Source organism: Cherax quadricarinatus, chromosome 4, assembly GCF_038502225.1.
Source record: "Cherax quadricarinatus isolate ZL_2023a chromosome 4, ASM3850222v1, whole genome shotgun sequence".
Lineage (NCBI taxonomy): Eukaryota > Metazoa > Arthropoda > Malacostraca > Decapoda > Parastacidae > Cherax > Cherax quadricarinatus.
Window position 1 is genome coordinate 6060775 of NC_091295.1, and position 72089 is coordinate 6132863.

Consider the following 72089-nt stretch of genomic DNA (forward strand, 5'->3'; position numbering starts at 1 on the left):
CGTTAGTCACGGTATTGTGACTTTTTTGTTCTTTTAGCATAAGAAAGTGTACATCTTCAAGTTACCCTACCACATCTTCCACTGTCACCAGTATGAAAGTAGACTGAAGATCCCTGCTGGGTAGGCGAAATATTCAACAATAAATTACCCAAGTGTTGTCACCGTGTCTTATTCATTTTGCACTTTGCTGTACGTTATGAATAATTATTATACGCCTTCTATACGCCTTCCCTGCATTATAGGTATTTATTGCACGTCTTCTTTACGTTATGGGTATTTATTGCGAGTCTATATATTATGGGTATTTATTGCACGTCTATATAGTATGGGTGTTTTTTGCACGTCTAAATATTATGGGTATTTATTGCGCATCTCCTTAACAATAATGGCATTAATTGCACCCATAATTTATATTATGGGTATTGTATAAATTGAATAACGATCACTAGAACGGAATTTGCCGCCTCCCTTGTGAGAATTTATTTCTATCTGCAGATTTAAAATCAATTCCTCCAGTGTTTCATGTGTATAGTACGAGATGAATGTGTTACCAGGGCTCCAGGGAGAACCATCTGAGGAATTTAAGGCGTTCCCAGTAACACAGATGTTAGAAATGATGTGAGTATCAAGACTTAAGCTGTATTCTCTAAGACTTTACTTTCACTAGCAGTAACCAGAGCAGTTCATGCAGAGCAATATGTCAGGGGATCATGTGAAGCATAGTAAGATACAAGCATTTCTCAGTAAATTGTTTGAATTTGCTTGCAACAGTTATACATTTTCTTGAAGCGGTCGATGTTTATTTGCTTGCAACAGTTGATTTATATATTTGCTTGCAAAGCTTCGTGTTTATTTGCTTGCAACAGATGTATATTTGTAGAGGCTACAATGTATATTCATCAGAATGTATGCTTCTTAATGTTATTATATATAAAGGTCACAGTAACCTGATTCAGAGGGAAGAAATTCAAGTTAATTTTCTTGAGGTAGTGGGAAGAATGAAAGGGGGTAAGGCAGCAGGGGTTGGTGGGATAGAAATGTTAAAAGCAGGAGGGGATATAGTTTTGGAGGGGTTGTTGCTTTTATTTAATAAATGTATGGAAGACGGTAAGGTACCTAGGGACTGACAAAGAGCATGCATAGTTCCCCTGCATAAAGGCAGAGGGGATAAAAGAGAGTGCAAAAGTTATAGGGGAATAAGTCTGTTGAGTATACCTGGTAAAGTGTATGGTAGAGTTATTATTGAAAGAATTAAGAGTAAGACGAAGAGTAGGACAGTAGATGAACAAGGAGGCTTTAAGAAAGGTAAGGAGTGTGTAGACTAAGTGTTTCCAGTGAATCATATAGGTGAACAGTATTTAGATAAGGGTAAAGAGATTTCTGTGGCATTTATGGATTTGGAAAAGGCGTTTGACAGGGTGGATAGGGTGGCAATGTGGCAGATGTTGCAAATTTATGGAATAGGAGGTAGGTTACTGAAAGCAATGAAGAGTTCTTACGAGGATAGTGGGGCTCAGGATAGAGTATGTAGGAGAGATGGAGATTATTTCCCAGTAAAAGTAGACTTTAGACAAGGATGTGTGATGTCACCATGGTTGTACAATATATTTATAGATGGGATTATAAAAGAAGTGAATGCTCAGGTGTTGGCAAGAGGTGTGGGATTAAAAGATAAAGAATCTAACACAAAGTGAAAGTTGTTACAGTCGCTCTTTGCTGATGACACTGTGCTTTTGAGAGATTCGAAAGAGAAGTTGCAGAGGTTGGTGGATGAGTTTGGTAGAGTATGTAAAAGAAGAAAAGTAAAAGTGAATATAGGAAAGAGTAAGGTGATGAGGATAACAAAAAATACAGGTATCAAAGACTGGATATCAGATTGGAGGGAGAGAGTATGGAGGAGGTGAAAGTATTCAGATATTTAGGAGTGGATGTGTCAGATGGGTCTATGAAAGATGAGGTTAATCATAGAACTGATGAAGGGAAAAAGGTGAGTGGTGCACTTAGGAGTTTGTGGAGACGAAGAACTTTGTCCATTGAAGAAAAGAGGAAAATGTATGAGAGTATAGTTTTACCAACGCTCTTATATGGGTGTGAAGCATGGGTGATGAATGTTGCAGCGAGGAGAAGGCTGGAGGCAGTGGAGATGTCATGTCTGAGGGCAATGTGTGGTGTGAATATAATGCAGAGAATTCGTAGTTTGGAAGTTAGGAGGAGGTGCGGGATTACCAAAACTGTTGTCCAGAGGGCTGAGGAAGGGTTGTTGAGGTGGTTCGGACATGTAGAGACGAGGGAACAAAATAAAATGACTTCTGTAGTGGAGGGAAGGCAGGGTAGAGGTCGGCCTAGGAAAGGTTGGAAGGAGAGGGGTAAAGGAGGTTTTGTGTGCGAGGGGCTTGGACTTCCTGCATGCGTGAGCATGTTAGTTTAGGACTTGATGTGCTGTTGGAGTGTGAGCAAAGTAACATTTATGAAGGGATTCAGGGAAATCGGCAAGCCGGACTTGAGTCCTGGAGATGGGAAGTGCAGTGTTACAGTTTTATAACTGTAGTGTAAGCAAGCCTTTGGCAAGAGAGCGATGGAGTGAACGATAATGAAAGTTATTATTTTTCGGCCCACCTTGATGGCAGACGGCTGATGTGTTAATATAAATAAAAAATATATAGTCCAGCAACCATATTAGTTATTTATTTTTTTTTTTGAGGGGGGGGGGGATTTAGTATGGTAGTGATCGCTGATAGTTCAGTGAAGGTCGTCACTACGGCAGTAGTGAAGGTCGTCACTACGGCAGTAGTGAAGGTCGTCACCACCACCATTAAGGATAAACATAGTCTTCTAAGAACTCAAATTAAATTGTAATTAACGACTGTCAATGAATGAACAGACAGATGGACGGAAGGCTCGAACCATGGTCTCGAGACTGACAGGGGCCACGGTCCCGAGACTGACAGGGGCCACGGTCCCGAGACTGACAGGGGTCACGGTCCCGAGACTGACAGGGGCCACGGTCCCGAGACTGACAGGGGTCACGGTCCCGAGACTGACAGGGGTCACGGTCCCGAGACTGACAGGGGCCACGGTCTCGAGACTGACAGGGGCCACGGTCCCGAGACTGACAGGGGCCACGGTCCCGAGACTGACAGGGGCCACGGTCCCGAGACTGACAGGGGTCACGGTCCCGAGACTGACAGGGGCCACGGTCCCGAGACTGACAGGGGCCACGGTCCCGAGACTGACAGAGGCCACGGTCCCGAGACTGACAGGGGTCACGGTCCCGAGACTGACAGGGGCCACGGTCCCGAGACTGACAGGGGCCACGGTCCCGAGACTGACAGGGGCCACGGTCCCGAGACTGACAGGGGCCACGGTCCCGAGACTGACAGGGGTCACGGTCCCGAGACTGACAGGGGCCACGGTCCCGAGACTGACAGGGGCCACGGTCCCGAGACTGACAGGGGCCACGGTCCCGAGACTGACAGGGGCCACGGTCCCGAGACTGACAGGGGCCACGGTCCCGAGACTGACAGGGGCCACGGTCTCGAGACTGACAGGGGCCACGGTCCCGAGACTGACAGGGGCCACGGTCACGAGACTGACAGGGGTCACGGTCCCGAGACTGACAGGGGCCACGGTCCCGAGACTGACAGGGGCCACGGTCCCGAGACTGACAGGGGCCACGGTCCCGAGACTGACAGGGGCCACGGTCCCGAGACTGACAGGGGCCACGGTCCCGAGACTGACAGGGGCCACGGTCCCGAGACTGACAGGGGCCACGGTCCCGAGACTGACAGGGGCCACGGTCCCGAGACTGACAGGGGACACGGTCCCGAGACTGACAGGGGCCACGGTCCAGAGACTGACAGAGGCCACGGTCCCGAGACTGACAGGGGTCACGGTCCAAAAACTGACAGGGGCCACGGTCCCGAAACTGACAGGGGCCACGGTCCAGAGACTGACAGGGGTCACGGTCCCGAGACTGACAGGGGCCACGGTCCCGAGACTGACAGGGGCCACGGTCCCGAGACTGACAGGGGCCACGGTCCCGAGACTGACAGGGGCCACGGTCCCGAGACTGACAGGGGCCACGGTCCCGAGAGTGACAGGGGTCACGGTCCCGAGACTGACAGGGGCCACGGTCCCGAGAGTGACAGGGGCCACGGTCCCGAGACTGACAGGGGCCACGGTCCCGAGACTGACAGGGGCCACGGTCCCGAGAGTGACAGGGGTCACGGTCCCGAGACTGACAGGGGCCACGGTCCCGAGACTGACAGGGGCCACGGTCCCGAGACTGACAGGGGCCACGGTCCCGAGACTGACAGGGGCCACGGTCCCGAGACTGACAGGGGCCACGGTCCCGAGACTGACAGGGGCCACGGTCCCGAGACTGACAGGGGTCACGGTCCCGAGACTGACAGGGGTCACGGTCCCGAAACTGACAGGGGCCACGGTCCCGAGACTGACAGGGGCCACGGTCCCGAGACTGACAGGGGTCACGGTCTCGAGACTAACAGGGGTCACGGTCCCGAGACTAACAGGGGTCACAGTCCCGAGACTGACAGGGGTCACGGTCCCGAGACTGACAGGGGCCACGATCCCGAGACTAACAGGGGTCACGGTCCCGAGACTGACAGGGGTCACGGTCCCGAGACTCATAGGGGCCACAGTCCCGAGACAGACAGGGGTCACGGTCCCGAGACTGACAGGGGTCACAGTCCCGAGAATGACAGGGGCCACGGTCCCGAGACTGACAGGGGTCAGAGTCCCGAGACTGACAGGGGCCACAGTCTCGAGACTGACAGGGGTCACGGTCCCGAGACTGACAGGGGCCACGATCCCGAGACTAACAGGGGTCACGGTCCCGAGACTGACAGGGGTCACGGTCCCGAGACTCATAGGGGCCACAGTCCCGAGACAGACAGGGGTCACGGTCCCGAGACTGATAGGGGTCACAGTCCCGAGACTGACAGGGGCCACGGTCCCGAGACTGACAGGGGTCAGAGTCCCGAGACTGACAGGGGCCACAGTCTCGAGACTGACAGGGGCCACGGTCCCGAGACTGACAAGGGTTACACTCCCGAGACTGACAGGAGCCACTATCATGAGACTGACAGGGGCCACAGCCCAGAGACTGACAGGGGCTACAGTCTCGAGATTGACAGGGGTCACAGCCCCGAGACTGACAGGGGCCACAGTCTCGAGATTGACAGGGGCCACAGTCACGAGACTGACAGGGGTCGCGGTCCTGAGACTGACGGGTTACGCTCAGGAGACTGACAGGGGTCACGCTCCGGAGGCTGGCTGACAGCGATCACGCTCCGAAGACTGACAGGGGTCACGCTCCGGAGACTGACAGGGGTCACGCTTCGGAGACTGACAGGAGCCACGCTCCGGAGACTGACAGGGGTCACGCTCCGGAGGCTGGCTGACAGCGATCACGCTCCGAAGACTGACAGGGGTCAGGCTCCGGAGACTGACAGGGGTCACGCTCCGGAGACTGACAGGGGCCACGCTCCGGAGACTGACAGGGGTCACGCTCCGGAGACTGACAGGGGTCACGCTCCGGAGACTGACAGGGGTCACGCTCCGGAGACTGACAGAGGTCACGCTCCGGAGACTGACAGGGGTCACGCTCCGGAGACTGACAGGGGTCACGCTCCGGAGACTGACAGGGGTCACGCTCTGGAGACTGACAGGGGTCACGCTCTGGAGACTGACAAGGGTCACGCTCCGGAGACTGACAGGGGTCACGCTCCGGAGGCAGACAGGGGTCATGCTCCGGAGACTGACAGGGGTCACGCTCCGGAGACTGACAGGGGTTACGCTCCGGAGACTGACAGGGGTCACGCTCTGGAGACTGACAGGGGTCACGCTCCGGAGACTGACAGGGGTCACGCTCCGGAGACTGACAGGGGTTACGCTCCGGAGACTGACAGGGGTCACGCTCTGGAGACTGACAGGGGTCACGCTCTGGAGACTGACAAGGGTCACGCTCCGGAGACTGACAGGGGTCACGCTCCGGAGACTGACAGGGGCTACGCTCCGGAGACTGACAGGGGTCACGCTCCGAAGACTGACAGGGGCTACGCTCCGGAGACTGACAGGGGCTACGCTCCTGAGACTGACAGGGGCTACGCTCCGGAGACTGACAGGGGCTACGCTCCGGAGACTGGCAGGGGTCACGCTCCGGAGACTGATTGGGGTCACGCTCCGAAGACTGACAGGGGCTACGCTTCGGAGACTGACAGGGGCTACTCTCCGGAGACTGACAGGGGCTACGCTCCGGAGACTGGCAGGGGTCACGCTCCGGAGACTGACAGCGGCTACGCTCCGGAGACTGACAGGGGCTACGCTCCGGAAACTGACAGGGGTCACGTTCCAGAGACTGACAGGGGCTACGCTCCGGAGACTGACAGGGGCTACGCTCCGGAGACTGACAGGGGCTATACTCCGGAGACTGGCAAGGGTCACGCTCCTGTGACTGACAGGGGCTACGCTCCGGAGACTGACAAGGGCTACGCTCCGGAGACTGACAGGGGCTACGCTCCGGAGACTGACAGGGGCCACGATCCGGAGACTCACAGGGGCTACGCTCCAGAGACTGACAGGGGCTACGCTCCGGAGACTGACAGGAGTCACGCTCCGGAGACTGACAGGGGTCACGCTCCGGAGACTGACAGGGGTCACGCTCCGGAGACTGACAGGGATCACGCTCCGGAGACTGACAGGGGCTACGCTCCAGAGACTGACAGGGGTCACGCTCCGGAGACTGACAGGATCTACGCTCCGGAGACTGACATGGGCTACGCTCCGGAGACTGACAGGGGTCACGCTCCGGAGACTGACAGGGATCACGCTCCGGAGACTGACAGGGGTCGCGCTTCGGAAACTGACAGAGATCACGCTCCGGAGACTGACAGGGATCACGCTCCGGAGACTGACAGGGGTCACGCTCCGGAGACTGACAGGGATCACGCTCCGGAGACTGACAGGGTCACGCTCCGGAGACTGACAGGGGCTACGCTCCGGAGACTGACAGGGGCTACGCTCCGGAGACTGACAGGGGTCACGCTTCGGAGACTGACAGGGGCTACGCTCCGGAGACTGACAGGGGCTACGCTCCGGAGACTGACAGGGGCTATACTCCGGAGACTGACAGGGGTCACGCTCCTGAGACTGGCAGGGGCTTCGCTCTGGAGACTGACAAGTGCTACGCTCCGGAGACTGACAGGGGCTACGCTCCGGAGACTGACAGGGGTCACGATCCGGAGACTGACAGGGGCTACGCTCCGGAGACTGACAGGGGCTACGCTCCGGAGAATGACAGGGGTCACGCTCCGGAGACTGACAGGGGTCACGCTCCGGAGACTGACAGGGGTCACGCTCCGGAGACTGACAGGGATCACGCTCGGGAGACTGACGGGCTATGCTCCAGAGTCTGACAGGGGTCACGCTCCGGAGACTGACAGGATCTACGCTCCGGAGACTGACAGGGGCTACGCTCCGGAGACCGACAAGGGCTACGCTCCGGAGACTGACAGGGGTCACGCTCCGGAGACTGACAGGGGCTACGCTCCGGAGACTGACAGGGGCTATGCTCCATAGACTGACAGGGGCTACGCTCCGGAGACTGACAGGGGTCACGCTCCTGAGACTGACACTGGTCACGCTCCGGAGACTGACAGGGATCACGCTCCGGAGACTGACAGGAGTCACGCTCCGGAGACTGACAGGGATCATGCTCCGGAGACTGACAGGGGTCGCGCTTCGGAAACTGACAGGGATCACGCTCCGGAGACTGACAGGGTCACGTTCTGGAGACTGACAGGGGCTACGCTCCGGAGACTGACCGGGGTCACGCTCCGGAAACTGACAGGTGTCACGCTCCGGAGACTGACAGGGGCTACGCTCCGGAGACTGACCGGGGTTACGCTCCGGAGACTGACAGGGGCCACGCTCCGGAGACTGACAGGGGCTACGCTCCGGAGACTGACAGGGGCTATGCTCCATAGACTGACAGGGGCTACGCTCCGGAGACTGACAGGGGTCACGCTCCTGAGACTGACACTGGTCACGCTCCGGAGACTGACAGGGATCACGCTCCGGAGACTGACAGGAGTCACGCTCCGGAGACTGACAGGGATCATGCTCCGGAGACTGACAGGGGTCGCGCTTCGGAAACTGACAGGGATCACGCTCCGGAGACTGACAGGGTCACGTTCTGGAGACTGACAGGGGCTACGCTCCGGAGACTGACCGGGGTCACGCTCCGGAAACTGACAGGTGTCACGCTCCGGAGACTGACAGGGGCTACGCTCCGGAGACTGACCGGGGTTACGCTCCGGAGACTGACAGGGGCCACGCTCCGGAGACTGACAGGGGCTACGCTCCGGAGACTGACCGGGGTCACGCTCCGGAAACTGACAGGTGTCACGCTCCGGAGACTGACCGGGGTCACGCTCCGGAGACTGACAGTGGTCACGCTCCGGAGACTGGCAGGGGTCAAGCTTCCCGTCTACCTTCATGGAAAGTTTTCTCTGATTGCTGGAAATTTACGAGCAAGATTTTCTTCTTAATTTAAACTTGTGTTACGAATAAGATACATCAGTAACACTTGCGTGTCTTAATGCCGAAACACTTCTCCTGCACATTAGACTTCCTCAGTCGAAAACAGGAAGCAGTAGATTTCTGGAAGTAGTAAAAGAATTGATGTAATCAGTCCATCACCCACAGTAGGAGGGGGTCAGTCCCTCACCCTCAGTGGGATGGGGTCAGTCCCTCACCCTCAGTGGGATGTGGTCAGTCCCTCACCCTCAGTGGGAGGGGGTCAGTCTCTCACCCTAGGTGGGAGGAGATCAATCCCTAACGCTCGGAAGCAGGGGGTCAGTCCCCTCAACATTATGATACATAAGTATCACATTTATACCAAGAAAACTCTCGAGTTTACCGTGAATATAAATCCAGACTACATATACCATGATATAAACTGTAACATGATCTTGCAAGCTGATTATTAACTTAAATTTTTCAAAACAAATAGTTAACTATCAAATGAAATTTAAGATACAAGTTAGAAATATATATAAAACTAGTCGAAATATGAATGGAAATATTCATGCAAAATTATTGGTAGACTTACCGACAATATATTCGGTAAAAGGACACAAGTACAATTAACGTGACATTTTTTTATGGTAACTTTTGACCCTTCAGGAGTTTTGTCATGTTGTAACAAACAATATTTAGACATTTGGAGCTATTTATAGAGTATCTCACTCAAATTTTTACTTATTTAGTGAAAAACTAAGAAATGTGATAACCGACGCACAGATGAACAAACACCATCTGACACTCACAGGGAACTTCAACATGAACCTCCTCCATGACCATGACCCTCAAGTAACTGAAGTCACAGACACTATGGATCTCAGAGAATCTCAGAGACTAACGCCTCATTACTAGACCACATCTAGACAAACACTATATCCCATTAAAATCAGGCATAGTCACAGATAACACCACTGACCACTATCCCACCTTTCACATAACCAACTTATGTAAATTACCTCAGGACACAACTCAGATCACCTTCCGATTGCACGACGATTCATCATTTAATAACTTTGTTACACCAATAAGTAACATCGACTGGCAAAATGAGCTAGCAGTCAATCTTGATATAGATGAATGTGTTAACATTTTCTTTACAAAAAACCCAAGACCTCTGTAACATGCATTACAGATTAAAAACTAAGGAGATCACAGCGCAGAGACTTAACAGCCCTGGCTTACAAACAGCATCCTCTATGGGTCTAATACCTAGTGATCTGGCTAAACGTTACTCGTCAATACTAACCAACCTAATAAGGAAGTAAAAAAATAATGTATTATGAAAACAGATTACATAATATAGAAGGTAATATGAAAAAGACCTGGAAAACCTTATCCGAAATTATAGGATCTAAAAAGATGGCAGAAAACAGAATGATCAACCTAACGAAACCAGAAGAACCTCTCCACCAACCAACTGATACTGCCAGCAAACTTAATGTCTCCTTCTCGACCATAGGAAAAAAAGCTAGCAAGCAGAATCCCAGAGTCAAACATTCAACCAAAAGACTAACTCACTAGCAACTATCCAAATACTCTATTTTTAGCACCAACTAGCTCTACTGAAATCTCGCTCATCACCAATACAGTAAAGAACAAAACTTACCACCACTCGTGTATATGAAAAGCTTCCCGTGAATTGTCGCCAATTATTGCAACTTTCTTTAACAAATCCACTGACTCTTCCACCTTCCCATCCATACTCAAGCCAGCAAGGGTCACCCCGATCCTCAGAGGAGGTGATCCAACTGAACTGAACAACTATAGGCCTATATCGAACTTGCCCCTTCTATCTAAAATCTTTGAAAAATTAATTCACAAACAAGTCTACTGATAAAAGTACTAGTGACGCAATTATACATATCCTAGAACTAATACATAAGGCACTCAGAGATAAAGAACTCACCCTGGGAATTTTCATAGAGCGTTTGACACAGTTGACTACGACCTATTGCACCAAAAGTTAGCACATTACGGGATTAGAGGACATTTTTTCAATTACCTAAAATCTTATCTTAGCAATAGAAACCAGAATGTATACATAAATGGAGCTAATTCCACTACTCAACCTGTTCTTGTTCAGGTCCCACTTTTCTTTCTCATTTACATCAATGATCTACCAAATGCATCTAAACTCCTTAAACCCATATTATTTGCAGATGACACAACTTAAGTCTTCTCTCGCCCAAATCCAACCACACTAACAGACACTGTAAATGCCGAATTACTAAAAATATCTCCTTGGATGATATTACAACCCAGGATTCCAAATGGCCTGTTATCCTGGGTGTAAAGGGAGCAAAATAAACACAGCAGAGAAGTTTTGACTTATATTATCCTTCACCAATTTAGAACAGAAGTATGTACACTATATACACTATGTACAGTGATAGGTATTAGTGCACTCCACGGTAAGCAAGGCAGAATAGAAGCCACTAGAGAGCAAACCGTGCTTCAACCAGCTCTAGAATGGGAATGACAAGGGCAGACAGGAGAGTGGTACCCACATAACCTCTGCGATTGCCAAAACCATCTTCTTATTGACTGGAACCTGGTTACTGGTTGAACGACGGGGCCCCATCGTCAACCCTCAGTCACCTGGTTCGCTGGTTGGGGGAGATAGCCTGTGAATGAGGGTGTGTACATGCGCCGAATAAAGGTTACGTACTCTTTGCATGCCACAGATGACTACCAACAAACTTTCAATATAACAAAACCTACTTCATGCTATTTAGAAACAGCTTCAAATGTACGGCTAAACATAATGATTAATAGTTCACCCATTTGTAGACTCACAGAGTGACCTCAAATTCCAGACACACAGCAAATATCCCAGAAGGTCTCTAAAACAGTAGGCATTCCTTCAAAGATACGGTACTATGTACCCCAGTCAGCTCTTCCTATTCTGTACCACTCTCTCATTTAACTTTACCTCACCTATATTTGTGCATGGGGCTCAACCACGGCAAATCACCTCAAAAGTGGTGGCTGAGCGGTGGCAGACAGCCTATGCTGTCTGCCACCTGAGTTCATATTTCGTGCCATGGTCGTGCTGCCACCTATAGGCCCATACCCAGTTCAGAAACACCACGTTTACACCGCTCTCTCTTAGCATCCAGGTATCGTAGAGTCAACGAAGCCTACTCTTCTCTCCCTTGCTGGCATGGCCCCTTGGGGCCATGGGCACTAACACACTGATATTGCAAATATAGAAAGAAGCCTCCGAAGCCTTATTATTGCTCCCCTGCTGCAACGAACGATGTAATTATCCTCAGAAAACATTGGTGGAAGTGGTGGTCGCAGCGGTTGTGTTGCCCGAGAAGGGAAGGAAAGGAAATAAAGTTGTCTTCACTTCATCACCCCATACAAGAAACATCTGCAAAATCTCAGCATCCAGACACAGGTTTCAGCAGTATCTAGCCGAAATTTGCCATATTTCTTCGAGAAATATGAGTGGCGACCCTGCAACTCCACCCCACAGCATCCCATGCTGTATCAAGTCAAGTGTTCAGCATCACCTGTATGGTTATGTTGTTGTTAAGCTTAGCACAGCTATTTCAGCAAATCAGAGATGAGTTTGTGGTGATTTCTGTGCCCAGTGTGGCAGAAACTGCACTATCTTCCAAGTGTATGTGGGTGAGGAAGGTAGCCACGCGGTCATGGCTCCACCATACCCCACTCACCCACGCTCGCCCATTGTACACCATCACACTACTCTCCACTAGGTACTCACTCCCTCTCTGCTGTTTCTGTGAATTCAGTGTGAATTCTTTGTCAGAGCTGTGTATCCGAGTGCCAGAGGTCACTCAAAGCCACGTGAATCAGAAAGCCAGTGTTATGTGCACACACCAGGTGCACACTCCACCAGTGTTATGTGCGCACACCAGGTGCACACTCCACCAGTGTTATGTGCACAAACCAGGTGCACACTCCACCAGTGTTATGTGCACACACCAGGTGCACACTCCACCAGTGTTATGTGAACACACACCAGGTGCACACTCCACCAGTGTCATGTGCACACACCAGGTGCACACTCCACCAATGTTATGTTCACACACCAGGTGCACACTCCACCAGTGTCATGTGTACACACCAGATGCACACTCCACCAGTGTTATGTGCACACACCAGGTGCACACTTCACCAGTGCTATGTGCACACACCAGGTGCACACTCCACTAGTGTTATGTGCACACACCAGGTGCACACTCCACCAGTGTTATGTGCACAAACCAGGTGCACACTCCACCAGTTTCCTGTGCACACACCAGGTGCACACTCAACCAGTGTTATGTGCACACACCAGGTGCACACTCCACTAGTGTTATGTGCACACACCAGGTGCACACTCCACTAGTGTTATGTGCACGCACCAGATGCACACTCCACCAGTGTCATGTGCAAACACCAGGTGCACACTCCACCAGTGTTATGTGCACACACCAGGTGCACACACCACTAGTGTTATGTGCACACACCAGGTGCACACTCCACCAGTGTTATGTGACCACACACCAGGTGCACACTCCACCAATGTCATGTGCACACTCCAACAGTGTTATGTGCACACACCAGGTGCACACTCCTCCAGTGTCCTGTGCACACACCAGGTGCACACTCAACCAGTGTTATGTGCACACACCAGGTGCACACTCCACTAGTGTTATGTGCACACACCAGGTGCACGCTCCACCAGTGTCATGTGCACACACCAGATGCACACTCCACCAGTGTCATGTGCAAACACCAGATGCACACTCCACCAGTGTTATGTGCACACACCAGGTGCACACTCCACTAGTGTTATGTGCACACACCAGGTGCACACTCCACCAGTGTCATGTGCACACACCAGGTGCACACTCCACTAGTGTTATGTGCACACACCAGGTGCACACTCCACTAGTGTTATGTGCACGCACCAGATGCACACTCCACCAGTGTCATGTGCAAACACCAGGTGCACACTCCACCAGTGTTATGTGCACACACCAGGTGCACACTCCACCAGTGTTATGTGCACACACCAGGTGCACACTCCACCAGTGTTATGTGCACACACCAGGTGCACACTCCACCAGTGTCATGTGCACACACCACCAGTGTTATGTGCACACACCAGGTGCACAATCCACCAGTGTTATGTGCACACACCAGGTGCACACTCAACCAGTGTTATGTGCACACACCAGGTGCACACTCCACTAGTGTTATGTGCACACACCAGGTGCACGCTCCACCAGTGTCATGTGCACACACCAGATGCACACTCCACCAGTGTCATGTGCAAACACCAGATGCACACTCCACCAGTGTTATGTGTACACACCAGGTGCACATTCCACCAGTGTTATGTGCACACACCAGGTGCACACTCCACCAGTGTCATGTGCACACTCCACCAGTGTTATGTGCACACACCAGATGCACACTCCACCAGTGTCATGTGCACACACCAGATGCACACTCCACCAGTGTTATGTGCACACACCAGGTGCACATTCCACCAGTGTTATGTGCACACACCAGGTGCACACTCCACCAGTGTTATGTGCACACACCAGATGCACACTCCACCAGTGTTATGTGCACACACCAGGTGCACATTCCACCAGTGTTATGTGCACACACCAGGTGCACATTCCACCAGTGTTATGTGCACACACCAGGTGCACACTCCACCAGTGTTATGTGCACACACCAGGTGCACATTCCACCAGTGTTATGTGCACACACCAGATGCACACTCCACCAGTGTTATGTGCACACACCAGGTGCACATTCCAGCAGTGTTATGTGCACACACCAGATGCACACTCCACCAGTGTTATGTGCACACACCAGGTGCACATTCCACCAGTGTTATGTGCACACACCAGATGCACACTCCACCAGTGTTATGTGCACACACCAGGTGCACATTCCACCAGTTTTATGTGCACACACCAGATGCACACTCCACCAGTGTTATGTGCACACACCAGGTGCACATTCCACCAGTGTTATGTGCACACACCAGGTGCACATTCCACCAGTGTTATGTGCACACACCAGGTGCACATTCCACCAGTGTTATGTGCACACACCAGGTGAAAGTTAAGACACTTGTGCAACATCTGGTTATCTATATTGTAGACGTTTCGCCATCCAGTGACTTTATCAATACAAATTCTTGGACATAATTAGAAAACAGGTATTGTATACCTGTCTTGCACAACTTGTCAGGCACTGCAACATCATGGTATCTTGATTCAGAGGACATCTACAAGACCTTCTTCACGACTTCTACAACTAGCCCATTTAATTTGGGAAGGACCTACTTCCACTGGGGAATCCCGCCTACCAGTGACTATGCCCTCGTCTGCTACACGTCTCTCTTCACTGGCGCCTATATAAGCGCCAGTCTCCTTACCTGTGCTTCAGAATCTCTACAACCACGGTGTTGTAAACACCACCTCCAAGGCTGAGGGACTGATTACCTCATCTTTTGTATATAGTTCTTCTGTTTTCTAATTATGTCCAAGAATTTGTATTGATAAAGCCACTGGATGGCGAAACGTCTACAATAAAGATATCCAGATGTTGCACAAGTGTCTTAACTCTCATCTTGTCGGTATTGTATACCTGTCTTGCACACACACCAGGTGCACACTCCACTAGTGTTATGTGCACTCACCAGGTGCACACTCCACTAGTATTATGTGGACACACCAGGCGCACACTCCACTAGTGTTATGTGCACACACCAGGTGCACACTCCACTAGTGTTATGTGCACACACCAGGTGCACACTCCACCAGTGTTATGTTCACGCACCAGGTGCACACTCCACTAGTGTTATGTGCACACTCCAGATGCACACTCCACATAGTGATGCGAGCACACACCAGGAGCACACTCGATTAGTGTTGCGTGCATGCACATACCCCAGGTGCACACTCCACTCAGTATTGTGTGCACACTCCAGTAAGTGATGTTTACATACAATAAGTGCACAAACCACTAAAGCTGTGTACACACAACAGGTGCGCACTCAACTACTACTGTGTGCACACACCAGGTGCACATTCCTCTTGTGTGCACACACCACGTGAACACAACTTAGTGTTGTGTGCACACACACCAGGTGCGGACTCCACTTATTATTGTGTGCGTACAATAGGTTCGCGCTTAGTGCTGTGTGTGTGTACGCACCTAGTTGTACTCACCTAGTTGACGTTGCTGAGGTCGAGTCCTAGCTCCAGGCCCCGCCTCTTCACTGGTCGCTACTAGGTCACTCTCCCTGAACCGTGAGCTTTATCATACCTCTGCTTAAAGCTATGTATGGATTCTGACTCCACTACATCGCTTCCCAAACTATTCCACTTCCTGACTACTCTGTGGCTGAAGAAATACTTCCTAACATCCCTGTGATTCATCTGTGTCTTCAACTTCCAACTGTGTCCCCTTGTTGCTGTGTCCAATCTCCGGAACATCCCGTCTTTGTCCACTTGTCAATTCCTCTCAGTATTTTGTATGTCGTTATCATGTCCCCCCTATCTCTCCTGTCCTCCAGTGTCGTCAGGTCGATTTCCCTTAATCTCTCTTCGTAGGACATGCCCCTTAGCTCCGGGACCAGTCTTGTTGCAAACCCTTGCACTTTCTCTTGCTTCCTTACATGCTTGGCTAAATGTGGGTTCCAAACTGGTGCTGCTTACTCCAATATGGGCCCAACGTAAACAGTGTACAGGATCCTGAACGATTCCTTATTAAGATGTCGGAATGCTGTCGGAGGATCTCACCTTCAAGGACCATAACATTGTATCAATCGCATCTGCTAGAAAAATGACAGGATGGATAATGAGAACCTTCAAAACTAGGGAGGCCAAGCCCATGATGACACTCTTCAGGTCACTTGTTCTATCTAGGCTGGAATATTGCTGCACTCTAACAGCACCTTTCAAGGCAGGTGAAATTGCCGACCTAGAAAATGTACAGAGAACTTTCACGGCGCGCATAACGGAGATAAAACACCTCAATTACTGGGAGCGCTTGAGGTTTCTAAACCTGTATTCCCTGGAACGCAGGAGGGAGAGATACATGATTATATACACCTGGAAAATCCTAGAGGGACTAGTACCGAACTTGCACACGAAAATCACTCACTACGAAAGCAAAAGACTTGGCAGACGATGCACCATCCCCCCAATGAAAAGCAGGGGTGTCACTAGCACGTTAAGAGACCATACAATAAGTGTCAGGGGCTCGAGACTGTTCAACTGCCTCCCAGCACACATAAGGGGGATTACCAACAGACCCCTGGCAGTCTTCAAGCTGGCACTGGACAAGCACCTAAAGTCAGTTCCTGATCAGCCGGGCTGTGGCTCGTACGTTGGTTTGCGTGCAGCCAGCAGCAACAGCCTGGTTGATCAGGCGCTGATCCACCAGGAGGCCTAGTCACAGACCGGGCCGCGGGGGCGTTGACCCCCGAAACTCTCTCCAGGTAAACTCCAGGTGAGGTTAGCTAGGCGCCCGTAGCTGGGTTGGTAGCGCACTCAGCTCACACACTGAGTGTCCATGGTTCCATCCCGTTACTGATGGAAGCATTGGTCATTTTTCCTTAAAACAACTGCTGTCCCTGTTCACCTAGCACCTAGTAGGTATCTGGGTGTTAGTCACCTTACGATTGCTGTCCCTTTTTACCTAGCAGGTATCTGGATGTTAGTCACCTTACTCCAGCTGTCTCTGTTCACATAGCACCTAGTAGGTTCTTGGATGTTAGTCATTACACACTTGTTCTCCCTGTTTTTAAAAAGCACTAGAGTAGGTACCCAGGTGGTAGTTATTTCACACCTTCCGTCCCCGTTCACCTAGCAGTAAGGAGGTGCTTGGGTGTTAGTGGACTGGTGTGGGTCACATCCTGGGTGTTAGTGGACTGGTGTGGGTCACATCCTGGGTGTTAGTGGACTGGTGTGGGTCACATCCTGGGTGTTAGTGGACTGGTGTGGGTCACATCCTGGGTGTTAGTGGACTGGTGTGGGTAACATCCTGGGTGTTAGTGGACTGGTGTGGGTCACATCCTGGGTGTTAGTGGACTGGTGTGGGTCACATCCTGGGTGTTAGTGGACTGGTGTGGGTCACATCCTGGGTGTTAGTGGACTGGTGTGGGTAACATCCTGGGTGTTAGTGGACTGGTGTGGGTCACATCCTGGGTGTTAGTGGACTGGTGTGGGTCACATCCTGGGTGTTAGTGGACTGGTGTGGGTCACATCCTGGGTGTTAGTGGACTGGTGTGGGTCACATCCTGGGTGTTAGTGGACTGGTGTGGGTCACATCCTGGGTGTTAGTGGACTGGTGTGGGTAACATCCTGGGTGTTAGTGGACTGGTGTGGGTCACATCCTGGGTGTTAGTGGACTGGTGTGGGTCACATCCTGGGTGTTAGTGGACTGGTGTGGGTCACATCCTGGGTGTTAGTGGACTGGTGTGGGTCACATCCTGGGTGTTAGTGGACTGGTGTGGGTCACATCCTGGGTGTTAGTGGACTGGTGTGGGTCACATCCTGGGTGTTAGTGGACTGGTGTGGGTCACATCCTGGGTGTTAGTGGACTGGTGTGGGTCACATCCTGGGTGTTAGTGGACTGGTGTGGGTCACATCCTGGGTGTTAGTGGACTGGTGTGGGTCACATCCTGGGTGTTAGTGGACTGGTGTGGGTCACATCCTGGGTGTTAGTGGACTGGTGTGGGTCACATCCTGGGTGTTAGTGGACTGGTTTGGGTCACATCCTGGGTGTTAGTGGACTGGTGTGGGTCACATCCTGGGTGTTAGTGGACTGGTGTGGGTCACATCCTGGGTGTTAGTGGACTGGTGTGGGTCACATCCTGGGTGTTAGTGGACTGGTTTGGGTCACATCCTGGGTGTTAGTGGACTGGTGTGGGTCACATCCTGGGTGTTAGTGGACTGGTGTGGGTCACATCCTGGGTGTTAGTGGACTGGTGTGGGTCACATCCTGGGTGTTAGTGGACTGGTGTGGGTCACATCCTGGGTGTTAGTGGACTGGTGTGGGTCACATCCTGGGTGTTAGTGGACTGGTGTGGGTCACATCCTGGGTGTTAGTGGACTGGTGTGGGTCACATCCTGGGTGTTAGTGGACTGGTGTGGGTAACATCCTGGGTGTTAGTGGACTGGTGTGGGTCACATCCTGGGTGTTAGTGGACTGGTGTGGGTCACATCCTGGGTGTTAGTGGACTGGTGTGGGTCACATCCTGGGTGTTAGTGGACTGGTGTGGGTCACATCCTGGGTGTTAGTGGACTGGTGTGGGTCACATCCTGGGTGTTAGTGGACTGGTGTGGGTAACATCCTGGGTGTTAGTGGACTGGTGTGGGTCACATCCTGGGTGTTAGTGGACTGGTGTGGGTCACATCCTGGGTGTTAGTGGACTGGTGTGGGTCACATCCTGGGTGTTAGTGGACTGGTGTGGGTCACATCCTGGGTGTTAGTGGACTGGTGTGGGTCACATCCTGGGTGTTAGTGGACTGGTGTGGGTCACATCCTGGGTGTTAGTGGACTGGTGTGGGTCACATCCTGGGTGTTAGTGGACTGGTGTGGGTCACATCCTGGGTGTTAGTGGACTGGTGTGGGTCACATCCTGGGTGTTAGTGGACTGGTGTGGGTCACATCCTGGGTGTTAGTGGACTGGTGTGGGTCACATCCTGGGTGTTAGTGGACTGGTGTGGGTCACATCCTGGGTGTTAGTGGACTGGTGTAGATCACATCCTGGGTGTTAGTGGACTGGTGTGGGTCACATCCTGGGTGTTAGTGGACTGGTGTGGGTCACATCCTGGGTGTTAGTGGACTGGTGTGGATCACATCCTGGAGACAAAATTTAATCTGAGCTGCGGGAAATGCATCACTGATATCAGCTCTGGTCTGTATACGCTGTATCGTGTATTAGTAGAAATAAACATTATTATTATTATTATTATTATTATTATTATTATTATTATTATTATTATTATTATTATTATTATTATTATTATTATTATTATTCTCATTATTATTATTATTATTATTATTATTATTATTATTATTATTATTATTATTATTATTATTATTATTATTATTATTATTATTATTATTATTATTATTACGAAGTAGCTCCCACGCACCCTGACACCCGGGCTCTAGTGATATTAGGTTCTGGTCCACATACTTTGCTCTCTCCAACTCTCTTACATGCTGCTGTCAGTACTTGTATCTGTGTGTATACATTAAGGTATTTACTTATTCAGTTATCGTTCCTTTTATATGTTTATTATTAATTATCCTCTCTATTTTCGCTCCTTCCATCCTAATACATATTATTTTTGCTCTTTTATCCACCCCTGACCTTCTTTCCTAATCCTGTGTGTGTTACTTATCTCCACAGGAACGTCAAACAACCAGCACCTCGCTTACCTTCTAGGTTGAACTGGTCATGAATATTAGCGTCCATCCTCACATTCCACAACATTTCTCGTGTCATCTGACCTTCACCTTCTCACTCTTGCGTCTCTCCTTGAGGTCTCTCACTGCTACTACAGCCGTTGTTTTTCTCACTTTCTCCTACAGCTACACCACCAGTGCTGGTTACCCTGACGTCAGTGGCCTTCACACTCTCTCCACATATCTAGGACTCTTGCTAGATATTGTTTATACTGATCATATTACACGCACACTGTGACGTGCCTCTTCCTCTTCCAATAATAATACTGTCAGTCTTTGCTTTCGTCTCACTTATTTGTACTCATTCGTATATCTTTTAAAATTATCTTCGTATATTTGTTATTATTTTTTGTGGGAAATGAGAGAGAGAGATGAGAGGTGCTTCAACAAGGACAACAATGGAAATATAAGGACCCCAATGGAAATACAAGGACATCAATGAAAATACAAGGTCTCAATGGAAATACAAGGACCCCCAATGGAAATACGAGGACAACAATATAAATACAAGGACCACAATGTAAATACAAGGACCACAGTGGAAATACATGTACCACAATGGAAATACAAGTACCACAGAGGAAATACAAGGACCACAATGGAAATAAAAGGACCACAATGGAAATACAAGTACCACAGTGGAAATACAAGGACCACAATGGAAATACAAGGACCACAATGGAAATACAACGACCACAATGGAAATACAAGGACCACAATGGAAATACAAGGACCACAATGGAAATACAAGGACCACAATGGAAATAAGTCACTTTGACATTTATGTTATCCTGGTGGGTAATTTATGTTATCCTGGTGGGTAATTTATGTTATCCTGGTGGGTAATTTATGTTATCCTGGTGGGTAATTTATGTTATCCCGGTGGGTAATTTATGTTATCCTGGTGGGTAATTTATGTTATCCTGGTGGGTAATTTATGTTATCCGGGTGGGTAATTTATGTTATCCGGGTGGGTAATTTATGTTATCCTGGTGGGTAATTTATGTTATCCTGGTGGGTAATTTATGTTATCCTGGTGGGTAATTTATGTTATCCTGGTGGGTAATTTATGTTATCCTGGTGGGTAATTTATGTTATCCTGGTGGATAATTTATGTTATCCTGGTGGGTAATTTATGTTATCCTGGTGGGTAATTTATGTTATCCGGGTGGGTAATTTATGTTATCCTGGTGGATAATTTATGTTATCCGGGTGGGTAATTTATGTTATCCTGGTGGGTAATTTATGTTATCCTGGTGGGTAATTTATGTTATCTGGGTGGGTAATTTATGTTATCCTGGTGGGTAATTTATGTTATCCTGGTGGGTAATTTATGTTATCCGGGTGGGTAATTTATGTTATCCTGGTGGGTAATTTATGTTATCCTGGTGGGTAATTTATGTTATCCTGGTGGGTAATTTATGTTATCCTGGTGGGAAATTTATGTTATCCTGGTGGGTAATTTATGTTATCCTGGTGGGTAATTTATGTTATCCTGGTGGGTAATTTATGTTATCCTGGTGGGTAATTTATGTTATCCTGGTGGGTAATTTATGTTATCCTGGTGGGTAATTTATGTTATCCTGGTGGGTAATTTATGTTATCCTGGTGGGTAATTTATGTTATCCTGGTGGGTAATTTATGTTATCCGGGTGGGTAATTTATGTTATCCTGGTGGGTAATTTATGTTATCCTGGTGGGTAATTTATGTTATCCTGGTGGGTAATTTATGTTATCCTGGTGGGTAATTTATGTTATCCGGGTGGGTAATTTATGTTATCCTGGTGGGTAATTTATGTTATCCTGGTGGGTAATTTATGTTATCCTGGTGGGTAATTTATGTTATCCGGGTGGGTAATTTATGTTATCCTGGTGGGTAATTTATGTTATCCTGGTGGGTAATTTATGTTATCCTGGTGGGTAATTTATGTTATCCTGGTGGGTAATTCATGTTATCCTGGTGGGTAATTTATGTTATCCGGGTGGATAATTTATGTTATCCTGGTGGGTAATTTATGTTATCCTGGTGGGTAATTTATGTTATCCTGGTGGGTAATTTATGTTATCCTGGTGGGTAATTTATGTTATCCTGGTGGATAATTTATGTTATCCTGGTGGGTAATTTATGTTATCCTGGTGGGTAATTTATGTTATCCTGGTGGGTAAGTTATGTTATCCTGGTGGGTAATTTATGTTATCCTGGTGGGTAATTTATGTTATCCTGGTGGGTAATTTATGTTATCCTGGTGGGTAATTTATGTTATCCTGGTGGGTAATTTATGTTATCCTGGTGGGTAATTTATGTTATCCTGGTGGGTAATTTATGTTATCCGGGTGGGTAATTTATGTTATCCTGGTGGGTAATTTATGTTATCCTGGTGGGTAATTTATGTTATCCTGGTGGGTAATTTATGTTATCCTGGTGGGTAATTTATGTTATCCTGGTGGGTAATTTATGTTATCCGGGTGGGTAATTTATGTTATCCTGGTGGGTAATTTATGTTATCCGGGTGGGTAATTTATGTTATCCTGGTGGGTAATTTATGTTATCCTGGTGGGTAATTTATGTTATCCTGGTGGGTAATTTATGTTATCCGGGTGGGTAATTTATGTTATCCTGGTGGGTAATTTATGTTATCCTGGTGGGTAATTTATGTTATCCTGGTGGGTAATTTATGTTATCCTGGTGGGTAATTTATGTTATCCTGGTGGGTAATTTATGTTATCCTGGTGGGTAATTTATGTTATCCTGGTGGGTAATTTATGTTATCCTGGTGGGTAATTTATGTTATCCTGGTGGATAATTTATGTTATCCTGGTGGGTAATTTATGTTATCCTGGTGGGTAATTTATGTTATCCTGGTGGGTAATTTATGTTATCCTGGTGGGTAATTTATGTTATCCTGGTGGGTAATTTATGTTATCCTGGTGGGTAATTTATGTTATCCTGGTGGATAATTTATGTTATCCGGGTGGGTAATTTATGTTATCCTGGTGGGTAATTTATGTTATCCTGGTGGGTAATTTATGTTATCCTGGTGGGTAATTTATGTTATCCTGGTGGATAATTTATGTTATCCTGGTGGGTAATTTATGTTATCCTGGTGGGTAATTTATGTTATCCTGGTGGGTAATTTATGTTATCCTGGTGGGTAATTTATGTTATCCTGGTGGATAATTTATGTTATCCGGGTGGGTAATTTATGTTATCCTGGTTGGTAATTTATGTTATCCTGGTGGGTAATTTATGTTATCCTGGTGGGTAATTTATGTTATCCTGGTGGATAATTTATGTTATCCTGGTGGGTAATTTATGTTATCCTGGTGGGTAATTTATGTTATCCTGGTGGGTAATTTATGTTATCCTGGTGGGTAATTTATGTTATCCTGGTGGATAATTTATGTTATCCGGGTGGGTAATTTATGTTATCCTGGTGGGTAATTTATGTTATCCTGGTGGGTAATTTATGTTATCCTGGTGGGTAATTTATGTTATCCTGGTGGATAATTTATGTTATCCTGGTGGGTAATTTATGTTATCCTGGTGGGTAATTTATGTTATCCTGGTGGATAATTTATGTTATCCTGGTGGGTAATTTATGTTATCCTGGTGGGTAATTTATGTTATCCTGGTGGGTAATTTATGTTATCCTGGTGGGTAATTTATGTTATCCTGGTGGGTAATTTATGTTATCCTGGTGGGTAATTTATGTTATCCTGGTGGGTAATTTATGTTATCCTGGTGGGTAATTTATGTTATCCTGGTGGGTAATTTATGTTATCCTGGTGGGTAATTTATGTTATCCTGGTGGGTAATTTATGTTATCCTGGTGGGTAATTTATGTTATCCTGGTGGGTAATTTATGTTATCCTGGTGGGTAATTTATGTTATCCTGGTGGGTAATTTATGTTATCCTGGTGGGTAATTTATGTTATCCTGGTGGGTAATTTATGTTATCCTGGTGGGTAATTTATGTTATCCTGGTGGGTAATTTATGTTATCCTGGTGGGTAATTTATGTTATCCTGGTGGGTAATTTATGTTATCCTGGTGGGTAATTTATGTTATCCTGGTGGGTAATTTATGTTATCCTGGTGGGTAATTTATGTTATCCTGGTGGGTAATTTATGTTATCCTGGTGGGTAATTTATGTTATCCTGGTGGGTAATTTATGTTATCCTGGTGGGTAATTTATGTTATCCTGGTGGGTAATTTATGTTATCCTGGTGGGTAATTTATGTTATCCTGGTGGGTAATTTATGTTATCCTGGTGGGTAATTTATGTTATCCTGGTGGGTAATTTATGTTATCCTGGTGGGTAATTTATGTTATCCTGGTGGGTAATTTATGTTATCCTGGTGGGTAATTTATGTTATCCTGGTGGGTAATTTATGTTATCCTGGTGGGTAATTTATGTTATCCTGGTGGGTAATTTATGTTATCCTGGTGGGTAATTTATGTTATCCTGGTGGGTAATTTATGTTATCCTGGTGGGTAATTTATGTTATCCTGGTGGGTAATTTATGTTATCCTGGTGGGTAATTTATGTTATCCTGGTGGGTAATTTATGTTATCCTGGTGGGTAATTTATGTTATCCTGGTGGGTAATTTATGTTATCCTGGTGGATAATTTACATTACATACCATCACTGTATCTACGTAAATTTGCGTCTAAATAATTTTACTTAACAGTAAGATTTGTCATGCTGTCATTCCTGGCGATGTCTCTCCCTCTCTCCCTCCCTTCCACTTTCCTTCCCACTTTCCCTCCCTCCCTCCCACCAAGCCAGCCTCCCTCCCTCCCTGCATATAGAACCACAGAAGATAAACATCATCCAGGGAGAAAACTCAGCATTAATTGTTGGAATTATTGAATTTGTTGGCCACTTAATATATTGGTCATTGAATTTAATGGTCATGTCTGCCCTGCCATGTATCATGTCTCCTGTCATGTATCATGTCTGTCCTGTCATGTCTCATATCTGTCCTGCCATGTATCATGTCTGTCCTGTCATGTCTCATATCTGTCCTGTCATGTATCATGTCTGTCTTGTCATGTATCATGTCTGTCCTGTCATGTCTCATATCTGTCCTGCCATGTATCATGTCTGTCCTGTCATGTCTCATATCTGTCCTGTCAAGTATCATGTTTGTCCTGTCATGTATCATGTCTGTCCTGTCATGTCTCATGTCTGTCCTGTCATGTATCATGTCTGTCCTGTCATGTATCATGTCTGTCTTGTCATGTATCATGTCTGTCCTGTCATACGGTCCACGATCAGGCCTTCCGGTAGATGAAGGCCTGTGTCATGTCTGTCATGTCACGTGTCATGTCTGTCATGTCATGTATCATGTCTGTCATGTTTCTTCATGCTTCTAATTTTATGTTCAGATTTTCTAGTCTTTTCTTGACGATGAGCTTTCTCAGCACCGGGAACTTTCTCAGCACCGGGAACTTTCTCAGCACCGGGAGCTTTCTCAGCACCGGGAACTTTCTCAGCACTGGGAACTTTCTCAGCACCGGGAACTTTCTCAGCACCGGGAACTTTCTCAGCACCTGGAACTTTCTCAGCACCGGGAACTTTCTCAGCACCGGGAGCTTTCTCAGCACCGGGAACTTTCTCAGCACTGGGAACTTTCTCAGCACCGGGAACTTTCTCAGCACCGGGAACTTTCTCAGCACCTGGAACTTTCTCAGCACCGGGAACTTTCTCAGCACCGGGAACTTTCTCAGCACCGGGAGCTTTCTCAGCACCGGGAACTTTCTCAGCACTGGGAACTTTCTCAGCACCTGGAACTTTCTCAGCACTGGGAACTTTCTCAGCACCTGGAACTTTCTCATCACTGGGAACTTTCTCAGCACCGGGAACTTTCTCAGCACTGGGAACTTTCTCAGCACCTGGAACTTTCTCAGCACCGGGAACTTTCTCAGCACCGGGAACTTTCTCAGCACTGGGAACTTTCTCAGCACCGGGAACTTTCTCAGCACCGGAAACTTTCTCAGCACCGGGAACTTTATCAGCACCGGAAATTTTCTCAGCACCGTGGAACTTTCTCAGCACCCGGAAATTTGTCAGCAACGGGAACTTTCTCAGCACAGGGAACTTCTTAGCACCGGGAACTTTCTCACCACCGGGAACTTTCTCACCACCGGGAACTTTCTCAGCACCGGGAACTTTCTCAGCACCGTGGAACTTTCCCAGCACCGTGGAACTTTTTCAGCACCGGGAACTTTCTCAGCACCGGGAACTTTCTCAGCACCGGGAACTTTATCAGCACCGGGAACTTTCTCAGCACCGGAAATTTTCTCAGCACCGTGGAACTTTCTCAGCACCCGGAAATTTGTCAGCAACGGGAACTTTCTCAGCACAGGGAACTTCTTAGCACCGGGAACTTTCTCGCCACCGGGAACTTTCTCACCACCGGGAACTTTCTCACCACCGGGAACTTTCTCAGCACCGTGGAACTTTCCCAGCACCGTGGAACTTTTTCAGCACCGGGAACTTTCTCAGCACCGTGGAACTTTTTCAGCATCGTGGAACTTTTTCAGCACCGGGAACTTTCTCAGCACCGGGAACTTTCTCAGCAACGGGAACTTTCTCAGCATCGGGAACTTTCTCAGCACCGTGGAACTTTCTCAGCACCGGGAACTTTCTCTGCACCGGGAATTTTCTCAGCACCGTGGAACTTTCTCAGCACCCGGAAATTTGTCAGCAACGGGAACTTTCTCAGCACAGGGAACTTCTTAGCACCGGGAACTTTCTCACCACCGGGAACTTTCTCAACACCGGGAACTTTCTCAGCACCGGGAACTTTCTCAGCATCGGGAAATTTTTCAGTACCGGAAACTTTCTCAGCACCGGAAACTTCCTCAGCACCGAAAACCTTCTCAGCACCGGGAACTTTCTCAGCACTGGAAAATTTCTCAGCACCGGGAACTTCCTCAGCACCGGAAGCTTCCTCAGCACCGAAAACCTTCTCAGCACCGGGAACTTTCTCAGCACTAGGAACTTTCCCAGCAGTAGAGACTTTCTCAGCATCGGGAACTTTCTCAGCACCGGGACCTTTCTCAGCACCTGGAACTTTCTCAGCACCGAAAACCTTCTCAGCATCGGGAACTTTCTCAGCACCGGAAACTTTCCCAGCAATAGAGACTTTCTCAGTACAGGGAACTTTCTCAGCACTGGGACCTTTCTCAGCACCGGGAACTTTCTCAGCATCTGGAACTTTCTCGGCATCTGGAACTTTCTCAACACTGGGAAATTTCTCAGCACTGGGAGCTTTCCCAGCAACAGAGACTCTCAGCTCTGAGAACTTTCACAGGAAAAGAGACTTTCTCAGCACTAGGAACTTTCCCAGCACCGGGATCTTTTTCAGCACCAGGAGCTTTCCCAACACCGGGAACTTTTTTTAGCACCTAGCACTTTCTCAGCACCAGAAACTTCTCAGCACCGGGAACTTTCTCAGCACCGGGAGCTTTCCCAGCACCAGAAGCAGCCTCAGTGCGCTTCTCAGGGCTTTCTCTCATATCTTTACATGCTTCATCAGGTGTTGACTCCTGGCTGGTGTTGAATACTTCATTACTCTTGTGATAATCTGTTAATGCAGTCCTCACTAAGGTGTGCTCAGCACGCACTCTAGTACACATGTACCTCCTGCTGTGTTCTCAGTGCTTTCCCCGAGGTCCTTCACCAAGGTCTCAATGTTATATTCTCTTTCTTGACCTGCCTTGTACTCTCTCAATGTTATATTCTCTCTCTTGACCTGCCTTGTACTCTCTCAATGTTATATTCTCTTTCTTGACCTGCCTTGTTCTCTCTCAATGTTATATTCTCTTTCTTGACCTGCCTTGTTCTCTCTCAATGTTATATTCTCTTTCTTGACCTGCCTTGTACTCTCTCAATGTTATATTCTCTTTTTTGACCTGCTTTGTACTCTCTCAATGTTATATTCTCTTTCTTGACCTGCCTTGTGCTCTCTCAATGTTATATTCTCTTTCTTGACCTGCCTTGTACTCTCTCAATGTTATATTCTCTTTCTTGACCTGCCTTGTACTCTCTCAATGTTATATTCTCTTTTTTGACCTGCTTTGTACTCTCTCAATGTTATATTCTCTTTTTTGACCTGCTTTGTACTCTCTCAATGTTATATTCTCTTTCTTGACCTGCCTTGTGCTCTCTCAATGTTATATTCTCTTTCTTGACCTGCCTTGTACTCTCTCAATGTTATATTCTCTTTCTTGACCTGCCTTGTACTCTCTCAATGTTATATTCTCTTTCTTGACCTGCCTTGTTCTCTCTCAATGTTATATTCTCTTTCTTGACCTGCCTTGTACTCTCTCAATGTTATATTCTCTTTCTTGACCTGCCTTGTTCTCTCTCAATGTTATATTCTCTTTCTTGACCTGCCTTGTACTCTCTCAATGTTATATTCTCTTTCTTGACCTGCCTTGTACTCTCTCAATGTTATATTCTCTTTCTTGACCTGCCTTGTACTCTCTCAATGTTATATTCTCTTTCTTGACCTGCCTTGTACTCTCTCAATGTTATATTCTCTTAGACTGTTTTCTCGAGTTTTCTTTCACTGCTTTTGTTTTGCGTCATCCATGAAGAGTGAAATACAGGAAATCCTCTGGCATGTCCTGTACTAATGATGCAGTGATAGCACTGTCTTCACTTGTCTCTCCCTGCTCATACTATGTGCGTGTGTACTCACCTATAAGTGGATGCTAGGGTCAAGTCATAACTCTTGGCCCCGCCACTTCGCTGGTTGCTACTAGGTCCATTCCCATCTTCAAAAGATTTATAATACCTCTTCTTAAAGCTATGTATGGATCCTTCCTCCACTACATTGCTCTCCAGATTGTTCCACTTCTTGATAACTCTAAGGCTGAAGATATACTTCCAAAACATCTCTATGACTCATCTGAATTTTCAGCTTCCAGTTGTGCACTCTTGTTCTCATCTCCAGTCTCTGAAGCATTCTATCCCTGTTTACCCTGTCAACTCCTTTTAGTATTTTGCACGTCGTTATTATATGCCCCCTTAGTCCTCCTGTCATCAGATTGAGTTCCCTTAACCTCACCTCCTTCCCCTCTGTTTCCTCTATCATTCCTTAGGAACTGATATCTATGTGTGTGTGTGTGTGTGTGTGTGTGTGTGTGTGTGTGTTCTTACGTATTTGTAATTCCAGTGGTCTAGTTACAGTCCCTGGCCCTGCCTCTGCTGATCGCCGCTAGGTCCACTCTCTCCCTGCTACATGAGCTTCATCGTATCTCTTCTTAAAGCTATGTATGGCTCCTGCCTCAACTACAACACTCTCCAGATTATTTTACTTCCTGACAAGTCTATGGCTGACGAAAAACTTCCTAACATCCCTGTGACTAATCTAAATCTTCAGCTTCCAGTTGTGATGTTGCTGTGTCCCTTCTCTGAAACATTCCGTCTCAATCCTACTTGTCAATTCCTCACAATATTTTGTATGCTATCATGTTCTCCCTATTTCTCCTGTCCTCCAGTGTCGTCAGCTCGATTTTCCTTAACCTCTCCTCACAGGACATACCCCATAGCTCCGGGACTAGTCTTGTTGCAAACCTTTGCACTTTCTCCAATTCCTTGACCTGTTTGATCAGGTGTGGGTTCCATATTGGTGTTGCGTACTCCAATATGGGCCTGACGTACACGGTGTACAGTGTCTTGAACAATTCCTTCCTAAGGTGTCGAAATTCTATTTTTATGTTTGCCAGGCACTTGACTTGTACTCACTAGAGCGCAGGAGAGAGAGATATATCATAATCTACACTTGGAAGATTCTGGAAGGACTGGTCCCTAATATGCACACAGCAATCACTCCATACGAAAGCAAAAGACTTGGCAGGCGATGCAACATTCCCCCAGTGAAAAGTAGGGGCGTCATTGGTACACTAAGAGAAAACACAGTAAGTGTCCGGGGCCCAAGACTGTTCAACAGCCTCCCAACAGCAATAAGGGGCATTACGGGAAGACCCCTGGTTGTCTTCAAGAGGGAGCTGGATAGATACCTAAAGACGGTGCCGGATCAGCCGGGCTGTGGTTCGTACGTTGGATTACGTGCGGCCAGCAGTAACAGCCTCGTTAATCAGGCCCTGATCCACCGGGAGGCATGGTTGTGGACCGGGCCGCGGGGACGTTGATCCCCGGAATGCCCTCCAGGTAGACTCCAGGTAGGCGCCCATAAGCTGCAACAGTTATTTGGTTGATGTGCGCCTCAGGAGATGTGCTCGGTATTATACTCACTTCAAGATTCTTTTCCTGGAGTAAGGTTTGCAGTCTTTGTCCCCCTAGCCTGTACTCTGTCTGCGGTCTTCTTTAACCTTTCCCAATCATCATGACTTTGCGCTTGGAGGGGTTAAACTCCAGGAGCCAGTTGCTGGACCAGACTTGCAGCCAGTCCAGATCCCTTTGTAGTTCTACCTGATCATGTTCCACTTGAATTCTTTGCATTATCTTCACGTCGTCTGCATATCATTCACATATACCAGAAAAAGCACTGTCTCTAGGACTGACCCTTGTGGAACCCCGCTCTTCACATGTGCCCACTCTGACACCTCGTCACGTATCATAACTCGATGTTTCTTTCCTGTCAGGTATTCTCTGATCCATTGCAGTGCATTTCCAGTTATTCCTGTCTGCTCCTATAGTTTTTGTACTAATATCTTATGTGGGACAGTCGAAAGCTTATTACAAACAAAGAAAATCAGTCCACCCACCACTCTTTCCTGTCTTACTTCTGTCTCCTTGTCGCAAGATAATAGGTTAGTGACACAGGATTTTTCCCTCCACGGCTTTGCATACTATTTATGTCAATAACACTGGTTTAACACTGCCTACCTGTCACCTTTCTTAAAGATCGGAACTACATTTGCTGTCTACCACACCTCAGGTAGCTGTCTCAACAGATATGTTGAAGATTGTTGTTAGTGGCACAACACAGCGACTCTACTCGCTCTCTAAAGACCCAAGAACAAATACTCGGTCCCACCGCCCTTAATATATCTAGCTAACTTAGCAGCCTCTTCACCTACTCGGTTGTACGTAGTGTCTCTAGCACTTCTTGGAGTATCCTACCATTTAGGTCTACTGTAGTCCAGTTTGTCTTAAATGAAAGCACGTACTTAAATCTTGTGTTCAGTTATTCACATACTTCTTTGTCATTTCGGGATGTGGCTCCACAACAACCTTCGTGTTAGATTTGGCTATCGATTCTATGTTATTCTTGTATTGCTGCTGGGCCTCACTCCTTATCCATGCATATTCATTTTTGGCTGTATAGCTAACCCTATTTTTTTCCTGGGTCATTTGTCTGCTATACTTTTTTCCATTCTCTAGTGCACTTAGTTTGGGCCTCTCTACACGTTTGAGTGAACCAAGGGCCCTTAGGTTCGAACCTCTCCTCCGCCTCTTTGCATTTTGTGGTCACATATTCCATCATTTCATTCACTGTTTTTTCCTACCAGTTCTCTTGTCCACTGTACCCCCAACCTATGTAGTCTCCTCTTTTACAGTTTAGCTTCTCATATCCTACCAGTTCTGCTTCCCTTTCTACTTTTAGCTCTACAATGCATTCAAAGCTCAGAACCAGGTGATCACTAGCTCTTAGGGGCCTTTCATATACGATGTCCCCAATGTCTGAACTACTCAAGGTGAATATGAGGTCCAGCATTGCTGGTTTGTCTTCTTCTCTCTCTCTCTCTCTGGTAATATCACTAGCATCCTGATGCATGAAATTTTCCTGTACCACCTCCATCATCTTTCCCATCCACGTTTCTGTTCCCCCGTGTTGTAGACAGTAAGCCTATTGTCTAGCTCTCATAGTCCCCTCTTGAAGCGAGTTGTTGTGGGCCTAGTTCCCTGAGTGCTCACCAGAGGGCAGGTCCTCAAGCTAGACATACCCGACCATGCCTCTCCCTCACTCCTAGACCTGTTAACACCTCTTTTCCCCCCGACTGGCTTCGGCACACCCCACACTGCCGGCTGTGAACCCTACCTCTACGCTACCTGACAGGTTGCTAGACCAGCCTAATAGACAGTTATAACAGTGTGGCTCTAGGTTTTCCAAGATAATCTCCTTGTGACTGGAATCACACACAACTAGTAACTTTGCCCTGTCCATGTTGATCCTTCTGGCCACTCAGCTTGTGTATCAACCATTGCACTATTGCTTTCATCCTGCTCTTGTCATGGCCTCTAGCCATGTGTGTGTACTCACCTAATTGTGGTTACAGGGGTCGATTCACAGCTCCTGGCCCCGCCCCTTCACTGGTCGCTACTAGGTCACTCTTCCCTCTCCATGAGCTTTATCATACCTCTTCTTAAAGCTATGTATGGATCCTGCCTCCACTACATCACTTCCCAGACTGTTACACTTCCTGACTACTCTGTGACTGAAGAAATACTTCCCAACATCCCTGTGACTCATGTGAGTCTTCAACTTCCAACTGTGACCCCTTGTTGCTGTGTCCCATCTCTGGAACATCCTGTCTCTGTTCACCTTGTCGATTCCTCTTAGTAATTTGTATGTCGTTATCATATCCCCCCTATCTCTCCTGTCCGCCAGTGTATTCAGGTCTATTTCCCTTAACCTCTCCTCGTAGGACATACCCCTTAGCTTTGGGACCAGTCTAGTTGCAAACCTTTGCACTTTCTCTAGTTTCCTTACATGCTTGTGTTTAACAAGATTATTTCGTAGGCTGGTAGCGAGTAGTAAATGATACATGTCTTTGGAGGCTTCTTACTTTATTGTTAAGTCGTGGTGGGTACACAGGCTTGTGAGTTGTGCCCATGGCCCGGGCAGGGCCATCCCACGAGAGAGAGAGGAGTAGGCCTTGTGTCTTCCTGCTAAGCCACTGTGTGAGTGAGAGTGAGGCAAGGGCAGGCAGGCTGAAGTGGCAACGCCTATAGGTGGCAGCACCAGCATGGCACGAAATATGAACTAAGCTGGCAGACAGCATGGCTCTCTGTGCAGACAGTACAGGCTGTCTACATACGCTCGGCCACCTACCTCGCGTCATCCCGACGCGACAATACTGGTGGTAAAAGAAACTCGGTCTCTCTCTCGTAGGAACAGGGCATAGAACACAAAATAAAAACATATATATACATATGGACATGGAAAAAAAAAACTTCCTACAGGGAGGGAAGAAAAAAACATGTGGGTGTGCTAAACATCATGGTCATAGGCAGTGAGCATCGAAGGGCATCACTGCACGCCTTCCTGCATCTGGACAGATACTGCAACACAGGAGACATCGCTGTGGCTGAGCTGTGATGTAACAGGGTACAGTCTCCTCTGGAACAGTGAAGCAGTCATCGTATGAGTCGCTGCAGGTTTTCTCTCAACCTGGGGCATGACATGCTGGTGCCCTCGAGTGAGGCGTCGACAAAACTCGGCAACTTGGTGGGACTTCTGGCAAGTGACTCAGGAGGACACTTCTTGACTGGCACTGTCGCTGGGCTGTCACTGCCAGCGAGCGTGGAGCGAGTTGTGGAGTGAGTTGTGGCAGAGACGACTGGGCGAAACATCTGGGAGTCGTAACATCATACACCAGACTGCAGTGAGCGAGCTAGCAGTCAAAGTGACATCATCTATGTGCAGGCTGCTCACTGAAGCTTGTGACACGAGGCTGATACAGCGCCTGCCGACAGTGGCTAACTGCGGCTTGGCGAGTGTCATTCTCTCGGCAGTTGGAGTTATAGCAGAGGTTAGTCTGAGCGTCCCCAGACTTGTTTCTCTACATATAACTGCACTCTGACGGTCTGGAGATGAAGTGAAACAAATCTCGATGGGAATCGTAGCAGGTACGATTCTGCAGAACCTCACGAGCGACGAGCATAAAAGCTTTCTGTACAAGAGGGCTCGGTCACTCGGGGGCTGACTGACATCAGCTGTCAAACGCACTGATCACATCGGGTGACTTAGCACAGTGGTGCTACTCAGGTCTGGCTCAGACCTCACTGGACACACAGAAACTTTAAAAACACACCCACGGTACAACATGTGAGAACACTGACTGAGAGGAATTAATTAACACACGACATATATCTTCTCTCAATCTTCTCGACAATACTGAAATAATTACTAGAAACACTCGATGTGACATCATGTGATGTCAGGCGTGATGTCGCGAGGTGACATCAGCAGCACTGTGACGTCAGCAGACATCTCGAGGTGACGTCAGGCAGACATCGTGACGTCATGAAGTCGGGCAGCATCGTGGGTGACGTCAATGTGATGCGGGCAGCAGACCACAGCATGTGGCCTGGGACATCTGGTAACTCACGTGGCCTGTAGATCCACGTGACATCGTCCACACCCACGTGGCGTCGTGATCTACGTGGCATCCTGATCTACGTGGAATGCTGATCTACGTAGCTTCGAGTGGCCTCGGGCACTCGGATACACAGTTCTGGCAATGAATCACACGAAAAACAGCAGAAAACACAGCAGAGGGAGTGAGTAGTGGTGAGTGGTGTATGGTAGTGTGGTGGCGAGGAGTGTGGATGAGTGTATGGCGAGGGAGCATCTGGCCATTCCTCCTTCTCCCACCCACAACCACAGGGAAACACATTGGACGCAGAAATCACCACGAAACTCACCTCTGGCTTGCTGAAACAGCTGTGCTGAGCTGAACAACAACAGTAACATACAAATGACGCTGAACACGTGACTTGTGACTTGAGAAACAGCGTGGGACGCTGTAGCGTGGGGTCACTGGGACGCCACTTACAATTCTCGAAGAAATTCGGTAAATTTCGGCTGGATCCTGCTTGTACCTGTGTCTGGATGCTCAAACGTGCAGACACGACATCAGGATAACTCGTTGAGAGACGGATGCTTCTTGTATAGGGTGATAAAGTGAAGATGACTTCATTCCTCTTCCTTCCTCTCTCTGGGCAAACAACTGCTGCGATCACCGCTGCTACCAATGTTTAACAAGATTATTTGTTTGGTAGGCTGTAAGCAGGTGGTTAATGATAAATGTCTTTGGAGGCTTCTTACTTTATTGTTAAGTCGTGGTGGGTACACAGGCTTGTGTGTTGTGCCCATGGCCCGGGCAGGGCCATCCCACGAGAGAGAGAGAGGAGTAGGCCTTGTGTCTTCCTGCTAGGCCGCTGTGTGAGTGAGAGTGAGGCAAGGGCAGGCAGGCTGAAGTGGCAATGCCTATAGGTGGCAGCACCAGCATGGCGCAAAATATGAACTAAGCTGGCAGACAGCATGGGCTGTCTATGCAGACAGTACAGGCTATCTACACTTGGCTAGGTGTGGGTTCCAAACTGGTGCTGCATATTCCAATGGGCCTAAAGTAAACAGTGTACAGGGTTTTGAACGATTCCTTATAATGATGTCAAAATGCTGTTCTTAGATTAGCTAGGCGTCCTTATGCTGCAGCAGTTATTAGGTTGATGTGCGCCTCAGGAAATGTGCTCGGTGTTATACTCACCCAAAGATCCTTTTTCTTGAGTAAGGTTTGTAATCTCTGGTCCCCTAGGCTATACTCTGCCTGCGGTCTTCTTTGTCCTTCCCCAATCTTCATGACTTTGTACTTGGTGGGGTTGAACTCCAGGAGCCAGTTGCTGGACCAGGCCTGCAGCCTGTCCAGATCCTTTTGTAGTTCTGCCAGGTCCCCGTCCGGTTGAATTCTTCTCATCAACGGTATACAGTGTCTCGAATGATACCTTACTCATGTGTCGAAACATTATTCTTAGGTTTGCGAGGCTCCCAAATGCTGCAGCAGTTATTTGGTTGCCTGGAACCTTAGATGTGCTCGATATGATACTCTCTCGCAAGATCCTTTTCCTTGAGTGAGGTTTGCAGCCTTTGGTCCCATAGCATGTACTCTATCTGCGATTTTCTTTGCCTTTCCCCAGTCTTCACGACTTTGCACTTGATGAAGTTAAACTCCAAGAGCTATTTGTTGGACTATGCTTACAATCTGTCCAGATCTCTTTGTAGTCCCACATGATCCTCATCTGCTTGAATTCTCTGCATTAGTTTGACAGTGTCTGCAAACAGGGACACGTCTCAATCTATTCCTTCTGTCATGTCATCCACATATACCAGAAACAGCACCGGCCCTAGGACTGACCCTTGTAGAATCCTGCTCTTCACATGTGCCCACTCTGATACCTAGTCACGTATCATCCTGTTATTTCTGCCTGCTCTAGATTTTACACTAATCTCTTGTGCAGTCTACCCATCCCTATCTCTCCTGTCTTAATTGTCGTAAAACTCCCTTCCTGAAGCCGTGTGTTTATCTTGTATAAGCTCATTTTTCAAGGTTTACCACTCTTTTCATAATAAGCTTCTCCATGACTTTGTATATTATGCATGTCAGTGACACTGGTCTATAGTTTAATGCCTCCTACCTGTCTCACATTTTAAGGATTGAGACTACATTTGCCATCTTTCACACCTCAGGTAGTTGCCCTGTTTCGACAAATGTGTTGAAGATTGTTATTTGTGGCACACATATGACCTCTGCTCCCTACCACAATTACTCTCACTTGGTTCGAAACTCTTCAACACTCGCTTCACGTCTCTTTAAACCTCTCTCTCTCTCTCTCTCTCTCTCTCTCTCTCTCTCTCTCTCTCTCTCTCTCTCTCTCTCTCTCTCTCTCTCTCTCTCTCTCTCTCTCTCTCTACACTCCTCTCGTCTCCAAGTGCATCAAAGCTTAATGTAACCCACTACACGAACAATGAAATACCCCATAAACAATGAACCATTACATAAACAATAAACACATGGTACACACCACTGTTTACACCCACTGACGGAACACTGTTACCATGAAGAATTTGACCCCAAGAACCACAGGTATTTATCTTGACACAAGAGTATGGTAGATGATACATGCACGAGTGTCAGAGTGACACATGCACGAGTGTCACAGGTGGCACATGGGAGAGTGCCACAGTAACACATGCACAAGTGTCACAGGGGATACATGCACGAGTGTCACAGTGACACATGCACGAGTGTCACAGGTGGCACATGGGAGAGTGCCACAGTAACACATGCACAAGTGTCACAGGGGATACATGCACGAGTGTCACAGGTGACACATGCACCAGTGTCACAGGGGATACATGCACGAGTGTCACAGTGACACATGCACGAGTGTCACAGGTGGCACATGGGAGAGTGCCACAGTAACACATGCACAAGTGTCACAGGGGATACATGCACGAGTGTCACAGTGACACATGCACGAGTGTCACAGGTGGCACATGGGAGAGTGCCACAGTAACACATGCACAAGTGTCACAGGGGATACATGCACGAGTGTCACAGTGACACATGCACGAGTGTCACAGGTGGCACATGGGAGAGTGCCACAGTAACACATGCACAAGTGTCACAGGGGATACATGCACGAGTGTCACAGGTGACACATGCACCAGTGTCACAGGGGATACATGCACGAGTGTCACAGTGACACATGCACGAGTGTCACAGGTGGCACATGGGAGAGTGCCACAGTAACACATGCACAAGTGTCACAGGGGATACATGCACGAGTGTCACAGTGACACATGCACGAGTGTCACAGGTGGCACATGGGAGAGTGCCACAGTAACACATGCACAAGTGTCACAGGGGATACATGCACGAGTGTCACAGGTGACACATGCACCAGTGTCACAGGGGATACATGCACGAGTGTCACAGTGACACATGCACCAGTGTCACAGGGGATACATGAACGAGTGTCAGATTGACACATGCACGAGTGTCACAGATGACACATGCACGAGTGTCACAGGTGACACATGCACGAGTGTCACAGTAACACATGCACAAGTGTCACAGGGGATATATGCACGAGTGTCACAGGTGACACATGCACCAGTGTCACAGGGGATACATGAACGAGTGTCAGATTGACACATGCACGAGTGTCACAGATGACACATGCACGAGTGTCACAGGTGACACATGCACGAGTGTCAGAGTGACACATGCACCAATGTCACAGGGGATACATGCACGAGTGTCAGAGTGACACATGCACGAGTGTCACAGGTGACACATGCACGAGTGTCACAGTGACACATGCACGAGTGTCACAGTGACACATGCACGAGTGTCACAGGTGACACATGCACGAGTGTCACAGGTGACACATGCACGGGTGTCACCGGTGAACTAAGGACGTGTGAAGGAAGCAAGCACAGGTGTTACAGATGAAGCTTGAACATGTGTCACAGGTGAAGCAAGCAAAGGTGACACAAGCACAGGTGTCACAGGTGAAGCTTGCACAGGTGTCACATGTGAAGGAAGCACAGGTGTCACAGTGTCTTATAATGGAAATAAGGCGGAATGAGGTAGTAAAGGGAGGGAGTACGCAAGAGAGGTGAGTTGAGTGACATGAGTGGAGGTAATGTGAGGTCACTGGTAACTACACCATCATCTCTCATTAACTCTACACTATTCACCCTTCAGTTCTTGAAATAAAAGAATAATAAGAAATAATGGGGACAGTGAATATACTATTGCACTCAAACACTATTAAGTACATTCACTACTTTTCTTATCATGATTCCTCTGTCAAGGAACGTGTTCTTATCTTCCTATTTCTCCGTGCTCTCCGCATCTGTGATCCTCAGTTCCTTCAAGCAGTAATTTCCACTCTTCATAATTCATTTCCCGTCTTGGTTACCCTTCCCATTTCATAGACTGCCTTCTCAAGTGCTAGACGTAATGTCTTCTCTCCCAAACTCTCTACTCCTGGAAACTCTTCTGTCCTCTGCCTTCCCTACATTTCCGGTCTTTCTAATCTCAACAACTCTCTCCGTTCCTTAGACATCAAGCTTACCTTCCGCCAGACTAACACTCTTCGAACTAATCTCGTTCATACCTCTCCTCCCTCTACAGATGCTCCTGTTGTCTACTCTATTTCTTGTTCCTCCTGTCCTCTTCAATACTTTGGAGAAACTGGCCGATCTCTTTCTGACAGACTTATGGAGCACAAAAGTAGTCTTAGGCTTGCCGACACTAACAATGCTCTTTTCTGTCACGTCAGAGATCACAGTCATCCTACTGACTGGTCTTCTGCTAAAACTGCCTTCCCTACTTCCAGCTTTAACAGTCGCCGTCTGGTTGAATCCTCCCTAATACACAATTTTCCTTGTATGAATCTTAGTCCTGGCTTTGTCTCTGTAGATGCCTTCCTCTCTCACTACATTGTAAAATGCTCCAAACTTCAGAACACCCGTGACCTAACCTGATTCCTCCTTCTTCTTCTTGATTCGCCGGTACTTCCGGCCCGGGTCTTCTCCAGATGGTGACCCGGCAAGATTCTTCCTTTTTCTTCTTCTCCCTCTTCCCCTTTCCTCTTTCCTTTTTCACCTCTGGGTTGTCTTTCTTCTACCCTGTGTTTTTGTTCCTTCATTATTTATTTGTTATTATTCCCCCCCACCCTCTGTGTTCTTGCTGTTACCCAATGTGAGCACCAGCTCCCGTTCAGTGTTCCTCTTTCTTAGTATTTAACTGGCTCCTCCCCCTTCTTACTTCCACATTTCTACTTCCTTCCACCTCTACTACTACTACTACTACTACTACTACCACTACCACTACCACTACCACTACCACTACCACTACCACTACCACTACCACTACCACTACCACTACCACTTCCTGCCCATATATACCCTTCCTGCTCCACTTCTGGTTAGTGTGACTTTGTAAATGGTCCAAGTCGGACCGAAACGTCGTATCAGCTCCTCTCTTCTATGTGCGGGTTATTTGTGTATCGTTCCAGTCACGGTATTGTGCCTTTTTGTTATTTATTAAGTCCTTGTTCATTAATATAATTGGGAACAGAAGAACACTAATTAGGTATATGGGGCTGGTGTACGTAAGTAGTAGGACATGGCTTACTATTTAACAGACGGAACAGAATAATTACTTTCATCTGCAAAGGTTTCACAGGTGAAGCAAGCACAGGTGACACAAGCACAGGTATTACAGGTGAAGCAAGCACAGGTGACACAAGCACAGGTATTACAGGTGAAGCAAGCACAGGTGACACAAGCACTGGTATTACAGGTGAAGCAAGTAAATGTGGCACAGGCACAGGTGTCACAGGTGAAGCAAGCACAGGTGTCACAGGTGAAGAATGTACAGGTGTCACAGGTCATGCAAGCACAAGATTCATCACTGTGACTTGCTTAAACTTCCTTATTGCCTTTGTGTCATGTGCGGCAGGAAGTCGGTAACTGCGCTGCAGTCTGTGTGACTGCCAGCAAGGCTCCGTCGCCGCTGTCATCATGATGACTCGAGGGAAAGTAGTCAAGTGTAGCCATAACACTGTCAGGACATCTCTACCTCTCTCTCTAAATGTTAAACCTGCTGCATCTGAATGTATGACTGTAAGGGTCTGAATGTGTAATGTATATTTATATATATATATATATATATATATATATATATATATATATATATATATATATATATATATATATATATATATATATCCTCCGGCCGCCCTCATCCCGACATTTGTTAATGTTTAGTAATATTTAACTGTCAAGAAGAACAGTTGACATTTTTAACATTTAATATTTTGAGTTTACCTGGAGTTTACCTGGAGAAGGTTTCGGGGGTCAGCGCCCCAGCGGCTCGATCTGAGATCAGGCCCCGTGGTGAGTCAGGGTCTGATCAACCAGGCTGATACTGCTGGCCGCACGCAAACTGACGTGCGAACCACAGCCCGGTTGGTTAGATACTGACTTTAGGTGCCTGTCCAGTGCCTTCTTGAAGACAGCCAAGGGTCTATTGGTAATCCCCCTTATGTATGCTGGGAGGCAGTTGAACAGTTTTGGGTCCCAGACATTTATTGTGTTATCTCTCAGTGTACTCGTGCCACCCCTGCTTTTCATTGGGGGAATGTTGTATCTCCTGCCGAGTCTTTTGCTTTCATAGGGAGTGATTTTCGTGTGAAAGTTTGGTACTAATCCCTCTAACAGTAGCAGCTCGTGTATAAGCACTGCAGAACTGCATCATCCCATATTCTCACACGAAATTATCGATAACAATCAAAAACTTGCCTATGCTAACCTTCCTATGGTGTAGAAATATACCTAGTTGGACGAACTTTATTGTGGCTAGCTGGTCCAGTGGCTAACCCGACGGTCTGGAGTTTTGAGACTCTGATCGCGGGTTCTATCCCCACCTGTGGTATGGTTTGTTTGCAATCGTGTCATTATGATTTCGTGAGTAATATAATGAGCCTTTTTTCTTTAATTCTTTCTTTATACTTGTACATTATATAATCCTTAAGCTTAATGTCAATAGGCATACCCTAGTACATGAAAAAATTACAAAAATCCTTGTATGGAACTGTGCACTTCACAGTTCCAGCGACTCGGTGTTTGGCTGTTGTGCGCATGTGCACATGTCCGAGATAAGATGCCGCACGCTAGGTAGAGGGAGCACTGTCTCTGACTGTGCAAGTGTCAAGTATTGTTCTTGATGACTCAGCAACGTGTATGGTGCTTAAGAACCATATATCATATTCTTGAATGTGATAAAGCGTAGAATTAGAAGATAATTATGCATCCAGCTATTTTATTTAATTCATAGTTTTTTTTAGGTTCTTTTATTTTACAGAAAAAATTTAAATAATGACTAAAAATTTTCTGAAGCAGCACCTCCACTAATTTTACCTATGAGCCGCCACTGCGGCCGCTAGGATTTTCCAAGTGTATATTATCATGTATCTCTCTCGCCTGTGCTCCAGGGAATACAAATCAAGGGCCTTCAACCGTTCCCAGTAATTTAGGTGCCTTATCGTACTTATGTGTGCTGTGAAAGTTCTTTGTACACTCTCTAGGTCAGCAATTTCTCTTGCATTGAAGGGAGCAGTTAGTGCGCAGCAGTATTCCAACCTAGAGAGAACAAATGATTTGAATACAATCATCATGAGCTTTGCATCCCTAGTTTTGAAGATTCTCATTATCTATCCTACCATTTTCCTAGTAGATGAGGTAGATACATTGTTGTCGTCTTCGAAAGCGAGATCCTCTGACATTATTATTCCCAGGTCCTTCACATTACTTTTTTGCTCTATTTGTTGTATACCTTGATACAGTTTTAATTTTCTCAAGTTTTCCATATCTGAGTAGTTGAAATTTCTCTTCATTGAACTTCATATTGTTTTGAAAGGCCCATTTGAATATTTGGTTGATGTCCGCTTGGAGTCTCGCGGTGTCTTCGATGGAGGTCACTGCCATGGAAATTCGGGTGTCATCCGCAAAGGAAGACATGGAACTATGGCTCATATCTCTGTCTATGTCAGATATGGGATGAGGAATAGAATGGGAGCGAGTACTGTGCCCTGTGGAACAGAGTTTTTCACCATAGCTGCCCCAGACTCTGACTTGTTTACTAGTAAGTTTATTCAGGTATACACAAATGCAGTTACATAGATTATCATACATAACAGCATATGTGTAGAGAACCTGGGATAACCCAAAAAAATCTGTCAGAGTGACTTATTTCCATTGGGTTCTTTTGTTACCTTATCAATAATGTCACTATTACTCTTCGTGTTCTGTTTGTCAGGGAGTTATAGCTCCATCAACCAACTTTTTCTGTTATTCCTTTATCACGCATTTTGTGCACTATTACACCATGGTCACACTTATCAAAAGTTTTTGTAAAGTCTTTGTATACTACACTGTATTTTGTTTATCCTCTACAGCATCCAGGATTTTGTCATAGTGATCCAGTAGCTGAGACAGGCAGGAGCGAGCTGCTCTAAACCCGCGTTTCCCTGGGTACTGTAAGTGGTGGGTATCTTGATGGTTGGCGATCTTGCTTCTTAGAACCCTTTCAAAAAATTTTATGATATGGGATGTTAGTGGTATCGGTCTGTAGTTCTTTGCAATTGCTTTACTGCCCTTTGTAGAGTGGGGCTATGTCTGTTGTTTTTAGTGAGCGTGGGATAACCCTTGTGTCTATGCTCCCTCTCCACATAATGTTGAAGGCACGTGACAGGGCTTCTTGCAGTTCTTGATGGAATTAGGATAATATACAAGATTTTTTCGATGACCAAATTTTGGGTCTCGTTCATAAAGAATTCATTTGAATTGTTGACCCTTAGTCTGAGCAGCGGCTCAATGAACAGTCAGTCATATATTGGGATTTTAGTATCTCACTCATTTTTTGGCTGTCAACTGTGCATACCCCATCTTGCCTAAGCAGAGGCCAAATACTGAATGTTGTTTTTCTCTTTGATATGGCATAAGAGTAGAAGTATTTTGGAAATTTTTCAATTTCTTTTATGGCTTTTAGTTCTTCCTGCGATTCTTATCTCCTGTAAGATTCCTTCAGCTTAAGTTCGATATTTGCAATTTCATTAACCAGTGCCTCCCTTCGTATTTCAGATATATTGCCCCCTCTCAGTAGCTCTGTTACGCTTTGCCTTTGCTGTATAGGGAGCGTCTCTCTCTTTCTAGTTTACATCTTCTAATTCTTTTCCTTAATGGAATGTGTCTTGAGCAGATCTCAAGAACCACAGAGTTTACATTTTCTAGGCAAATATTGGAATCTCAGCTTGTTCATTTAGGATATGGTTGACTTGTTCCCTATGCATAGATGTCTGTACCTCTATTATGTTGTGATTTGAATGTGTTGTCTTTGATACGGTTACATTGCGTATCAGATCGTCTTGTTGGCTCTAATATTTTCTGGTTTAAGGTGAATTTGCTGCAGAGATTTAATAGCTCATGCATGTGTGAATTTTTGTCTGAGTTGCCTCCTGGTGTGATCTCTGCTAAAATATTATTTGCTGCACTCATCCACTTTAGGTGTCTCAAACTGAAATCTCCCAGTAGCAAGATGTCTGGAGCAGGAGTTGGGAGATTTTCCAGGCAGTGGTCAATTTTCAAAAGTTGCTCCCGGAAATGCTGGGAAGTTGCATCTGGAGGCTTGTATACAACCACAATGAGAAGGTTTTGGTTTTCAGTCTTTACCGCCAATAACCTCAACTACAGCATTTGAGGTGTTTAGTAGTTCTGAGCAAATAAGCGCCTCTGTTACGTACAGGCCTTGCTGCCTGTTTAGTCTGTCACATCTGAATAGGTTATAACCTGGGATCCTTATTTCGCTCTCAAAATGATCCTTTGTGTAGGTCTCTGTGAATGCTGCAAACATTGCATTTGACTCCATGAGCAGTCCCTTGATGTAAGGAATTCTGTTTTTTTTTTTTTTGACAGCTTTAGACCTTGTATGTTTGCAAAGACAAATGTCGTTATATTGGTGGAATTTAGGAGGGTTTTATTTGCTGGATCTAATTTTTGTTGCTCTGGAGTGGAGGCCAGTGACTATGCCTCTGTTCCAGAGGTGTTTTTTTTACCTCCTGGCCCTAAAAAAACTCTCCCTGAAGAGGTTATGGCTCCCCTCTTTTGTTTCCAAAAGTCTGGCAGGTCTGAGTCTTCTTGTCCCCTTTAGATGATGTGCCTGGCAATATGCGTTGTAGCATTTTCTTTCATGGATTGATATGAGTGACACATTTTAGGGTGAAATAAGTTACAGGCAGGGAACTGCACTCTCCTGTTGTCATATGTGTGCAGCATTTTTTTGGGATGGTCAAAGGTGCATGTTCCACCTGTTTTACCAGATATATCATATGGTGCCTGCAGATACCCAAGGCATAGAATTTACGTAGATTGGATTCTGTTGCTAGGGTTTATTGCAGTTGCATTCCCTGGTGGAGCATTTTTTCTGTTTCCCCTCTACCTACCGCCTCTGTATGGACATCAGTACTTCCACCAAGTTTTGCTGGTAGTGTGTCAACACCATTCCCTGAGGCATCATCCCCGTTTTTTCCATCACCAGCGGTATCGCTATTTAGTACTTCTCTAAATTGAATAGAGTTGCCATTACTTGTTTCATCAGCATAGCCAATATCTCCTTTTGATTCACTGTCCTCCAGGACAACACTAGCAGGAAGACAGGAGCACTGTCTTCCAAGACAGCCCCATCCAACTCACCCATTTTATTTTCCCAGCTCACATACGATGCTGACATGTCTTCCAAGAAGGATCTTGTATTGGTGTTCTTGTCTTTTAATACATATGTAATTTTCTCATACAGGAGTATCTCGTTTGGGCAGACCCTAAAACATTTCTCCGATTTTGTATCAGATGTGGTCGCTGGTTTAAAATCCCTGCACACCCCATGGGACCATTTACCACAGAGACTGAATGCAATCCAGGCATGCTTTCGTCTGTGACCCTTTCTGCAGACTACACAGATTTTCATGGCGGTCATCTTACAACACTTTACAATAGTAATTTTAGTTTTTAACCAATATCCACCAAATCTATAACATATAATGATAGTGCTGCTGAATACATTCTGTAAAAAAAAAAAACTCACGAAATATGGACAATTAGTTATCAAGAAGTTCGGATGAGTGTTCTCCACTGTTAATCATCTGTAGGTATTGTGACTTATTATGGCTGCTAGTTTTGTTAATGCTTACATATTATATGTGGGTGTGGCTCCGCTTTCTCTCCAGACTTCAGTAAACACAAACAGCCTTGAGGGAATATGGATATACTGCTGTTGTTTCCGTAAGTGATGCAAGTCGTGTGTAGTCACGCCCACAGACTCCCCCTGGCATGACCATACACCTGGCATGAGCGTGTACCTGGCATGAGTGTGCACCTGGCATGAGTGTGCACCTGGCATGAGTGTGCACCTGGCATGAGTGTGCACCTGGCATGAGTGTGCACCTGGCATGAGTGTGCACCTGGCATGAGTGTGCACCTGGCATGAGTGTGCACCTGGCATGAGTGTGCACCTGGCATGAGTGTGCACCTGGCATGAGTGTGCACCTGGCATGAGTGTGCACCTGGCATGAGTGTGCACCTGGCATGAGTGTGCACCTGACATGAGCGTGCACCTGGCATGAGTGTGCACCTGGCATGAGTGTGCACCTGGCATGAGTGTGCACCTGGCATGAGTGTGCACCTGACATGAGTGTGCACCTGGCATGAGTGTGCACCTGACATGAGCGTGCACCTGGCATGAGTGTGCACCTGGCATGAGTGTGCACCTGGCATGAGTGTGCACCTGGCATGAGTGTGCACCTGGCATGAGTGTGCACCTGGCATGAGTGTGCACCTGGCATGAGTGTGCACCTGGCATGAGTGTGCACCTGGCATGAGTGTGTACCTGGCATGAGTGTGCACCTGGCATGAGTGTGCACCTGGCATGAGTGTGCACCTGGCATGAGTGTGCACCTGGCATGAGTGTGCACCTGGCATGAGTGTGCACCTGGCATGAGTGTGCACCTGGCATGAGTGTGCACCTGGCATGAGCGTGCACCTGGCATGAGTGTGCACCTGGCATGAGTGTGCACCTGACATGAGCGTGCACCTGGCATGAGTGTGCACCTGGCATGAGTGTGCACCTGGCATGAGTGTGCACCTGGCATGAGTGTGCACCTGACATGAGTGTGCACCTGGCATGAGTGTGCACCTGACATGAGCGTGCACCTGGCATGAGTGTGCACCTGGCATGAGTGTGCACCTGGCATGAGTGTGCACCTGGCATGAGTGTGCACCTGGCATGAGTGTGCACCTGGCATGAGTGTGCACCTGGCATGAGTGTGCACCTGGCATGAGTGTGCACCTGGCATGAGCATATACCTGACATGAGCGTGCACCTGGCATGAGCGTACACCTGACATGAGTGTGCACCTGGCATGAGTGTGCACCTGGCATGAGTGTGCACCTGGCATGAGTGTGCACCTGGCATGAGTGTGCACCTGGCATGAGTGTGCACCTGGCATGAGTGTGCACCTGGCATGAGCATACACCTGACATGAGCGTGCACCTGGCATGAGTGTGCACCTGGCATGAGTGTGCACCTGGCATGAGCATACACCTGACATGAGCGTGCACCTGGCATGAGTGTGCACCTGGCATGAGTGTGCACCTGGCATGAGTGTGCACCTGGCATGAGCATACACCTGACATGAGCGTGCACCTGGCATGAGTGTGCACCTGGCATGAGTGTGCACCTGGCATGAGTGTGCACCTGGCATGAGTGTGCACCTGGCATGAGTGTGCACCTGGCATGAGCATACACCTGACATGAGCGTGCACCTGGCATGAGTGTGCACCTGGCATGAGTGTGCACCTGGCATGAGTGTGCACCTGGCATGAACATACACCTAACATGAGTGCGCACCTGGCATGAGTGTGCACCTGGCATGAGTGTGCACCTGGCATGAGCGTGCACCTGGCATGAGTGTGCACCTGACATGAGCATACACCTAACATGAGTGCGCACCTGACATAAGCGTGCACCTGGCATGAGTGTGCACCTGGCATGAGCATACACCTGACATGAGCGTGCACCTGGCATGAGCATACACCTAACATGAGTGCGCACCTGGCATGAGTGTGCACCTGGCATGAGTGTGCACCTGGCATGAGTGTGCACCTGGCATGAGTGTGCACCTGGCATGAGTGTGCCCCTGGCATGAATGTGCACCTGGCATGAGTGTGCACCTGGCATGAGTGTGCACCTGGCATGAGTGTGCACCTGGCATGAGTGTGCACCTGGCATGAGCATACACCTAACATGAGTGCGCACCTGGCATTATCATACGCCTGACATAAGCGTGCACTTGACATGAGTGTACACATGACATGAGTGTGCACTTGGCATGAGCGTGCACCTAACATAAGCATTCACCTGACATGAGTGAGTACCTGACATAAGCGTGCAACTGACATGAGTGCACACCTGACATGAACGTGCACTTGACATAAGCGTGCACCTGACGTGGGGATGCACTTGACATAAGTGTGCATCTGACATAAGCGTGCACCTGACATGAGGGTACACCTGACATGAGGGTACACCTGACATGAGGGTACACCTGACATAAGCGTGCACCTGACATGAGGGTACACCTGACATAAGCGTGCACCTGACATGAGGGTACACCTGACATGAGCGTGCACCTGACAATAGCGTGCACTGGACATAAGCGTGCACTTGACATAAGCGTGCACTTGACATATGTGTGCACCTGACATAAGCGTGCACTTGACATAAGCGTGCACCTGACTCAATTCAGGGAACCGGAGCACAGCTCCAATTCCCTAGATCAAGAGCCCCTCACCAGCGTAAAGGAACCTACCGTGAGGGACCCACAAGGTGCAACATCAGGGTATCTTTATGTAGACGTGTCGCCATCCAGTCACTTTATTGTAGACGCGTCGCCATCCAGTCACTTTATTGTAGACGTGTCGCCATCCAGTCACTTTATTGTAGACGTTCCGCCATCCAGTCACTTTATTGTAGACGTGTCACCATCCAGTCACTTTATTGTAGACGTGTCGCCATCCAGTCACTTTATTGTAGACGTTCCGCCATCCAGTCACTTTATTGTAGACGTGTCACCATCCAGTCACTTTATTGTAGACGTTCCGCCATCCAGTCACTTTATTGTAGACGTGTCGCCATCCAGTCACTTTATTGTAGACGTGTCGCCATCCAGTCACTTTATTGTAGACGTGTCACCATCCAGTCACTTTATTGTAGACGTGTCACCATCCAGTCACTTTATTGTAGACGTGTCGCCATCCAGTCACTTTATTGTAGACGTTCCGCCATCCAGTCACTTTATTGTAGACGTGTCACCATCCAGTCACTTTATTGTAGACGTTCCGCCATCCAGTCACTTTATTGTAGACGTGTCGCCATCCAGTCACTTTATTGTAGACGTGTCGCCATCCAGTCACTTTATTGTAGACGTGTCACCATCCAGTCACTTTATTGTAGACGTGTCACCATCCAGTCACTTTATTGTAGACGTGTCGCCATCCAGTCACTTTATTGTAGACGTTCCGCCATCCAGTCACTTTATTGTAGACGTGTCACCATCCAGTCACTTTATTGTAGACGTTCCGCCATCCAGTCACTTTATTGTAGACGTGTCGCCATCCAGTCACTTTATTGTAGACGTGTCGCCATCCAGTCACTTTATTGTAGACGTGTCACCATCCAGTCACTTTATTGTAGACGTGTCACCATCCAGTCACTTTATTGTAGACGTGTCGCCATCCAGTCACTTTATTATAGACGTTCCGCCATCCAGTCACTTTATTGTAGACGTGTCGCCATCCAGTCACTTTATTGTAGACGTGTCACCATCCAGTCACTTTATTGTAGACGTTCCGCCATCCAGTCACTTTATTGTAGACGTTCCGCCATCCAGTCACTTTATTGTAGACGTGTCGCCATCCAGTCACTTTATTGTAGACGTGTCACCATCCAGTCACTTTATTGTAGACGTTCCGCCATCCAGTCACTTTATTGTAGACGTTCCGCCATCCAGTCACTGTATTGTAGACGTGTCGCCATCCAGTCCCTTTCTTGTAGACGTGTCACCATCCAGTCACTTTATTGTAGACGTTCCGCCATCCAGTCACTTTATTGTAGACGTGTCGCCATCCAGTCACTTTATTGTAGACGTGTCGCCATCCAGTCACTTTATTGTAGACGTGTCGCCATCCAGTCACTTATTGTAGACGTGTCGCCATCCAGTCACTTATTGTAGACGCGTCGCCATCCAGTCACTTTATTGTAGACGTGTCGCCATCCAGTCACTTTATTGTAGACGTGTCGCCATCCAGTCACTTTATTGTAGACGTGTCGCCATCCAGTCACTTTATTGTAGACGTGTCGCCATCCAGTCACTTTATTGTAGACGTTCCGCCATCCAGTCACTTTATTGTAGACGTGTCGCCATCCAGTCACTTTATTGTAGACGTGTCGCCATCCAGTCACTTATTGTAGACGTGTCGCCATCCAGTCACTTATTGTAGACGTGTCGCCATCCAGTGACATTATTGTAGACGTGTCGCCATCCAGTGACATTATTGTAGACGTGTCGCCATCCAGTGACATTATTGCAGACGTGTCGCCATCCAGTGACTTTATCAATACAGAGTCTAGGACATAATTAGAAGACAGTAGAACTATATACAAGAAATGAGGTAATCAGTCCCTCAGCCTTGGAGTTGGGGTGAAGAGCACCGTGGTTGTAGAGATTCCCTACAACCACGGTGAATATTTTGATGAGTTTCATACTTGGAATCCGACATTAAATAACGTTGATAATGGTTGTATATTAATCTGGGGAAGGTGCCGAACCTGTAGAGAGACTGTCTCCACCTGTCACACCAGTAGACTGTCTCCACCTGTCACACCAGTAGACTGTCTGCACCTGTCATACCAGTAGACTGTCTGCACCTGTCACACCAGTAGACTGTCTCCACCTGTCATACCAGTAGACTGTCTCCACCTGTCACACCAGTAGACTGTCTGCACCTGTCATACCAGTAGACTGTCTGCACCTGTCACACCAGTAGACTGTCTCCACCTGTCATACCAGTAGACTGTCTCCACCTGTCACACCAGTAGACTGTCTCCACCTGTCATACCAGTAGACTGTCTGCACCTGTCACACCAGTAGACTGTCTCCACCTGTCATACCAGTAGACTGTCTCCACCTGTCATACCAGTAGACTGTCTGCACCTGTCACACCAGTAGACTGTCTCCACCTGTCATACCAGTAGACTGTCTCCACCTGTCATACCAGTAGACTGTCTGCACCTGTCACACCAGTAGACTGTCTCCACCTGTCATACCAGTAGACTGTCTGCACCTGTCACACCAGTAGACTGTCTCCACCTGTCATACCAGTAGATTGTCTCCACCTGTCATACCAGTAGACTGTCTGCACCTGTCACACCAGTAGACTGTCTGCACCTGTCACACCAGTAGACTGTCTCCACCTGTCACACCAGTAGACTGTCTCCACCTGTCACACCAGTAGACTGTCTCCACCTGTCATACCAGTAGACTGTCTCCACCTGTCACACCAGTAGACTGTCTCCACCTGTCACACCAGTAGACTGTCTCCACCTGTCACACCAGTAGACTGTCTCCACCTGTCACACCAGTAGACTGTCTCCACCTGTCACACCAGTAGACTGTCTCCACCTGTCACACCAGTAGATTGTCTCCACCTGTCACACCAGTAGACTGTCTCCACCTGTCACACCAGTAGACTGTCTCCACCTGTCACACCAGTAGACTGTCTCCACCTGTCACACCAGTAGACTGTCTCCACCTGTCACACCAGTAGACTGTCTCCACCTGTCACACCAGTAGATTGTCTCCACCTGTCACACCAGTAGACTGTCTCCACCTGTCACACCAGTAGACTGTCTCCACCTGTCACACCAGTAGACTGTCTCCACCTGTCACACCAGTAGACTGTCTCCACCTGTCACACCAGTAGACTGTCTCCACCTGTCACACCAGTAGATTGTCTCCACCTGTCACACCAGTAGACTGTCTCCACCTGTCACACCAGTAGACTGTCTCCACCTGTCACACCAGTAGACTGTCTCCACCTGTCACACCAGTAGACTGTCTCCACCTGTCACACCAGTAGACTGTCTCCACCTGTGTAACGCAGTGCAGAGGTCACCAACGGATGCAGATGCTCCCACGATTAGGTCAGGTAATGAAGATTGAGACACTTATGCAACATATGGGAATCTTTATTCAGGAAACGTTTCGCCACACAGTGGCTTCATCAGTCCAATACAAAGCAGAAAATCGTAAGGAGAGGAGGAGTTTGAGGTAATCAGTCCCTCAGCCTGGAGTCGACTCCAGGTCACAGGACAAGTGTTTCCTGACGCGGGTGTTAGTTAGATAAGACATAAGATAACATTTTCTTCGGATTTTTAAACCCGGAGGGTTAACCAACCAGGAAAACCCAAGAAAGTCAGTGCGTCATCGAGGACTGTCTAACTTATTTCCATTGGGGTCCTTAATCTTCTCCCCCAGGATGCGACCCACACCAGTCGACTAACACCCAGGTACCTATTTGCTGCTAGGTGAACAGAACAACAGGTGTAAGGAAACGTGGCTAAATGTTTCTACTCGCCGGGAATCGAACCCGGGCCCTCCGTGTGTGAAGCGGGAGCTTTAGCCACCAGGCCACCGGCGCACCGGAGTACCGATGGAGCTTTCGGTCATCTGACCGAGGCCTTTCGCTGGCTTACCCCTCCACCCATTTAAAAATTATTATGATAAACATTAGGAATTAATCTTACCCAGGATGCATTACTCAAGGGGTGATAATTTGAAGCCTATCAAATAAGACGTCCTCGAGTCATGAACAAAATATTCGAGAAAACAAAAATATCGCCGAGAATATTAAAAAAAAAATTCCTGTATTTTTTCTAATTTTGATTTTATTTACCGTCCTATAAGACAAAATAAAAATATTATTTAAAAACTCCAGTCTCAAAAAATCGTACATAAAAAATGACAAATTAGCAACCACACAGACCAAAATAAATACCAAAAAATACTTCAGCTTATGATATATTAATGTTTAGGGTTTGAAGCCGATCAGAAGAGGCATTCTCTAGTTATTAAATGGGAAAATTTATTTAATAAAATTGGCAAAGTAAGATTTACACGGCTCCAAAATGAACGTTAAACTTTCTTGTAATAAAACCCAACAACTGGGAAAGTTTGAAGCCGATCAGAAAGAGTATTCTTTAGCTGATTACTTAGACACATGTGCAACATTTAGTTATCATTATTGAGATAAACGTTTCGTCAGACTGTGGTATCATCAGTCCATACGAAGAAAAAGAGTGAAGATCAAAGGAAGATTGAGGTGATCAGTCCCTCAACCCCGATATACCTAATAATCAGTAAATTCTCAAGGCAACGTATTTATTTATTTATTTATTTATTTAATTTATTTAGTATAAGTAAACTAGACGTTGTAGTCAGATCCAACCGTTAAACTTTCAATAAACTTTGAATAAACTTTAAATAAACTTTGAGTTAATATATCAGGACAGACCCAAGCGTCGTCCCTCTGGTGGCAACCTGACTCACTATGTTTGTTTACAGACCGTAGGTGAGGAGCCAGAGTGATCCAGTCATCATCAGAGCGTGAGTAGCCAGAGTGATCCAGTCATCATCAGAGCGTGAGTAGCCAGAGTGATCCAGTCATCATCAGAGCGTGAGTAGCCAGAGTGATCCAGTCATCATCAGAGCGTGAGTAGCCAGAGTGATCCAGTCACCATCAGAGCGTGAGTAGCCAGAGTGATCCAGTCATCATCAGAGCGTGAGTAGCCAGAGTGATCCAGTCACCATCAGAGCGTGAGTAGCCAGAGTGATCCAGTCATCATCAGAGCGTGAGTAGCCAGAGTGATCCAGTCACCATCAGAGCGTGAGTAGCCAGAGTGATCCAGTCACCATCAGAGCGTGAGTAGCCAGAGTGATCCAGTCACCATCACAGCGTGAGTAGCCAGAGTGATCCAGTCACCATCACAGCGTGAGTAGCCAGAGTGATCCAGTCACCATCAGAGCGTGAGTAGCCAGAGTGATCCAGTCATCATCAGAGCGTGAGTAGCCAGAGTGATCCAGTCATCATCAGAGCGTGAGTAGCCAGAGTGATCCAGTCATCATCAGAGCGTGAGTAGCCAGAGTGATCCAGTCATCATCAGAGCGTGAGTAGCCAGAGTGATCCAGTCACCATCAGAGCGTGAGTAGCCAGAGTGATCCAGTCACCATCAGAGCGTGAGTAGCCAGAGTGATCCAGTCACCATCACAGCGTGAGTAGCCAGAGTGATCCAGTCACCATCACAGCGTGAGTAGCCAGAGTGATCCAGTCACCATCAGAGCGTGAGTAGCCAGAGTCATCCAGTCATCATCAGAGCGTGAGTAGCCAGAGTGATCCAGTCATCATCAGAGCGTGAGTAGCCAGAGTGATCCAGTCACCATCAGAGCGTGAGTAGCCAGAGTGATCCAGTCATCATCAGAGCGTGAGTAGCCAGAGTGATCCAGTCATCATCAGAGCGTGAGTAGCCAGAGTGATCCAGTCACCATCAGAGCGCGAGTAGCCAGAGTGATCCAGTCATCATCAGAGCGTGAGTAGCCAGAGTGATCCAGTCAACATCACAGCATGAGTAGCCAGAGTGATCCAGTCACCATCACAGCGTGAGTAGCCAGAGTGATCCAGTCATCATCAGAGCGTGAGTAGCCAGAGTGATCCAGTCAACATCACAGCGTGAGTAGCCAGAGTGATCCAGTCACCATCACAGCGTGAGTAGCCAGAGTGATCCAGTCATCATCAGAGCGTGAGTAGCCAGAGTGATCCAGTCACCATCAGAGCGTGAGTAGCCAGAGTGATCCAGTCAACATCACAGCGTGAGTAGCCAGAGTGATCCAGTCACCATCACAGCGTGAGTAGCCAGAGTGATCCAGTCACCATCAGAGCGTGAGTAGCCAGAGTGATCCAGTACTCACCTAGTTGTACTCACCTAGTTGAGGTTGCGGGGGTCGAGTCCGAGCTCCTGGCCCCGCCTCTTCACTGATCGCTACTAGGTCACTCTCTCTGAACCGTCAGCTTTATCATACCTCTGCTTAAAGCTATGTATGGATCCTGCCTCCACTACTTCGCTTCCCAAACTATTCCACTTACTGACTACTCTGTGGCTGAAGAAATACTTCCTAACATCCCTGTGATTCATCTGTGTCTTCAACTTCCAACTGTGTCCCCTTGTTACTGTGTTCCCTTGTTACTGTGTCCAATCTCTGGAACATCCTGTCTTTGTCCACCTTGTTAATTCTTCTCAGTATTTTGTATGTCGTTATCATATCCCCCCTATCTCTCCTGTCCTCCAGTTTCGTCAGGTTGATTTCCCTTAACCTCTCCTCGTAGGACATACCTCTTAGCTCTGGGACTAGTCTTGTTGCAAACCTTTGCACTTTCTCTAGTTTCTTTACGTGCTTGGCTAGGTGTGGGTTCCAAACTGGTGCCGCATACTCCAATATGGGCCTAACGTACACGGTGTACAGGGTCCTGAACGATTCCTTATTAAGATGTCGGAATGCTGTTCTGAGGTTTGCTAGGCGCCCATATGCTGCAGCAGTTATTTGATTGATGTGCGCTTCAGGAGATGTGCCTGGTGTTATACTCACCCCAAGATCTTTTTCCTTGAGTGAGGTTTGTAGTCTCTGACCCCCTAGACTGTACTCCGTCTGCGGTCTTCTTTGCCCTTCCCCAATCTTCATGACTTTGCACTCGGTGGGATTGAACTCCAGGAGCCAATTGCTGGACCAGGTCTGCAGCCTGTCCAGATCCCTTCCTAGCTCTGCCTGGTCTTCGATCGAGTGAATTCTCATCAACTTCACGTCATCTGCAAACAGGGACACCTCAGAGTCTATTCCTTCCGTCATGTCTTTCACAAATACCAGAAACAGCACTGGTCCTAGGACTGACCCCTGTGGGACCCCGCTGGTCACAGGTGCCCACTCTGACACCTCGCCACGTACCATGACTCGCTGCTGTCTTCCTGACAAGTATTCCCTGATCCATTGTAGTGCCTTCCCTGTTATCCCTGCTTGGTCCTCCAGTTTTTGCACCAATCTCTTGTGTGGAACTGTGTCAAACGCCTTCTTGCAGTCCAAGAATATGCAATCCACCCACCCCTCTCTCTTGTCTTACTGCTGTCACCATGTCATAGAACTCCAGTAGGTTTGTGACACAGAATTTCCCGTCCCTGAAACCATGTTGGCTGCTGTTGATGAGATCATTCCTTTCTAGGTGTTCCACCACTCTTCTCCTGATAATCTTCTCCATGATTTTGCATACTATACATGTCAGTGACACTGGTCTGTAGTTTAATGCTTCATGTCTGTCTCCTTTTTTAAAGATTGGGACTACATTTGCTGTCTTCCATGCCTCAGGCAATCTCCCTGTTTCGATAGATGTATTGAATATTGTTGTTAGGGGTACACATAGCGCCTCTGCTCCCTCTCTCAATACCCATGGGGAGATGTTATCTGGCCCCATTGCCTTTGAGGTATCTAGCTCACTCAGAAGCCTCTTCACTTCTTCCTCGGTTGTGTGCACTGTGTCCAGAACATGGTGGTGTGCCCCACCTCTCCGTCTTTCTGGAGCCCCTTCTGTCTCCTCTGTGAACACTTCTTTGAATCTCTTGTTGAGTTCCTCACATACTTCACGGTCATTTCTTGTTGTCTCTCCTCCTTCCTTCCTTAGCCTGATTACCTGGTCCTTGACTGTTAGTTTCCTCCTGATGTGACTGTACAACAGTTTCGGGTCAGATTTGGCTTTTGCTGCTATGTCATTTTCATATTGTCTTTGGGCCTCCCTTCTTATCTGTGCATATTCGTTTCTGGCTCTACGACTGCTCTCCTTACTCTCCTGGGTCCTTTGCCTTCTATATTTCTTCCATTCCCTAGCACACTTGGTTTTTGCCTCCCTGCACCTTTGGGTAAACCATGGGCTCATCCTGGCTTTTTCATTATTCCTGTTACCCTTGGGTACAAACCACTCCTCAGCCTCCTTGCATTTTGTTGCTACATATTCCATCATCTCATTAACTGGCTTCCCTGCCAGTTCTCTGTCCCACTGAACCTCGTTCAGGAAGTTCCTCATTCCTGTGTAGTCCCCATTCTTGTAGTTTGGCTTCATTCGTCCTGGCCTTCCTGCTTCTTCCTCCACTTATAGCTCTACTGTGTATTCGAAGCTTAAAATCACATGGTCACTAGCCCCAAGGGGTCTTTCATATGTGATGTCCTCGATATCTGCACTACTCAAGGTGAATACTAAGTCTAGCCTTGCTGGTTCATCCTCTCCTCTCTCTCTTGTAGTGTCCCTTACGTGTTGGTACATGAAGTTTTCTAGTACCACCTCCATCATCTTAGCCCTCCATGTATCTTGGCCCCCATGCGGGTCCAAGTTCTCCCAATCAATCTCCTTGTGGATAAAGTCACCCATGATCAGGAGCTTTGCCCTACATGCATGAGCTCTTCTGGCCACTCTAGCCAGTGTGTCAACCATCGCTCTATTGCTCTAGTCGTACTCTTGCCTTGGCCTCCTGCTGTTCTGTGGTGGGTTATACATCACTGCTATTACCACCTTGCGACCTCCAGAGTGAAGCGTTCCCGCTATGTAATCACTTTCTTCTCCGCTGTCTCCTCTCTCCAGCTCATCAAAATTCCAGCGATTTTTGATCAGCAATGCCACTCCTCCACCCACACCACAGCGTGAGTAGCCCGAGTGATCCAGTCACCATCACAGTGTGAGTAGCTCGAGTGATCCAGTCACCACCACAGCGTGAGTAGCACGAGTGATCCAGTCACCACCACAGCGTGAGTAGCCAGAGTGATCCAGTCACCATCACAGCCTGAGTAGCCAGAGTGATCCAGTCACCATCACAGCGTGAGTAGCCAGAGTGATTCAGTCTCCATCACAGCGTGAGTAGCCAGAGTGATCCAGTCACCACCACAGCGTGAGTAGCCAGAGTGATTCAGTCACCACCACAGCGTGAGTAGCCCGAGTGATCCAGTCACCATCACAGCGTGAGTAGCCCGAGTGATCCAGTGACCACCACAGCGTGAGTAGCCCGAGTGATCCAGTCACAACCACAGCGTGAGTAGACCGAGTGATCCAGTCACCACCACAGCGTGAGTAGCCAGAGTGATCCAGTCACCACCACAGCGTGAGTAGCCAGAGTGATCCAGTCACCATCACAGCGTGAGTAGCCAGAGTGATCCAGTCACCACCACAGCGTGAGTAGCCGGAGTGATCCAGTCACCATCACAGCGTGAGTAGCCAGAGTGATCCAGTCACCATCACAGCGTGAGTAGCCAGAGTGATCCAGTCACCATCACAGCGTGAGTAGCCAGAGTGATCCAGTCACCATCACAGCGTGAGTAGCCAGAGTGATCCAGTCACCATCAGAACGCGAGTAGCCAGAGTGATCCAGTGACCACCACAGCGTGAGTAGCCAGAGTGATCCAGTCACCATCAGAGCGTGAGTAGCCAGAGTGATCCAGTCACCATCAGAGCGTGAGTAGCCAGAGTGATCTAGTCACCATCACAGCGTGAGTAGCCAGAGTGATCCAGTCACCATCAGAGCGTGAGTAGCCAGAGTGATCCACTCACCATCACAGCGTGAGTAGCCAGAGTGATCCAGTCACCATCAGAACGCAAGTAGCCCGAGTGATCCAGTCACCACCACAGCGTGAGTAGCCCGAGTGATCCAGTCAACACCACAGCGTGAGTAGCCAGAGTGATCCAGTCACCATCACAGCGTGAGTAGCCAGGGTGATCCAGTCACCATCACAGCGTGATTAACCAGAGTGATCCAGTCACCATCACAGCGTGAGTAGCCAGAGTGATCCAGTCACCATCACAGCGTGAGTAGCCAGAGTGATCCAGTCACCATCACAGCGTGAGTAGCCAGAGTGATCCAGTCACCATCAGAACGCGAGTAGCCCGAGTGATCCAGTCACCACCACAGCGTGAGTAGCCCGAGTGATCCAGTCACCACCACAGCGTGAGTAGCCAGAGTGATCCAGTCACCATCACAGCGTGAGTAGCCAGAGTGATCCAGTCACTACCACCGCGAGAGTAGCCGGAGTGATCCAGTCACCACCACAGCGTGAATAGCCAGAGTGATCCAGTCACCATAACAGCGTGAGTAGCCAGAGTGATCCAGTCAACATCACAGCGTGAGTAGCCAGAGTGATCCAGTCACCATCAGAGCGTGAGTAGCCAGAGTGGTTCAGTCACCATCAGAGCGTGAGTAGCCAGAGTGATACAGTCACCACCACAGCGTGATTAGCCAGAGTGATCCAGTCATTATCACAGCGTCAGTAGCCAGAGTGATCCAGTCACCATCAGAACGCGAGTAGCCAGAGTGATCCAGTCACCACCACAACGTGAGTAGCCCGAGTGATCCAGTCACCATCAGAGCGTGAGTAGCCAGAGTGATCCAGTCACCATCACAGCGTGAGTAGCCAGAGTGATCCAGTCACCACCACAGCGTGAGTAGCCCGAGTGATCCAGTCACCACCACAGAGTGAGTAGCCCGAGTGATCCAGTCACAACCACAGCGTGAGTAGCCAGAGTGATCCAGTCACCACCACAGCGTGAGTAGCCAGATTGATCCAGTCACCATCACAGCGTGAATAGCCAGAGTGATCCAGTCACCACCACAGTGTGAGTAGCCAGAGTGATCCAGTCACCATCACAGCGTGAGTAGCCAGAGTGATCCAGTCACAACCACAGCGTGAGTAGCCAGAGTGATCCAGTCACCACCACAGCGTGAGTAGCCAGAGTGATCCAGTCACCATCACAGCGTGAGTAGCCAGAGTGATCCAGTCACCACCACAGCGTGAGTAGCCAGAGTGATCCAGTCACCATCAGAGCGTGAGTAGCCAGAGTGATCCAGTCACCATCACAGCGTGAGTAGCCCGAGTGATCCAGTCACCATCACAGCGTGAGTAGCCAGAGTGATCCAGTCACCATCAGAGCGTGAGTAGTCAGAGTGATCCAGTCACCATCCAAGTTTGAGTAGCCAGAGTGATCCAGTCACCACCACAGCGTGAGTAGACAGAGTGATCCAGTCACCATCAGAGCGTGAGTAGCCAGAGTGATCCAGTCACCATCACAGCGTGAGTAGCCAGAGTGATCCAGTCACCACCACAGCGTGAGTAGCCAGAGTGATCCAGTCACCATCAGAGCGTGAGTAGCCAGAGTGATCCAGTCACCATCACAGCGTGAGTAGCCAGAGTGATCCAGTCACTACCACCGCGAGAGTAGCCGGAGTGATCCAGTCACCACCACAGCGTAAGTAGCCAGAGTGATCCAGTCACCATAACAGCGTGAGTAGCCAGAGTGATCCAGTCAACATCACAGAGTGAGTAGCCCGAGTGATCCAGTCACCATCAGAGCGTGAGTAGCCAGAGTGATCCAGTCACCATCAGAGCGTGAGTAGCCAGAGTGATACAGTCACCACCACAGCGTGAGTAGCCAGAGTGATCCAGTCACCATCACAGCGAGAGTAGCAAGAGTGATCCAGTCACCACCACAGCGTGAGTAGACCGAGTGATCCAGTCACAACCACAGCGTGAGTAGCCCGAGTGATCCAGTCACCACCACAGCGTGAGTAGACCGAGTGATCCAGTCACAACCACAGCGTGAGTAGACCGAGTGATCCAGTCACAACCACAGCGTGAGTAGCCAGAGTGATCCAGTCACCATCACAGCGTGAGTAGCCAGAGTGATCCAGTGACCACCACAGCGTGAGTAGCCAGAGTGATCCAGTCACCATCACAGCGTGAGTAGCGAGAATGAACCCGTCACCATAGCCAGAGTGATCCAGTCACCATCACAGCGTGAGTAGCCAGAGTGATCCAGTCACCATCAGAACGCGAGTAGCCCGAGTGAGTAGCCAGAGTGATCCAGTCACCATCACAGCGTGAGTAGCCAGAGTGATCCAGTCACCATCACAGCGTGAGTAGCCAGAGTGATCCAGTCAGTCACATCACAGCGTGAGTAGCCAGAGTGATCCAGTCACCATCACAGCGTGAGGAGCCAGAGTGATCCAGTCACCATCACAGCGTGAGTAGCCAGAGTGATCCAGTCACCATCACAGCGTGAGCCAGATTGATCCAGTCACCATCACAGCGTGAGTAGCCAGAGTGATCCAGTCACCATCACTGCGTGAGTAGCCAGAGTGATCCAGTCAACATCACAGCGTGAGTAGCCAGAGTGATCCAGTCACCATCACTGCGTGAGGAGCCAGAGTGATCCAGTCACCATCACAGCGTGAGTAGCCAGAGTGATCCAGTGAACATCACAGCGTGAGTAGCCAGAGTGATCCAGTCACCATCACAGAGTGAGTAGCCAGAGTGATCCAGTCACCATCACAGCGTGAGTAGCCAGAATGATCGTCACCATCAGAGCGTGAGTAGCCAGAGTGATTCAGTCAGTGAGTAGCACCAGTCAGAGCGTGCGTGAATAGCCGCGAGTGATGATCCAGTCACCATCACACCGTGAGTAGCCAGAGTGATCCTCACCATCAGTAGCCCGAGTGATCCAGTCACCACCACAGCGTGAGTAGCCCGAGTGATCCAGTCACCACCACAGCGAGAGTAGCCGGAGTGATCCAGTCACCACCACAGCGTGAATAGCCAGAGTGATCCAGTCACCATCAGAGCGTGAGTAGCCAGAGTGATCCAGTCACCATCACAGCGTGAGTAGCCAGAGTGATCCAGTCACTACCACCGCGAGAGTAGCCGGAGTGATCCAGTCACCACCACAGCGTGAATAGCCAGAGTGATCCAGTCACCATAACAGCGTGAGTAGCCAGAGTGATCCAGTCAACATCACAGCGTGAGTAGCCAGAGTGATCCAGTCACCATCAGAGCGTGAGTAGCCAGAGTGGTCCAGTCACCATCAGAGCGTGAGTAGCCAGAGTGATACAGTCACCACCACAGCGTGAGTAGCCAGAGTGATCCAGTCATTATCACAGCGTCAGTAGCCAGAGTGATCCAGTCACCATCAGAACGCGAGTAGCCAGAGTGATCCAGTCATCATCAGAGCGTGAGTAGCCCGAGTGATCCAGTCACCATCAGAGCGTGAGTAGCCAGAGTGATCCAGTCACCATCACAGCGTGAGTAGCCAGAGTGATCCAGTCACCACCACAGCGTGAGTAGCCCGAGTGATCCAGTCACCACCACAGAGTGAGTAGCCCGAGTGATCCAGTCACAACCACAGCGTGAGTAGCCAGAGTGATCCAGTCACCACCACAGCGTGAGTAGCCAGATTGATCCAGTCACCATCACAGCGTGAATAGCCAGAGTGATCCAGTCACCACCACAGTGTGAGTAGCCAGAGTGATCCAGTCACCATCACAGCGTGAGTAGCCAGAGTGATCCAGTCACAACCACAGCGTGAGTAGCCAGAGTGATCCAGTCACCACCACAGCGTGAGTAGCCAGAGTGATCCAGTCACCATCACAGCGTGAGTAGCCAGAGTGATCCAGTCACCACCACAGCGTGAGTAGCCAGAGTGATCCAGTCACCATCAGAGCGTGAGTAGCCATAGTGATCCAGTCACCATCACAGCGTGAGTAGCCAGAGTGATCCAGTCACCACCACAGCGTGAGTAGCCAGAGTGATCCAGTCACCATCACAGCGTGAGTAGCCAGAGTGATCCAGTCACCACCACAGCGTGAGTAGCCAGAGTGATCCAGTCACCATCAGAGCGTGAGTAGCCATAGTGATCCAGTCACCATCACAGCGTGAGTAGCCCGAGTGATCCAGTCACCATCACAGCGTGAGTAGCCAGAGTGATCCAGTCACCATCAGAGCGTGAGTAGTCAGAGTGATCCAGTCACCATCCAAGTTTGAGTAGCCAGAGTGATCCAGTCACCACCACAGCGTGAGTAGACAGAGTGATCCAGTCACCATCAGAGCGTGAGTAGCCAGAGTGATCCAGTCACCATCACAGAGTGAGTAGCCAGAGTGATCCAGTCACCACCACAGCGTGAGTAGCCAGAGTGATCCAGTCACCATCAGAGCGTGAGTAGCCAGAGTGATCCAGTCACCATCACAGCGTGAGTAGCCAGAGTGATCCAGTCACTACCACCGCGAGAGTAGCCGGAGTGATCCAGTCACCACCACAGCGTAAGTAGCCAGAGTGATCCAGTCACCATAACAGCGTGAGTAGCCAGAGTGATCCAGTCAACATCACTGCGTGAGTAGCCCGAGTGATCCAGTCACCATCAGAGCGTGAGTAGCCAGAGTGATCCAGTCACCATCAGAGCGTGAGTAGCCAGAGTGATACAGTCACCACCACAGCGTGAGTAGCCAGAGTGATCCAGTCACCATCACAGCGAGAGTAGCAAGAGTGATCCAGTCACCACCACAGCGTGAGTAGCCCGAGTGATCCAGTCACCACCACAGCGTGAGTAGCCGGAGTGATCCAGTCACCACCACAGCGTGAGTAGCCCGAGTGATCCAGTCACCTCCACAGCGTGAGTAGCCAGAGTGATCCAGTCACCACCACAGCGTGAGTAGCCAGAGTGATCCAGTCACCATCACAGCGTGAGTAGCCAGAGTGATCCAGTCACCATCACAGCGTGAGTAGCCAGAATGAACGTCACCATCAGAACGTGAGTAGCCAGAGTGATCCAGTCACCATCAGAGTGAGTAGCCAGAGTGATCCAGTCACCACCACAGCGTGAGGAGCCAGAGTGATCCAGTCACCATCACAGCGTGAGTAGCCAGAGTGATCCAGTCACCATCAGAGCGTGAGTAGCCAGAGTGATCCAGTCACCATCAGAGCGTGAGTAGCCAGAGTGATCCAGTCACCATCACAGCGTGAGGAGCCAGAGTGATCCAGTCACCATCACAGCGTGAGGAGCCAGAGTGATCCAGTCACCATCACTGCGTGAGTAGCCAGAGTGATCCAGTCAACATCACAGCGTGAGTAGCCAGAGTGATCCAGTCACCATCACAGCGTGAGGAGCCAGAGTGATCCAGTCACCATCACAGCGTGAGGAGCCACAGTGATCCAGTCACCATCACGGTGTGAGTAGCCAGAGTGATCCATTGAACATCACAGCGTGAGTAGCCAGAGTGATCCAGTCACCATCACAGAGTGAGTAGCCAGAGTGATCCAGTCACCATCACACCGTGAGTAGCCAGAGTGATCCTGTCACCACCACAGCGTGAGTAGCCCGAGTGATCCAGTCACCACCACAGCGTGAGTAGCCGGAGTGATCCAGTCACCACCACAGCGTGAGTAGCCCGAGTGATCCAGTCACCTCCACAGCGTGAGTAGCCAGAGTGATGCAGTCACCACCACAGCGTGAGTAGCCAGAGTGATCCAGTCACCATCACAGCGTGAGTAGCCAGAGTGATCCAGTCACCATCACAGCGTGAGTAGCCAGAATGAACGTCACCATCAGAACGTGAGTAGCCAGAGTGATCCAGTCACCATCAGAGTGAGTAGCCAGAGTGATCCAGTCACCATCACAGCGTGAGTAGCCCGAGTGATCCAGTCACCACCACAGCGTGAGTAGCCGGAGTGATCCAGTCACCACCACAGCGTGAGTAGCCCGAGTGATCCAGTCACCACCACAGCGTGAGTAGCCCGAGTGATCCAGTCACCTCCACAGCGTGAGTAGCCAGAGTGATCCAGTCACCACCACAGCGTGAGTAGCCAGAGTGATCCAGTCACCATCACAGCGTGAGTAGCCAGAGTGATCCAGTCACCAACACAGCGTGAGTAGCCAGAATGAACGTCACCATCAGAACGTGAGTAGCCAGAGTGATCAGTCACCATCAGAGTGAGTAGCCAGAGTGATCCAGTCACCATCACAGCGTGAGTAGCCAGAGTGATCCAGTCAGCATCACAGCGTGAGTAGCCAGAGTGATCCAGTCACCATCACAGCGTGAGGAGCCAGAGTGGTCCAGTCACCATCACAGCGTGAGGAGCCAGAGTGATCCAGTCACCATCACAGCGTGAGGAGCCAGAGTGATCCAGTCACCATCACAGCGTGAGTAGCCAGAGTGATCCAGTCACCATCACAGCGTGAGGAGCCAGAGTGATCCAGTCACCATCACAGCGTGAGGAGCCAGAGTGATCCAGTCACCATCACAGCGTGAGTAGCCAGAGTGATCCAGTCAGCATCACAGCGTGAGTAGCCAGAGTGATCCAGTCACCATCACAGCGTGAGGAGCCAGAGTGATCCAGTCACCATCACAGCGTGAGGAGCCAGAGTGATCCAGTCACCATCACAGCGTGAGGAGCCAGAGTGATCCAGTCACCATCACAGCGTGAGGAGCCAGAGTGATCCAGTCACCATCACAGCGTGAGTAGCCAGATTGATCCAGTCACCATCACAGCTTGAGGAGCCAGAGTGATCCAGTCACCATCACAGCGTGAGTAGCCAGAGTGATCCAGTCAGCATCACAGCGTGAGTAGCCAGAGTGATCCAGTCACCATCACAGCGTGAGGAGCCAGAGTGATCCAGTCACCATCACAGCGTGAGGAGCCAGAGTGATCCAGTCACCATCACAGCGTGAGTAGCCAGAGTGATCCAGTCACCATCACAGCGTGAGGAGCCAGAGTGATCCAGTCACCATCACAGCGTGAGTAGCCAGAGTGATCCAGTCAGCATCACAGCGTGAGTAGCCAGAGTGATCCAGTCACCATCACAGCGTGAGGAGCCAGAGTGATCCAGTCAGCATCACAGCGTGAGTAGCCAGAGTGATCCAGTCACCATCACAGCGTGAGTAGCCAGAGTGATCCAGTCAGCATCACAGCGTGAGTAGCCAGAGTGGTCCAGTCACCATCACAGCGTGAGGAGCCAGAGTGATCCAGTCACCATCACAGCGTGAGGAGCCAGAGTGATCCAGTCACCAGCACAGCGTGAGGAGCCAGAGTGATCCAGTCACCATCACAGCGTGAGGAGCCAGAGTGATCCAGTCACCATCACAGCGTGAGGAGCCAGTGATCCAGTCACCATCACTGCGTGAGGAGCCAGAGTGATCCAGTCACCATCACAGCGTGAGGAGCCAGAGTGATCCAGTCACCATCACAGCGTGAGGAGCCAGAGTGATCCAGTCACCATCACAGCGTGAGGAGCCAGTGATCCAGCACCTCTCTCATAAACATTCAAACATCTACTATACACACACATTCTCCTCAATCTCGGGAAAGTGTTTCTTATGCGTTAGTGCGTCTGTGGTGGAGGTGTTGCAACCTCACACCAGAGTTAAGTGTTGAGGGAGGCACCTCCGGCTCACTGCACACGCAACACATACATCACTGAATCCAGAATTACCTTTGAGCTGATAGATGGTTTGGAAGACAGCTGAAAATGTCTTCAGTAATTTCAAATCGCTATAATTTAAGTCGTAAACGCTGCATCACTCACAGAATTTTAAGTTACACTTTCCAAACTATCGTGCAAGCTGTCGTCTGTAAAACTTTATAATTACTAGTCGAAATTTCTAGTTTATCACGTCACTGATGGCCTGCCAGGACACACGTACATATGTACGTACACAAGTACACACATTCAGAGATGCATGCACTAATACACATGTGTAAGATACATATGTATACCTGGAGTATACATGGAGAATGTTTTGGGGGTCAACATCCCCGCGGCCCAGTTTGTGACCAGGCCTCATTGTGGATCAGGGCCTGATCAACCAGGCTGTTACTGTTGGCCGCACGTAAATCAACATACGAATCACATGTTCAGCAACAAACACATACATAATAACACCTACCCATATGATTTACATAAAGACTCACATGATTCACATATAACACCCAAATGATTCACATATAATCCTTACCAAATATGATTCACATAAATAATAACACATACCCAAACGTAGGCTGTAAGCGTACATGCCTAGTTCCCATAGTTCCCACCAGGGGACAGGTCTATGGGTGGGTAGGCCCTGACCTGTCTCTCTCACTCGGCATCGAGGCATCCTAGAGTCAACTAGGCCTACTCCTCTCTCCCTCGTGGGCATGCCCCCCCCACCCGTGGCCAGGGCAACTTAAACACACTACCTGTGTACCCATATGATTCACATAAATAATAACACTTACCCATATGATTCACATAAATAATAACACTTACCCACATGATTCACATAAATAATAACACCCACATGATTCACATAAATAATAACACTTACCCACATGATTCACATAAATAATAACACCTACCCATATGATTCACATAAATAATAACACCCACATGATTCACATAAATAATAACACTTACCCACATGATTTACATGAATAATAACACTTACCCACATGATTCACATAAATAATAACACCCACATGATTCACATAAATAATAACACCCACATGATTCACATAAATAACAACACTTACCCACATGATTCACATAAATAATAACACTTACCCACATGATTCACATAAATAATAACACTTACCCACATGATTCACATAAATAATAACACTTACCCACATGATTCACATAAATAATAACACTTACCCACATGATTCACATAAATAATAACACTTACCCACATGATTCACATAAATAATAACACCCACATGATTCATATAAATAATAACACTTACCCACATGATTCACATAAATAATAACACTTACCCACATGATTCACATAAATAATAACACTTACCCACATGATTCACATAAATAATAACACTTACCCACATGATTCACATAAATAATAACACTTACCCACATGATTCACATAAATAATAACACTTACCCACATGATTCACATAAATAATAACACCCAAATGATTCACATAAATAATAACACCCACATGATTCACATAAACAATAACACTTACCCACATGATTCACATAAATAGTAACACTTACCCACATGATTCACATAAATAATAACACCCACATGATTCACATAAACAATAACACTTACCCACATGATTCACAAAAATAATAACACTTACCCACATGATTCACATAACACCTACCCACATGATTCACATAAATAATAACACCTACCCACATGATTCACATAAATAATAACACTTACCCACATGATTCACATAAATAATAACACTTACCCACATGATTCACATAAATAATAACACCCATATGATTCACATAAACAATAACACTTACCCACATGATTCACAAAAATAATAACACTTACCCACATGATTCACATAACACCTACCCACATGATTCACATAAATAATAACACCTACCCACATGATTCACATAAATAATAACACTTACCCACATGATTCACAAAAATAATAACACTTACCCACATGATTCACATAACACCTACCCACATGATTCACACAAATAATAACACCTACCCACATGATTCACATAAATAATAACACTTACCCACATGATTCACATAAATAATAACACTTACCCACATGATTCACATAAATAATAACACTTACCCACATGATTCACATAAATAATAACACTTACCCATATGATTCACATAAATAATAACACTTACCCAAATGATTCACATAAATAATAACACCTACCCACATGATTCACATAAATAATAACACCCACATGATTCACATAAACAATAACACCTACCCACATGATTCACATAAATAATAACACTTACCCACATGATTCAAATAAATAATAACACCCACATGATTCACATAAATAATAACCCTTACCCACATGATTCACATAAATAATAACACCCACATGATTCAAATAAATAATAACACCCACATGATTCACATAAACAATAACACCTACCCACATGATTCACATAAATAATAACACTTACCCACATGATTCAAATAAATAATAACACCCACATGATTCAAATAAACAATAACACCTACCCACATGATTCACATAAATAATAACACTTACCCACATGATTCAAATAAATAATAACACCCACATGATTCACATAAACAATAACACTTACCCACATGATTCACAAAAATAATAACACTTACCCACATGATTCACATAAATAACACCTACCCACATGATTCACATAAATAATAACACTTACCCACATGATTCACATAAATAATAACACCCACATGATTCACATAAATAATAACACTTACCCAAATGATTCACATAAATAATAACACCCACATGATTCACATAAATAATAACACCTACCCACATGATTCACATAAATAATAACACCTACCCACATGATTCACATAAATAATAACACCTACCCACATGATTCACATAAATAATAACACCTACCCACATGATTCACATAAATAATAACACCTACCCACATGATTCACATAAATAATAACACCTACCCACATGATTCACATAAATAATAACACTTACCCACATGATTCACATAAATAATAACACTTACCCACATGATTCACATAAATAATAACACTTACCCACATGATTCACAAAAATAATAACACCTACCCATATAATTCACATAAATAAGAACACTTACCCACATGATTCACATAAATAATAACACCTACCCACATGATTCACATAAACAATAACACTTACCCACATGATTCACATAAATAATAACACCTACCCACATGATTCACATAAATAATAACACTTACCCACATGATTCACATAAATAATAACACCTACCCACATGATTCACATAAATAATAACACTTACCCACATGATTCACATAAATAATAACACCTACCCACATGATTCACATAAATAATAACACCTACCCACATGATTCACATAAATAATAACACTTACCCACATGATTCATATAAATAATAACACCTACCCACATGATTCACATAAATAATAACACTTACCCACATGATTCACATAAATAATAACACCTACCCACATGATTCACATTAATAACACTTACCCACATGATTCACATAAATAATAACACCTACCCACATGATTCACATAAATAATAACACCTACCCACATGATTCACATAAATAATAACACCTACCCACATGATTCACATAAATAATAACACTTACCCACATGATTCACATAAATATATTTCCCTGATAACTAAATATTCATTTTTATAAGTAATATAATAGGCATTATTAGTAGAGTTGGTTGTGGGAACAACAATAAAACTCAAGCCTCGGTAACTTTATTATAATAACTCACAATAACTGTAACTGAGAAGCTCAACAGTCACCTAATTTATTTTTTTATGTTAGAGAAAATAAAACCTGGAGAGATATGATTTAACCTAAATTATACGAAATTATCGTTCAGTAAACCACGGCTGTTAAATTATGTGAGAGACATTAATACACCGAGTGATGTATGTCTCTCAGTGTATATATATTGACAGGTGTATGTCTCTCAGTGTATATATACTGACAGGTGTATGTCTCTCAGTGTATATATATTGACAGGTGTATGTCTCTCAGTGTATATATAATGGCAGGTGTATGTCTCTCAGTGTATATATACTGACAGGTGTATGTCTCTCAGTGTATATATATTGACAGGTGTATGTCTCTCAGTGTATATATAATGGCAGGTGTATGTCTCTCAGTGTATATATACTGACAGGTGTATGTCTCTCAGTGTATATATAATGGCAGGTGTATGTCTCTCAGTGTATATATATTGACAGGTGTATGTCTCTCAGTGTATATTTAATGGCTGGTGTATGTCTCTCAGTGTATATATAAGGGCAGGTGTATGTCTCTCAGTGTATATATAATGGCAAGTGTATGTCTCTCAGTGTATATATATTGACAGGTGTATGTCTTTCAGTGTACATATATTGACAGGTGTATGTCTCTCAGTGTATATATAATGGCAAGTGTATGTCTCTCAGTGTATATATAATGGCAGGTGTATCTCTCTCAGTGTATATATATTGACAGGTGTATGTCTCTCAGTGTATATATAATGGCAGATGTATCTCTCTCAGTGTATATATATTGACAGGTGTATGTCTCTCAGTGTATATATAATGGCAGGTGTATCTCTCTCAGTGTATATATACTGACAGGTGTATGTCTCTCAGTGTATATATAATGGCAGGTGTATCTCTCTCAGTGTATATATATTGACAGGTGTATGTCTCTCAGTGTATATATAATGGCAGGTGTATGTCTCTCAGTGTATATATATTGACAGGTGTATGTCTCTCAGTGTACATATATTGACAGGTGTATGTCTCTCAGTGTATATATAATGACAGGTGTATGTCTCTCAGTGTATATATACTGACAGGTGTATGTCTCTCAGTATATATATAATGGCAGGTGTATGTCTCTCAGTGTATATATACTGACAGGTGTATGTCTCTCAGTGTATATATACTGACAGGTGTATGTCTCTCAGTGTATATATAATGGCAGGTGTATGTCTCTCAGTGTATATATACTGACAGGTGTATGTCTCTCAGTGTATATACACTGACAAGTATATATATCTGTGTATATATACTGACAGGTGTATGTCTCTCAGTGTATATACACTGACAAGTATATATCTCTCATTGTATATACACTGACAAGTATATGTCTCTCAGTGTATATATACTGACAGGTGTATGTCTCTGTGTATATATACTGACAGGTGTATGTCTCTGTGTATATATACTGACAGGTGTATGTCTCTCAGTGTATATACACTGACAGGTGTATGTCTCTGTGTATATACACTGACAGGTGTATGTCTCTCAGTGTATATACACTGACAGGTGTATGTCTCTCAGTGTATATATACTGACAGGTGTATGTCTCTCAATGCATATATACTGAGAGGTGTATGTCTATCAGTGTATATATACTGACAGGTGTATGTCTCTCAGTGTATATATACTGACAGGTGTATGTCTCTCTGTGTATATACACTGACAGGTGTATGTCTCTCTGTGTATATACACTGACACGTGTATGTCTCTCTGTGTATATACACTGACAGGTGTATGTCTCTCTGTGTATATACACTGACAGGTGTATGTCTCTCTGTGTATATACACCGAGTGATGTCTGTCTCTGAATTGCAGTGTTGTCCCACAGTGTACCTGTTGTTCCCACAATGTACATGCTGTTCCCACAGTGTACCTGTTGTTCCCACAAAGTACCTGTTGTTCCCACAATGTACCTGTTGTTCCCACAGTGTACCTGTTGTTCAAACAGTGTACCTGTTGTTCAAACAGTGTATCTGTTGTTCCCACAGTGTACCTGTTGTTCCCACAATGTACCTCTTGTTTCCACAGTGTACCTGTTGTTCCCACAATGTGCCTGTTGTTCCCACAGTGTACCTATTGTTCAAACAGTGTACCTGTTGTTCCCACAATGTACATGCTGTTCCCACAGTGTACCTGTTGTTCCCACAAAGTACCTGTTGTTCCCACAATGTACCTGTTGTTCCCACAGTGTACCTGTTGTTCAAACAGTGTACCTGTTGTTCAAACAGTGTATCTGTTGTTCCCACAGTGTACCTGTTGTTCCCACAATGTACCTCTTGTTTCCACAGTGTACCTGTTGTTCCCACAATGTGCCTGTTGTTCCCACAGTGTACCTATTGTTCAAACAGTGTACCTGTTGTTCCCACAATGTACATGCT